Source organism: Macaca mulatta, chromosome 2 (genome assembly GCF_049350105.2).
Source record: "Macaca mulatta isolate MMU2019108-1 chromosome 2, T2T-MMU8v2.0, whole genome shotgun sequence".
NCBI classification, from domain to species: Eukaryota; Metazoa; Chordata; class Mammalia; order Primates; family Cercopithecidae; genus Macaca; species Macaca mulatta.
The window spans coordinates 92,888,803-92,960,891 of NC_133407.1; the positions used below are offsets into that span (position 1 = coordinate 92,888,803).

The 72,089-nt window shown below is 40.4% G+C and overlaps 1 protein-coding gene across 1 annotated transcript; it reads right to left on the bottom strand.

Moving 5' to 3' along the window:
• Positions 1-28,136: 28,136 nt before the first annotated feature.
• On the bottom strand, positions 28,137-46,324 carry LOC144339469 (uncharacterized). The gene is made up of 3 exons (XM_077994102.1): positions 45,944-46,324; positions 45,693-45,820; positions 28,137-28,851 (listed from the first exon to the last, which is right to left on the bottom strand). The coding sequence occupies exons 2-3, from the start codon at positions 45,809-45,811 to the stop codon at positions 28,137-28,139; spliced, it is 834 nt and encodes a 277-aa protein (XP_077850228.1). The 5' UTR covers positions 45,812-45,820; positions 45,944-46,324.
• Between the last annotated feature and the right edge of the window lie 25,765 nt (positions 46,325-72,089).

Below are 72,089 nucleotides of genomic sequence, written 5' to 3' on the forward strand. Positions count from 1 at the left end.
GCATGAGTAAAATACCCATTCTAAGTTCAAAACAAATAAGAGGATTTTAAACACAACCACATACATAAAATTTATTTATATAATTTAAGGTTCTACAGTGCAGTTAACCTTTTTTTTTTTTTTTTTTTTTTTGAGACGGAGTCTCGCTCTGTCACCCAGGCTGGAGTGCAGTGGCCGGATCTCAGCTCACTGCAAGCTCCGCCTCCCGGGTTCACGCCATTCTCCTGCCTCAGCCTCCCGAGTAGCTGGGACTACAGGCGCCTGCCACCTCGCCCGGCTAAGTTTTTTTTTTGTATTTTTAGTAGAGACGGGGTTTCACTGTGTTAGCCAGGATGGTCTCGATCTCCTGACCTCGTGATCCGCCCGTCTCGGCCTCCCAAAGTGCTGGGAGAGTGCAGTTAACCTTTAAGAAACTAGCTCTTGGGTGGGCATGGTGGCTCTCACCTATAATCCCAGCACTTTGGGAGGCTGAGGCGGAAAGATCACGAGGTCAGGAGTTCGAGACCAGCCTGGCCGACATGATGAAACCCTGTCTCTACAAAAAATACAAAAATCAGCTGGGCATGGTGGCAGGTGCCTGTAATCCCAGCCACTCAGTAGGCTGAGGCAGGAGAATAGCTTGAACCCAGGAGGCAGAGGTGGCAGTGAGCCAAGATCGCTCCATTGCATTCCAGCCTGGACGACAGAGCGAGACAGGACAGGACAGGACAAGACAGGACAGGACAGGAAAGAAAAGGAACCTCTTGCACAGGTTTGATATAATGTTAAAAATGAGAAAACAGTAACAGACAGAACAAGTGAATAGCCCAATATCAGAAACGAATTGCTGAGGATCTGAGATGAGAAACTTGGCTCTTAAATCCCTACCTCCCAGGAAAAGTTTCTACTAATATCACAACTGTATTAGTATTTAGCCTTTTTAAGATTCTGAAGAACATAGCCCTTACTTGATCCCCAATCATCAGAACTTAAAATTCAGAAAGAATTGGTCTACAAAATAGTTTCCAACTTTTTAATGCTAAAACGTTTTTAGGATGTCTACATGGAGTGTTTATATTGTAAGCATCCATTGACAAAATACTGTAAGAAATTATATTTAGTCTTTGGCAACATATGATGTACATTTTGATTCAGGTTATCCTTTCTTTTTTTGCTTGAGATGGAGTCTCACTCTGTCACCTAGGCTGCAGTACAGTGGCGCGATCTTGGCTCACTGAAACCTCCACCTCCCAAGTTCAAGCCATTCTCCTGCATCAGCCTCCCCAAGTAGCTGGGATTACAGGTGCCTGCCACCACGCGTGGTTCATTTTTATATTTTTAGTAGAGATAGGATTTCACCACGTTGGCCAGGCTGGTCAAGAACTCCTGACCTAAAAGATCCGCCTGCCTCGGCCTCCCAAAGTGCTGGGATTAGAGTGAGCCACCATGCCCAGCCCAAGTTATCCTTTTTAAGCATCCAAATCCCACAAATTGGAATTCAAAGGTCTCAATCTAAGTCTTTGAAAATGCTAATAACAGGGGTAACCCTCAGATTCAGACTAACACAGAAGGCAAAATTTGTCCCATCAGCTATGGAGAAATCTGAATTTATTTGTATTTTTATTGTAAATGTACGCGAAGAAGGGCCAATTTTCTCAATAAATCTGGTGCCTTTTCAACATTCTAGTAGAGTGGGAGAAATACAACTGTCTAGTCTCCTTTGTGAAGGTATTACTACTCTGGTTTTAACCAGTGATCATTCCTACCCAAAGATAAAATAGCACCATATTATTCCATTGCCAAACCCAACCTGGAATTGAAGCAGGGAGGAGATGCAAAGTAAAAATGGCTGCATGCAAATATAAGGTATTCTGTTTCTAGCCTTATTCTGCCTAAGACTTAGAATCAGAGAATTTCAGAATCAGCAGAAGTCTTACACATAATCTAGCCAATCATCCCTTTTTAAAGATAAGGAAACTGTGACCCAGAAAAATTAAGTGGCTTCCTCAAGTTTTTACAGTAAATTAATGCCAGAGATAAGACGACAACATGGGCTCTTGTCTATACCACAACTTGATCATCTAATTGCTTTTTTTTCTTGATCATCAGTTTTCTATCTCTAAACCTACACTGAAGTTTTCCTAACCACAACAAAAAGGAAACAGCATGCTAAAGAATTGGTTAAATCAAATCAAGGAATTCTATTTACTTTCAAAAAATAAAAGAAACTCTTGTTAAATGCTACGAAGTTTATAATAGTATAGTCAGTTGACACAGGTTCTCAGGTTTCAATTACGGAAAAACATTTTGCCCAAGTCTGTAAATGCTATCCTAATTTATCAGATTACTTACTTAGAAAGCGTGCTTTTGATCTGCTCTTCCAAAGAAGAACAAATGTACAGACTTCAATACTTAATAAAGTTGAAAGCTTCTCCCTGGGGTAACTGAAATTTTTATCAAAGGGGCGATAGACCTGGTTGCAGCTGTAACAAAGAAGTACCATATAAAGCCAAGTGGAAAGCAGTTATACATCATTGGTGGTAAAGGGCCATTGAACATGGTCATATTAATTGGAATCTATTGCACAGGACATTCCACTACCTGCTGGGCAAATGACCCTGAAAGTTTTGAGTCTCTCTGGTGTATAAAAAAGTTCAGACGTAAAAATAATCATACAGATGGTGGATTCTCTATCCTTGAATGGACATAGCTACCCTGAGATCTGGGTGGCTGGAAATTTCTTTTTTAAATAATGCCCTTTGAGTGAGTCCCCATATATGCATCTTCTTTTACAACCATTTGAAAACTTGTCTTCTAATAATTTCACACAGAGCTTTCAGTGTAGCAACATTCAAAAGAACGAAACTAATGAAACACAGCAACTTTTACATTTTCACTTTTGTGCTTTGGGAAAATTCTGATTAAAAGGTATGAGACAGTTCAAATTGGAATTGCATCATTTCCTCCAAAATGAGTAACTTCTAATCAAATAGAAAAATTAGAGAAATTGATAGCCAAGGCAATATGGAACACATTTCAGATATATCAGGATGCAAGCCTTATGCACCTACAATTTAAATTCTTTTATCCTTAGATGCTATATTGTTCCAGATTTTAGGTTATATGTAAAGAGTAATCACTATATTTGCCTTTTAGGCAGATGCTGTTCCAGACCTTCATCACAGCTACTTTATCTTATTCATTAAACTAAATATTAAAATAAACCCCCAGAAGATATTATAATGTCAATAAATAATAATCTTAAAATGCTAGAAACATTGTCAGGATATGCCAACTGATAAGATTAATCCATTTTTGACATAGCTACACAATAATACTGGAAGACTTGAACACCCCACTGATAGTATTAGATTATCAAGGCAGAAAACTAACAGAAAAATTCTGGACTTAAATTTGGCCCTTGGCCAATTGGTTCTAATAGACATCTACAGAATACTCCACCTAATAACCACAGGATATGTATCTTCTCATCTGCACATGGTACATACTCTAAAATCTACCACATTCTCAGCCATTAGGCAAGTCTCAACAAATTCAAAAAAAGTGAAATCATACCAAGCATATTGTCAGACCTTAGTGGAATGGAAATAGAAATCGAACCAAGAGGAACTCTCAAAACCACACAATGACATGGAAACTAAATAACTTGCTCCTGAATGGCTTCTTGGTAAACAGTAAAATTAATGCAGAAATCAAAACATTATTTGAAACAAATGATAATGGAGACACAGCATGACAAAATCTCTGGGATGCAACAACGCAGTGTTAAGAGGGAAATTTATTGTACTAAATACTTACATCAAGAGGTTAGAAAGATCTCAGATTAACACTCTACCACTTACAGGGACTAGAAAAACAAGAACATACTAATTCCAAAGTAAGCAGAAGAAAAGAAATAATTAAAATCAGAGTAGAGCTAAATACAATTGAGACCCAAAATACATAGAAAGAATCAACAAAACAAAAAGTGGGTTCTTTGGTAGGATAAACAAGACCAATAGACTGCAAACTAGATTAACAAAGAAAAAAGTGAGAAAATTCAAATAAACACAATCAGAAATGACAAAGGTGGCATTATAACCGATTCAACAGAAATACAAAAGATCCTCAGAGACTACTATAAACACATCTATGCATACAAATTAGAAAATCTAGAAGAAATGGATAAATTCCTGGAAACACATAACTTCCCAAGATTGACAGGAAGAAATTGAAACCCTGAGCAGTCCAATAACAAGTTCCAAAATTGAATCTGTAATTTGAAAAAAAAAAATCCACAAACCAAAAAAAGCTGTGGACCAGATGGATTCACAGCTGAATTCTAGCAGACGTAAAAAGAGCTAGTACCGGCCGGGCGTGGTGGCTCACGCCTGTAATCTCAGCACTTTGGGAGGCCGAGACGGGTGGATCACGAGGTCAGGAGATCGAGACCATCCTGGCTAACACGGTGAAACCCCATCTCTACTAAAAAATACAAAAAACTAGCCGGGCGAGGTGGCGGGCGCCTGTAGTCCCAGCTACTCCGGAGGCTGAGGCAGGAGAATGGCGTGAACCCGGGAGGCGGAGCTTGCAGTGAGCCGAGATCCGGCCACTGCACTCCAGCCTGGGCGACAGAGCGAGACTCCGTCTCAAAAAAAAAAAAAAAAAAAAAAAAAAAGAGCTAGTACCAATCCTACTGAAACTATTTCAAAAAACTGAGGAGAAGGAACTCTTCCCTAACTCATTTTACAAAACCAGTATCATCCTAATACCAAATTCTGGCAAGGACACAAGAAAAAATAAAACCAAAGGCCAATTAAACCTGATGAACATAGTTGCAAAAATCCTCAATAAAATACTAGCAAACCAAATCCGGCAGTGCATTGAAAAGTTAATTCACCATGATCAAGTGGGCTTTATTCTTGGGATGTAAGGTTGGTTCACAATACACAAATCAACAAACATGATTCACTACATAAACAGAATTAAAACAAACTCATATGATCATCTCAATAGATGAGAAATATTTCAATGAAATCCAATCCTTTCATGAGTGAAAAAAAAAACAAACCTCAAGAAACTACACATCAAGAGACAATACTTCAAAATAATAAAGGCATCTGTGACAAATCTATAGCCAACATCATACTGAATGGGCAAAAGCTGGAAGCACTCCCCTTGAAAACTGTAATTAAACAGGGATTCCCACTCTCACTGCTCCTATTCAACATAGTACTGGAAGTCCTAGTCAGAGCAATCAAGCAAGAGAAAGAAAAAAATAAAAAGACATTAAACCAGGAAAAGAGGAAATCAAATTATCTCTCTTCACTGACAATATAATTCTATACCTAGAAAATCCTAAAGACTCCACCAAAAGAATCCTAGACATGATAAACAACTTCAGTAAAGTTTCAGGATATTAAAATCAACATTCAAAACCCAGTAGCACTTCTATATACCACTAACATGCAACCAACTCAAGAAGGTAATCCCACTTATTATAGCCACGAAAAAACACCTAGGAATACATCTAACCATGGAGATGAAAGATCTCTACATGGAGAACTACAAAAAACTGATTAAATAAATCATAGATGACACAAACAAATAGAAAAATATTCCATACTCATGGATTAGAAGAATCAACATTGTTAAAATGTCCATAGTGTCACAAGCAATCTACAAATTCAACACTATTCCTATCAAATGAGCAACATCAGTTTTCACGGAATTCTGAAAAACTATTCTAAAATTCATATGAAACCAAAAAAAAAAAAAAAAAAAAAAAAAAAGAGGCCAAACAACCACAGCAATCCTAAGCAAAAAGAACAAAGCCGGAGGCATCACATTACCTGACTTCATACACAGTTTGAAGATGATAGTAACCAAAAACAACAAAATATTAGTACAAAAATAGACACATAGACCAATGGAACAGAATAAAAACCTCAGAAATAAAACCACATGCCTGCAACCAATTGATCTTTGACAAAGTTGACACTAACAAGCAATGGGGAAAAGACTCCCTATTCAATAAATGGTACTGGAAAATCTTGTTAACAGTATGCAGAAGAATAAAACCGGACTCCTTTCTTTCGCCATATACAAAAAGACAAAAGATTTAAATGTAAGATTCAAACCTTAAAAATCTTAGCAGAAAACCTAAAAATATCTTTCTGGGCATCGGCCTTGGCAAATAATTTATGACTAAGTCCTCAAAAGCAATTGCAACAAAAACAAAAATTGGCAAAAAGGGCCTAATTAAACTAAAGAGCTTCTGCACAGCAAAATAAACTATCAACAGAGTAAACAGACAACCTAAAGAATGGGAGAAAACATTGGCAAACTCTGCATCCAATAAAGGACTAATATCCAGACTATAAAAAACTTAAATCAACAAGCAAAAAACAAACAACCACATTAAAAAGTGGACAAAGAACATGGATAGGCACTTCTCAAAAGAAGACATACAAGCAGCCAACAAACATAAAAAAATTCCCAGCATCACTAATAATCAAAGAAAGACAAATCAAAACCACCATGAGATACCATCTCACACCAGTTAGAATGGCTATTATTAAAAAGTCAAAAAATAACGGACGTTGGCAAGGCTGTGGAGAAAAGGGAATGCTTATACACTACTGGTAGGAATGTAAAGTATTAGGTTGGTGCAAAAGTAATTGTGGTTTTTACTATTAAAAGTGGCAAAACAGTTGAGCTACTGTGAAAAGCAGTTTGGAGATTTCTTAAAGAATTAAAAATAGAACTACCATTCCACCCAGTAATCCCATTACTGGGTATATACGCCCCCAAAATAAATTGTTCTACCAAAAAGACACATGCACTTGTATGTTCACTGCAGCACTATTCACAATAGCAAAGGCATGTAATCAGCCTAGGTGCCCATCAACAGTGGGTGAGATAAAGAAAATGTGGTACATATATACCATGGAATATTATGCAGCCATAGTAAACAAGGACATCATGTCCTTTGCAGGAACATGGATGCAGCTGGAAGCCATTATCCTAAGCAAATTAACACAGGAACAAAAACCAAATACCCTATGTTCTCACTTATAAGTGGGAGCTAATCATTGAGTGCACATGGACACAGAAAGGAACAATAAACACTGGGGACTCTGAAAGAAAGGAAGGAGGGAGGAAGACAAGGGATATAAAACTTCCTATTGGGTACTATGTTGGCTATGTAGGTGACAGGATGAATGGAAGCCCAAAACCTCAGCATCACACAATATACCCTTGTAACAAACCTACACATGTAACTGCAGAATCTAAAATAAAAATGGAAATTTAAAAAAAGAATAATCACTTTCTAAGATTTCCAAATTTGCTTAGTTTTATAAATTGTCTAAAACTTATGTATAAATCAATGAAAGTATAAGCCCTGGTTACGTGAGATCCAAATAATGAATGTCCTTTAAAAGTATTACGCTACAAGTGGGCGTGGTGGCTCACGCCTGTAATCCTAGCACTTTGGGAGGCCAAGGTGGATGGATCACCTAAGGTAAGGAGCTCGAGGCCAGCCTGGCCAACATGGTAAATCCTCACCTCTACTAAAAATACAAAAATTAGCCAGGTGTGTTGGCGGGTGCCTGTAATCCCAGCTACTCAAGAGGCTGAGGCAGGATAATCACTTGAACTCAGGAGGCGGAGGTTGCAGTGAGCCAAGATGGGCACAGTGGCTCATGTCCATAAAGGTCAAGGCAGGAGAATCACACGAGCCCAGGAGTTCAAGATTAGCCTGAGCAACATAACAAGACCTTGTCGCTACAAAAAATTTTAAAACTAGCTACGAGTGTTGGTGTGTACCTGTAGTCCTAGCTACTTGAGAATCTGAGACAGGAGGATAACTTGAGCCTAAGAGATTGAGGCTGCAGTGAGCTGTGAGCTGTGATTGGCTGTGTGATAGAGTGAGATTCTGTCTTTAAAAAATATTTTTAGTGTGTGTGTGTGTGTGTGTGTGTGTGTGTGTGTGTGTGTATTTATCATACTTCAAGCCAACTTTCATTTACTCTAAACTGGAAGCCCCAAATTCTTAAATATATTAATCTAGTGTCTCAAGACATATATCACATACTAAAAAGATGCTGAGTTTATATTACATCCAAGTTTTACTTTCCACCAGGATTCCACACAAAATGTTCAATGGATTTTTTAACTTAACAAGTAAAAGTTATATATATTTATGGTATATGACACAATGTTTTTATATACATATACAACTGTGGAATGGATAAATTCAAACTACTAAACACATGCACCATTTCACATTTTTTTGTGGTGAGAACACAAAATCTTTTAGCACTTTTCAATATACAATATATTATTACTAACTCTAGTCACTGGACTGTAAAATAGATCTCTTTAAATTATTCCTCCTAACTGAAATTTTGTGTCCTTTCACTAACATCTTCCCAATCCCCCAACCTCCAGCCTCTTGTAACCACCATTGCACTCTCTCTGAGTTCAACCTTTTACACTCTACATATAAGTGAGACCATGTAATATTTGTCTTTCTGCGCCTGGCTTATTTCACTTAGCTTAATGTCCTCTAGGTTTATCCATGTTGCTATGACAGGATTTCTCTCTTTTTTAAAGCTGAATAGTATTTCATTGTGTATATATAATACATTTTCTGTATTTATTCATCTGTCAATGAAAACTAAGGTTGGTTCCATATCTTGCTATGGTGCATAATGTTACAGCAAACATGAGAGTGCAGATATCTGACTGACAAGGATTTCAATTCCTTTGGATATATAACCAGTAGTGGTATGGTTAGATCATATAGTAATTCTATTTTTACTTTTGTGAGGAACCTCCATATTGTTTTCCAAAATAGCTCTACAAATTTACATTCCCACCAACAGTATATAATGGTTCCCTTTTCTCCGTATTCTTGCCAGTATTTATCTTTTGTCTTTTTGAATAGCCATTCTGACAGGTGTGGAGTAATATCTCATTGTGCTTTTGATTTGTGTTTCCCTGATTATTAGAGATGTTGGGATCTTTTTCATAGACCTGTTGGCCATTTGTATATCTTCTTTTGAAAAATTTCTATTTAGGTTCCCTTTGCCCATGTTTTAATTGGGTTGTTTTCTTACCTCTGAGTTGTTTCAGTTCCTTACATGTTTTGGCTATTAAACCCTTCTGAGATTGTTTACAAATACATTCTTCCATTCTCTACGTTATTTCTTCACTCTGATTGTTTCCTTTACTTTGCAGAAGCTTTTTAGTTTGATGTAATCCCACTTGTCTATTTTCGGTTTTGTTGCCTGTGCTTTGGCATCATATTTTAAAAATCTTTAGGCCGGGCGCGGTGGCTCAAGCCTGTAATCCCAGCACTTTGGGAGGCCGAGACGGGCGGATCACGAGGTCAGGAGATCGAAACCATCCTGGCTAACACGGTGAAACCCCCGTCTCTATTAAGAAATACAAAAAACTAGCCGGGCGAGGTGGCGGGCGCCTGTAGTCCCAGCTACTCGGGAGGCTGAGGCAGGAGAATGGCGTGAACCCGGGAGGCGGAGCTTGCAGTGAGCTGAGATCCGGCCACTGCACTCCAGCCTGGGCGACAGAGCGAGACTCCGTCTCAAAAAAAAAAAAAAAAAAAAAAAAAAAAAAAAAAAATCTTTGCCCAAACCAGTGTCATGGAGCATTTTCCCTATGGTTTGTTGTTGTTGTTGTTAGTAGCTTTACCATTTCTGGTCTCACATTGAAGTCTTCAATCCATTTTGAGTTGATTTTTGTATATGGTTTGGGATAAGAATCTAGTTTCATTCTTCTGCATGTGGATATCCAGTTTTGCCAATACTATTTGTTGAAGAGATTGTTATTTCCCCATTGTGTATTCTTGGCACCCTTGTCAAAAATCAATTGACCATAAATACAGGGATTTATTTCTGGACTGTCTTTCTGTTCTATTGGTCTATGTGTCTGTTTTATGCTGCTTTGGGTACTGTAGTTTTATGGTACATTTTCAAGCCAGGTAGTTTGATTCCCCCTACTTCATTCTACTTACCAAGATTGCTTTGGCTATTTGGAATCTCTTGTGGGTTCCATATAATTTTAAGATTGTTTTTTCTATTTCTGTGAAGAAAGACATTGGAATTTTGATAGAGATTATATTGGATCTGTAGATTATATGAACATTTTAATAATAATTTGTAAATTCATGAACAGGGAATATCTTTCCATTTGTTATATCTTCAATTTCTTTCATCCATGTTTTACAGTTTTCAATATACAAATGTTTCACTTCCTTGCTTACATTTATTCCTCAGTATTATATTTTTTGTAGCTATTGTAAATGGGATTGTTACCTTAATTTGTTTTTTAGTTTTGTGTTGATTTTGTAGCCTGCAACTTTATTAAATTCATTTATTAGTTCTAACATTTTTCGTGGAGTCTTTAGGGTTCTCTCTATATAAGATCATGTTGCCTGAAAACTGAGACAGTTTAACATCTTCCTTTCCAATCTAGAAGCCTTTTATTTCTTTCTCTTGCCTAATTGCTCTGGCTAAGACTTCTAGTACTATGTTGAATAAAAGTAGAAAGTGGGATGTCCTTGTCTTTTCTTTATCTTTATAATCAAAGACAGAGAGTATTCTGAAAGCAGCAAGAGAAGATAAGCAAATCACATGTAACAGAACTTTATTAAGGCTGGCAGCATATTTCTCAGAAGGAACCTTACAGACCAAGATAAAGAGGGATGATATATTCAAAGCACTGAAGGGTATCTTCAAAAAGTATAAACCAAGAACACTACACCCAGCAAAACTGTCCTTCAGAAATAAAGTAGTAACAAAGGCTTAGTGATGGGTATGTCACATATGGTCTTTATGTTGAGATGCATTTCTTCTATACCTAGTTTTTTGAGAGTTTTTATAACAAAGGAATGTTAAATTTTTTCAAATGCCTTTTCTGCATCATTGAGATCATCATGTGGTTTTGTCCTTCATTCTGTTAATAGGGTGTATCACATATATAGATTGGCATATGTTGAACTATCCTTGCATCCCATGGGATAAATCACACTCAATTACAGTGAATGATCATTTTAATGTGCTGCTGAATTCAGTTTACTAGTATTTGGTTGAGGATTTTTGCATCTATGTTCTTCAGGGATACTGGCCTATAATTTTATTTTCTTAGGTATCCTTGTCTGGCATTGGTACCAGTGTAATCCTTGCAAAATGAGTTTGGATGTATTCCCTCCTCTTCAATTTTCTAGAAAAGTTTGAGAAATATTTATATTAGTTATCTTTAAATGTTTACTAGAACTCAGCTGTGAAACCATCATGTCCTGGGCTTTTCTTTGAAGGGGGACTTTTTATTACTGATTCAGTCTCTTATCAGTTATCAGTCTGTTCACATTTTCTATATCTTCAGATTTAATCTTGGTAGGTGGTGTCTAGGAATGTATCTATTTCTTCTAGGTTATCCAATGTGTTGACATATAATTATGTAGTAGTTTCTTGTGATCCTTTGTATTTTCATGTTGTCAGTGGTCACGTCCTCTCTCTAATTTCTGATTTGAGTCTTATCTCCTTTTTCCTAGCCTGGTTAAAGGCTTTTCAAATTTGTCTTTTTACAAAACTGTTAGTTTCATTGACCTTTTCTATTATTTTTTTAGTCTCCGTTACATTTATTGCTGCTTTAATCTTTATTATTTCCTTACTCTTACTAACTTTGGGCTCATTCCATCTTCTTTTTCTAGTTCCTTGAGGTATAACATCATGTTGCTTATCTGTAATCTTTCTTCTTTTTTGATGTAGGCATTTATTTATTTATTTGATGTAGGCAAACTTCCCTCTTAGAACTGCTTTTGCTACATCTCTTAAGTTTTTACATGTTGTGTTTTACTTTTGTTTGTCTTAAGATTTCTTTCAGTTTTTCTTTTAACTTCATCTTTATCCCATTAGTTGTTTTGGAACATGCTGTTTTATCTCCACATGTGTGAATTTTCCAAAATTCTTTCTAATACAGATTTCTAGTTTTATACCATTGTGCCTAGAAAACATACTTGATATGATTTCAATCTTCTTAATTTTATTAAGACTTGTTTTATGTCTTAACACGTGATTTATCCTGGACAATGTTCCATGTGTGCTTGAGAAGAATGTGTATTCTGTTGCTATTGGGTGAAATGTTCTTCACGTGTCTGTTACATTCATTTGGTCTAAAGTGTAGTTTGAGTCTAATGTTTCCCTATTAATTTTCAGTCTGGACAATCTTTTCATTGTTGAAAGTGGAGAATTTAAGTCCTCTATCATTATTGGGTCACAGTTTATTATTCTCTTCAGCTCTATTAATATTTGCTTTATATATTTAGGTGCTCTGAAGTTGGGTGCATGTATATGTACAATTGTATATTCTGGATGAGTTGACTCCTTTATCATTATATGACCCTTCTATCATTTTATAGTTTTGACTTACACTCTATTTCATCTGATATAACTATCACTATCTCTGCTTTCCTTGTTTTCCATTTGCAAAGAATATTTTCATCCACTCAGTTTCAATTTATCTGTGTTCTTAAAGGTGACCTGAACCTTTTATAGGCAGGATACAGTTGGGTCTTGTTTTTTATCCATTCAGCCACTGTCTTTTGATTGGATAATAAAATCCATTTATATTCAAGATAATTATTGATAAGTAAGGACTTACTACTGCAATTTTGTTAACTATTTTGTGGTGGTTCTTTAGATCATTTCTTTCATTCTCTCTTGCTGCCTTCCTTTGGGATTAATTTTCTTTATCGGTATGCTTTGATTTCTTTAAGAGGGAGTTTCACTTTTGTTGCCCAGGCTGGAGTGAAATGGCACGATTTTGGCTCACTGCAACCTCCGCCTCCCAAATTCAAGTGATTCTCCTGCCTCCGCCTCCCATGTAGCTGGGATTACAGGTATGCACCACCATGCCCAGCTAATTTTTTAATTTTTTAATTTTTTTTAGTAGAGATGAGATTTCATCATGTTGGCCAGGCTAGTCTCAAACTCCTGACCTCAGGTGATCCACCCACCTTGGCCTCCCAAAGTGCTGCTGAGATTACAGGCGTGAGCCACCATGCCTGGCCGCCTGGCCAATTCTTTTTTTTTTTTTTTTTTTGAGACAGTCTCACTCTGTTGCCCAGGCTGGAGTGCAGTGATGCAATCTTGGCTCACTGCAACCTCCACCTCCTGGGTTCAAGTGATTCTCCTGTCTCAGCCTCCAAGTAGCTGGGACTACAGGTGTGTGCCACCACATCCAGCTAATTTCTGTACTTTTAAGTAGAGACAGGGTTTTTTTATTGAACAGGCTGGTCTCGAACTCCTGACCTTGTGATCTACCCTTCTAGGTCTTCCAAAGTGCTGGGATTACAAGTGTGACCCACCGTGCCCAGCCTGATTCCTTACTTTTTATCTTTTGTATATGTACTATCGACATTATTGTGGTTACCATGAGGCTTACACAAAACATTTTAAAGTTATAATGGGATATTCAAAACTGATAACAACTTAACTTTGATCACATAAAATAACTCTACACTTTACTCCATCTCTCACACATTGTATGTTTTTGATGTCCCAATTTATAATTTTTTGTATTGTATATCCTGCAACAATCTATTGTAGCTATTATTGTTCATAGTTTTGTCTTTTAACCTTCATGCTAAATATATCATCGATTTACACACCACCATTTCAGTAGTAAACATTCTGTGTACTTAGTTTTTGCAATAAGTTTTATAGCTTCATATGTGTTACTAATTAGCATCTTTTTCTTTCAGTTTAAAGAGGTCCCTATAGCATTTATTTTAAAGTAGGTCTGATGGTGACAAACTTCCTCAGCTTTTGTTTGGGAAAGTCTTTGTCATTCCTTCATTTTTGAAGGACAGTTTTGCTAGCTACAGTGTTCTTGGTTTGCAATTTTTGAATATATCCTTCAGTGCTTTGACTATATCATTTCACCTTATCCAGACCTATAAGGTTTCTTCTGAGAAATATGCTGCTAGTGTTGGTGAAATTCTGTTATATGTGACTTGCTTATCTTCTATCTTTGATTTTTGACAGTTTGAGTATAATGTGCCTTGGTGTCATCTTGTTTGGATTGAATATGATTGGAAATCTGTAATCTTCTGGTACATGGATATTATCTCTCCCCAGATTTGGAAAGTTTTCTGCTATTTTTAGATAAGCCTTCTACCCTCTGTCTTTCTCTTTGACTTATTTAATATCTTTAACTAAATATTTGCTCTTTTGATGCTGTCCTATACATCCTGTAAGCTTTCTTTTCATTCTTTTTGCCCTCTGATAATTTTCTTAAATAACATGTCTCTGAGTTCACAGATTTCTTCAGCTTATTCAATTTTCCTGTTGATGCTCTCTATTGCATTTTAAACTTCATTTATTGTATATTTCAGCTCTAGAATTTCTGGATTTTTTTTTTAAAGTAATTCTAATCTCTTTTAAATTTCTTCTTTTGGTCATTTTGTATTTTCCTGGTATCATTCCATTGTTCTTCTATATTTTCTTGAAGTTAACTGAGCTTCCTTAAGACATTTATTTTAAATTCTTGGCCATGCACAGTGGCTCACACCCGTAATCCCAGCACTTTGGGAAGGCCGAAGCGGGTGGATCACCTGAGGTCAGGAGTTTGAGACCAGCCTGGCCAACATTATGAAACACTATCTCTACTAAAAATACAAAAAACAATTAACCGGGCATGGTGGCGGGTACCTGTAATCCCAGCTACTTGGGTGGCTGAGGCAGGAGAATCACTTGAACTCAGGAGGTGGAGGTTGCAATGAGACAAAATCGTGCCATTGTACTCCAGCCTGGGCAACAAGAGCGAAACTCCATCTGCAAACAGAAAAAAAAAACAAAAAAAAACAAAAAAACAACTTTGTCAGGCAGTTTATATATCTGTTTCTTTGGGGTCAGCTACTGTGAAGATTGCTGTGTTCTTTTGGTGGTTTTCTGTCTCCTTGGTTTGTCATGTTTCTTGTTGTCTTACATTGATGTCCATGTATTTGGTTGAGCAGTCACCTATTGCAGACATTACAGGCTAGTTACACTTTGGAAATATTTTTGAAGGGTATGAGGGCACTTGCTCACTGGGGTGTACCAATGAATGTGCCAGCTGTGTAGTCTCTGTGCAGCTCTATCAGCTAGGGAGAGTGTTGATGAAGATTCCAGGTGTCCTCAGTGGTCAAGGCTGTGGGTTTCCACAGTGGTAGTGAGGGTTTTTGAAGTCTTCAGTGGCAATGGCTACTAAAATCCTCCCACATTTTTTTCCCACCAGGGAAACTGTGTCTGAAGAGATCCCTCTTGGCACTGGGTCTGGTTCATGGGCTTGCTTGGAGTGATAGTGGCGCCAGCATCAGATGAGTGGTGCCCATGGAGTGGCCACAGAGCTGAACCCAGAAGCATGAGCATGCATGGAGGAACTACAGATCTAGGATCAGCAGTGATAATGGCACTGGTGCCTGAAGCACAGACACCTCTTCTGTAATGCTGGTAACAGAATGTGAGGCATGAAGATTTGTGAAGCAGTCAGGGAAGTTGGGAATGGGTAGATAGGTGTGCACAGAGTTAAAGCAGCTTTGGGGTTAGGGTTCTAGTACCTGAAACATGGGCATGCCCAGTGAGGGTTTGGCTTCAGGGCCCAGAATGTGAACTAGCTTACTCTGGTGATGGCTTCAGTGTCTGAGATATGGACAGGCCCAGTGAAACCATACAGCCTGGGTCCAGAGTGTGGGCACTCAGAGCAGCCACTGCTCCACAGTTGGGGCACACACAGGATTGGAAGAAGTAAGGTTTTTTTTTTTTTAAAGTACCTCAACAGTAGTAACTTCTTGGGTAAGGGAGAGGTGTAGAGCCACATTGCCCTCTTTGGGAATCCCTCGAATAGCTGTTGGTTACTGAAATAGCAAAAGATCCTGATGTTTTCTGTGGAACAGGCCCCCAGGGACCATAGTGGCTCCCACTGCGTGGCTAATAGCCTCCACCCTGTTCTTTGATCCTAGCCATCTTCTGGCATCTCAGTATGCCAGAATCACCACTGATCTTTCCTATGTGGATATTCTCTGGGGGTTTTTTGGTCCCACCATTTTGCTGCAGATTATTTAATGGCCTCTCAAGCCCTCCCTGGGCTCTTTTGGTTTGGGAATACCTGTCCATATTTGTTTTTGTTAGAAGTAGTTGGTGGATTAAAACTGGTATCTTCTACTCTCCTATCTTGGTGATGTCACTCTTAATTGGATTTTTGTCTTTTTTTTTTTTACTGCATTTTTGATTAACATGTTTATCTAAGACATAGTACTCATGAGAAGTCCAAACACAGAATTCAACACATTCACAAACATCTTCTCTGAACTAATTACAGCAAATAACCATGCTTTTTTTCTTTCAAATCATAACTAGCATCTCTTCTATATTTAATTTTCTATTAGTAAGTAAAATTTCAATGATTTCTACCTTTCACAAAATAATTACTTCAGAATTATTTGGAGCCTCCAAAAGGTAGATATTATTATTGCTGAGGGGAGCAGGAAAAATATATATAACCAAATCTTGTTAGATGTGGAGGAACTTCTATGGATAACCTCCCTATTTCCCAAGGGTCAAATATCAACGAATATAATATTTAGCCAGAAGCAACCTGACCTTCTGAGTTACACTTCCCTGAGTAGAATGGAGCTAATGAAAGACAAATAACAAGTGAGGAAACATGATACTCTGCGGTGGACCTTGCTTCCCTCTAAGTAGGGAAGGCATACACTCTTGAATGGAGCAAGAGCCAGAACCAAGATTTAATGGAAATTACAAGATAGGCATGGTAGACCCTGCCAAATTATCTCCTTGTAATGAATAACTCTTGTTGTCACTAGTTTTGTTAATGATTATAGCAATAGGCCAGGTGCAGTGGCTCACACCTGTAATACCAGCACTTTAGGAGGCCGAGGCGGGCAGATCACTTCAGGTTAGTAGTTTGAGGCCAGCCTGACCAACATGGTGAAACCTTGTCTCTTCTAAAAATACAAAAATTAGCCAGGCGTTGGGGCGCATACCTGTAATTCCAGCTATTTGGGAGGCTGAGGCACATGAATCACTCAAACCCAGGAGGCGGAGCTTGCAGTAAGTTGAGGTTGCACCACTGTGCTCCAGCCTAGGTGGGGTGATACTCTGTCAAAAAAAAAAAAAAAAATTATTGCAATAATCTAGTACAGGTATCCTCGAAAAAAGGTTAGCAAGACATTAAATAAATAATTTTCCTACTTTGTCATTACGTTGTCCACAATCCTCTCTCCCATACCTCTTTACTAAAATTAATATAGTTATAATATTCTGTGAGAGGTATGAACAAGTACTATTCTGTGAGTGGTTTCATCATGAAACACAACAGGCAGAAAGCAGCAATATTCTTTTCCAAGATTATCTAATTTTATAAATTTGTTTCTCTTCATATTACACAAACAAGTTTTCACTGGGTAATCGAAGTAGATATTCTCATTCCAAGTCAGAGTACAAAGGTTTTCAAACAATTATATATTTTTTCTTAGTGACTGATAAATCATGATTATTTTATCTGGCTATAAAACCTAATAGGGAAACTTGAGGAACACTTAACTAAAAATCTATCATTGGCAATATAACATAGTTGGTTTAGAATCAGACAAATCTAATTTAAATTTAAATTTAGACTACAATTCATATGAATTCTGTGACTTAAATCAGGTAATATAAATTCCCTAATTCTCAGTTTTTTCCTTTTTAAAATGAGAATAATACTTTCCATATAAGGTTGTTATGAGGATTATGTGATAATATGTTTAAAATCCTTAGCCTGGTATCAGACACATAGTAATTACAGGGATAAATAGTAGCTATCAGGGCCACCACCAGTTCTTTTCAATTAGAAAAAGCCCTGTGGGTAATTCAACTTGGAAAGCAGAACATGAGCTGGATTTTAGCCTCCCCTAGCCACCTTAGTTAGGTGCTTCTGTTCAGTGGACAAACTGCACAACTACTTTCAGAAGCATTGGTAGCTACTATCAACAATGGCACCTAAGATTCCCAACATTTAAATAATGCCTTGTGAATAAACGTTTTCCCTCTCTCTAGGAAGCCCCTGATCTTTTGATATTCAATTAAAGTAAGATAATGAGATAGACACTTTCCCATACAACTGACAGGAGTAAAAATTGGTATGAAATCACAGGAGAAAAAGAAAGTAATGATATTCACTAAGAGCCTTACACAAGCTTATGCTGTTTGATCTAGTAGTTCCATTTTAAGACTCTATTCTAAAAATAATCAGAGGTACAAAAAATATTTTTGTATAGTGTTATATATAATAGTATTAGAAATTATTTGAATATGATTATAGTGAAGTGAAATACTCTGCAGCCATTTAAATCACTTCTCAAAAAGTTTCAATCATACAGTAGTTTATTAAAATATTGAGTAAAAAAAGCAGAATGCAGATTGCATATTTATATGATTCCATTAAAAAAATAGATGCAGATGGTCTCTGACTTACCATGGTTCAACTTTACAATTTTTGACTTTACAATGGTGTGAAAGCAATAAGCATGCAGTAGAAACCACACTTCAAGTACCAATACAACATATTGTTTTTCACTTTCAATGCAGTATTCAATAACTTACATGAGATATTCAATAGCTTATTATAAAATAAGCTTTTTGTTTATTTTCTCCAACTGTAGGCTAGTGTAAGTGTTCTGAGCACATTTAAGGTAGGCCAGGATAAGCTGTGATGTTCAATAGGTTAGATGTATTAGTGCATTTTTGTCTGACAATATCTTCAACTTACAATGGGTTTACTGGGACATATCCCCATCAAAAGTCCAGGAGCATCTGTATATAGAAACAATTCTGAGATAAACTAACAACAGAATATTTACAGCATTTCTCTCTGAGTGGTGTAATTACAGGTGATTTTTAAATTATTCTTGACACAGTGTCTTTAGACTGAGCATTTTTACTATTATAAACAGAAGAATGATTTTTTTAAATTTTCTTTAAAAATCAATGCATAGGATAGAAAACATTCATTCATTAACACTGGCTTATTAACAAGTCAGTTAATACATGACACAAAGAAATAATGAGCAGGAAAAAGGTGATGGGAGGAAGATGTCAGAAATTCTTGGAGTTGAAGTTATTTTGAGTAGTCTGATTTACAAAGGTAGGAAGCTGAGGCTTTACACTTGATTGGGCAAATAGGCAGTTAAATAAATGGTATGAGGGATGTCTATTTCTGGCCAATGTGAAGTACCAGGGACCAGATATACTGCCCCACCAGAAATAACCAAAAATCAGATAAGATATATCAAATAACGGTGTTTTAAAATATGATTTTTTATTTCCTTCCAGCTTTATTAAGGTATAATTGACAAATTATATAGATCTACAATGTATAATATAACATGTTGATATATGTATACATTGTGAATTAAATCAAGTTAATTAACATATTCATCACCTCACTTAGCATTTTTGTGGTGATAACACTTAAAACCTACTCTTTTAGCAATTTTCAATTATATAATAATTATTAATTATAGTTACGATGTTGTACAATAAATTCCCAGAACTTATTCATCCTAACTAAAACTTTGTACCCTGTGATCAACATCTCATTTCTGCTGCCCCACTCCCTGACTCCCAGACCAGGCAATCACCATCCTACTTACTGCTTCCATGAGTTCAATTTTTTTTTTTTTTTTTTTTTGAGATGGAGTCTCACTCTGTTGCCCAGGTTGAAGTGCAGAGGCACGATCTCCGCTCACTGCAACCTCCGCCTCCCAGGTTCACACCATTCTCCCGCCTCAGCCTCCTGAGTAGCTGGGACTACAGGCACCCGCCACTATGCCCAGCTAATTTTTTGTATTGTTAGTGGACATGGGGTTTCACCGTGTTAGCCAGGATGGTCTCGATCTCCTGACATGGAGATCTGCCTGCCTCGGCCTCCCAAAGTGCTGGGATTACAGGTGTGAGCCACCATGCCCAGTCAAGTTCAATTTTTTTATTCTCCACATATGAGAGAGATTATATTTGCCTTTCTGTGCCTGGTTTATTTCACTTTGCATAATGTCCCCTAGGTTTACCTATGTTGCTGTGAATGACAAGATTTCCTCCTTTTTAAGGCTGAGTAGTATTTCATTGTATACACGTACCACATTTTCTTTATCCATTCATGTGCTGATAGACACTAAGCTTGATTATGCATCTTGTCTGCAACAAACATGGGAGTGCAGATATCTGATGACATATAGATTTCAATTTTTTTTTTTTCAGACAGAGTCTCACTTCGCTCTGTCACCCAGGCTGTAGTGCAATGGCACCATCTTGGCTCACTGCTACCTCCGCCTCCTGGGCTCAAGAGATTCTCCTGCCTCAGCCTCCTGAGTAGCTGTGATTACAGGTGCCTGCCACCACACCTGGCTAATTTTTGTATTTTTAGTAGAGATGGGATTTCACCATGGTCAGGGTTCTCTCAAACTTTTGAGCTCAAGTGATCCACCTGCCTCAGCCTCCCTATATGCTGGGATTACAGGTGTAAGCCACCGCGCCCAGCCTCAATTCCTTTGGATAGATAGTCAGTAGAAGTACTGTTAGATCACATAATTTTATTTTTAGTTTTTTGAGGAACCCCCATGCTGTTTTCTAAAACGGCTCTACAAATTTACATTCCCACCAACAGTGTACAAGTGTTTCCTTTTCTCCGTATCCTCACCAACACTTGTTATCTTTTATCTTTTTGATAATAGTTATTCTAATAGGTATGAATATCTCTGTAGTTTTGATTTGTATTTCCCTGATGATTAGAGATATTGGGCATTTTTTCACACACCTGTTGGCCATTTGGATGTCTTTTTTTTTTTTAGAAATTTCTATTCAGACCCTTTGCCCATGTTTTAATCAGGTTATTTGGTTTCTTCCTATCCCGGCCCGCGGGACAGTCAGTGTAGGCCCTGGAGGAGGGGGTGGGAATTTGGGGAACAAGAGACACGAGAAATGGAGACAAGACAGTGCTCTGATCAAGTCTCGTTTAATGGTGGTAATGCAATGCCTTATATACATTTGGAGGGGAAGGGGTTGGGCTAAGGCGGAAATGACCTAAAAGAGGAAGGCGTGGCCAGATAGGCTTCGGTTTCACCAGTCGGACGTCATGTTGCGCCTGCGCTGTCAGGTAGTCTTTTCGCGGGCGTGGGAAAAATGAATGAAGAAGAAGCGGGAAGAGCGCCATCTTTTAATGGCGGTATTAATACAGGGAAGAAGGTAAATCTAGGGAGAAGGTGTGGGGTGGAAATGAATATAGCTCAGGCGTTTAATCTTTAATTATTATTCGCTATGGCCGGGGCGTGCAGCTCCGGACAGGTCCCCCTTTTTATATTTTTATGATAAGAAAACCCCTCGGGAACTGCGCCTGTCTTAGGTTGGGTCAACTCACCCCCACCTTCTAGGCCCGTCATGGGATAAGGCAGCAGCAAGGGCGGCCCTCCTGTCTTAGGCTCCGATGGAGATAGTGTCCTCTTACCCGTCATTGACTGTCCAGTTCAGCACACAGGGGAGGTGGTGTTATTAAGGTAAATAAGACTCACCATTTTCAGTCATCTCAAGGCGATGATAATGAACCTGTATAGGTTTGGCCTGGAAGGCCTCGATTTGTTGTCTGACAAATGCCATAAGCTTATTAAGGATTATAGGCCCGAGAGTGAGGAAGAGTAGAAGAGTGAGTAAAGGACCAAGAAATGGCAGGAGATAGGGGAGAAGTCCATCGAGTCCAGTCCATAGTGGATTGGCGGCCAGGCCTTTTCTGCGCTTTTCTAGTTCTTCTTGCAAAGTTTTTATCTTATCTCTGACGATTCTGGATTTGTTGGCGTAAAAACAGCACTTTTCCTGTAAAGCCAAACATATCCCTCCCTGTTCTGCCGCTAACAAATCTAGGCCTCTTCTATTTTGGAGAACTACCTCAGCTAACGAGTCTACTTGGTCTTGTAAATCTTGTATAGTACTGGATAAGGTCCGTACATCTGAGATTAATTGATTGGATAATTTAGTATATTGGGTTAGTGAGACTCCTAGGCCTGTGGCTCCTGTAGTAAAAGCAGTGGTGATTCCTAGTCCAGCCAACAAGGGAATAAATTGTATGGCTCGTTTCGGTCTATAAATAAAATGTTCAATAGTGGGGATGGGGATAGGTTCATCTCCAGGGATGATATCAATGTCGGGGAGAAGAGTGGCCAGAACACAAAGCCCTGTCCAATTTGTAGGTAGATACGTATATGCCATGTTGTTTCCACAAACGAAAACCGAGCCATTTATAGCACACAAAGGGTTGGTGGCATGGATTATGGAAGTACAGTTGCCAAACACAACATAGCCTAAATCAATTTCTTTAGTGTTATTATATGATGGTGAAAAGAGGCAAGAGGAATTAGAAAACGTCATCGGTTGAACTAAGAGGGGGGGGAATAGGACAGGAATTATTTACTAAGGATTCATTTGAGTAATTGACATAGGGCAATGAAAGGTTAGGTATGGCTAGAGGAATAGGGGGGCCCATTTTAAGACAAAGCCAACAATCGTGGGCCAGGCTTGTATTGGACATTTGAAGTAAATTGTAAGTAGCATTGAGGATATCAAAGGTTTGGGCATCGAGCCTAAAATTATCTCTAAGCTCAGGCAGGGCTAAAGGGTGATATTGAAGTTCAGGATATGGAGCTTTATGAATTTCTTCTAATTTTTTCTGGACGGTTTTAATTCTTGCAATATCTAATGGGCCTCCTCCATCAGAAATGTGAATGGGGGCGGTAGTGCTCCAACAAACAGGCTTTCCTTTTTGGCCGTTACAAGGAGATTGTACAAGTTTATTAGTGGATCCTAATACTTGTACGTCATTGATGCCTCCAGTTTGTGTTTTTAGTAACGTGGCCGTATAATATGTTCTATTGCCTGATTTGCATTGTTGATAGGAGGTATAACAGGAACTATGTACAGAAGATTGGAAAGAGCTACAAGGGCATTCTAGGAGCGGCCCGCTAGGTGAGGTATCTCTTGGGGTAGACTTACATTTCCATAACTGGTTTGGCATTGGGTAAGCTGTCTTGCCCGTGCAGGTCACCTGGGTGATTCTATCTGACGGAGGTTCAGATATTTGTCCCCCTCTGCAGTCACAAGGCTGGCCGTATTGTTTTCGTAATAATTCTTTTGCCTTACGAGGGTCACCAAAACCTGCATAGACTGTCACTATGTTATATAGAGCGATTATTCTCCAAAGGAATTTCATGTTAGGCTTCATTTTCTGAAAAACAAGAAGGAAAGAACTTCTCAGGGAGATTTATCTTCCCTGGACTGACAATGGTTATGATTTATTTGTCTTACCAATCTTTCAGGCAGCCATCTGGCTGCATCATTTTTTTGTGAGAAGATGCATACTGAGCCTCTTCCCCAAATTAAAACTGGATCGGGGCCATGCCATAAACTATCAAGTGGATCTTTCCATTTTACCATTGCAAACTGTTTTTGAGATTCAGGATGCCAGAAACGGTCAGCAGCCGATTTTCCATGACTGTCCAAATTTAAAAAATTAAGGATAAACAGGGCATGATTATGTTTCTGGGGGTACCCTTCACGGGGTACCAGCTCCCCCCTTTTAATTTTGTGATAATAGTTAATGACAGATGAGCTCTTTCTACTATACCTTGTCCTTGGGGATTATAGGGAATGCCTGTGGTATGTTTAATTTGTAGGGTATTACAAAATTGTAAGAAGGTTTTGGCTATATAACCGGGGCCATTATCTGTTTTGATTTGTTTGGGTATTCCTAAAATAGAAAAGCAGTGTAATAAATGAGCTATGACATGTTTGGTGGCCTCTCCTGTTTGGAGAGTTGCACTGATGAATCCACTATAGGTGTCTATGCATACATGGATATATTTTAGTTGACCGAGTTCTAAGTGGTGAGTAACGTCCATTTGCCAAATTTCGTTGGGGATGAGTCCTCGGGGGTTAACTCCTAGATGGGGAACAGGTAAATATGTTATGCAGTTGGCGCATTGTTTAACTATTTGTCGAGCTTGTTCTCTGGTAAGTTTAAACATAAGTCTTAAGGTTTGGGCGTTTAAATGATGTAAGGCATGTGCTTTTTGCGCTTGTTGCAAATTGTCTGTAGTGACTGTGGCTATGGTTTTTGTTGCCGTGTCAGCTGTTGCGTTACCTTGTGTTAGAGGTCCCGGTAATCCTGAATGTGCTCTAATATGCCCAAGAAAAAAGGGAGTAGTCCTTTTTCGGATAAGTTGTTGACATTGTAAAAATAGGTTAGCTGTGTCTGAAATATGTTTAACTTGAGACACGGTCTCTAAGAGGGGTATTGAATGAGCCAGGTAGGCACTGTCTGTATAAATGTTAAGTGGCTGACAAGGAAAAGCTGATAGTGCTGCAATTATAGCTTGCAATTCGACCAGCTGAGCTGATGTATAAGTGGTCTGGAATTTAACGACTACATTATTGTAAGTGTAAGCAGCAAGTCCTGTGGAAGATCCATCAGTGAAAATTAGTAATGTGTCATTGAGAGGTTCTTTACTGGTAATATGGGGAAATACAAACGCATGAAGTTTACAAAATTGAATAAGCTTGTTAGGTGGGTAATGGTTGTCAATCGCGCCAGTATAAGAAGCGCAAGCAATTGGCCAGGCTTCCGTATTTTGTAACAGCCAATGGATGCGTGATTGAGTGTAGGGCTGTATAATGGTAGAGGGTTCTATTCCAAAGTATTTTCTACTGTTTTCTCTTCCCAAGATAATTAGATCAGCTATGGCATCATAATAAGGCAACAAAACCTTTTTAGGGGAGGAGGGCAGGTGTACCCACATAATGGGATTGTTCTGCCAAAATAGGCCAGTAGGGGTTATTGTTGTGATAAAAATAAGGAATATTAATGGCTGAGAATAATCAATACCGGTAACAAATTGTGTTGCAATGGCATGTTCTACCTGTTGGAGTGTTATTAATGCTTCTTTAGTAATGGACCTGGGGGATTTTGGATTAGAGTCTCCTTTTAATATATCGAAAAGAGGTTTTAACTCTCCTGTGGTGAGCTTTAAATACGGTCGAAGCCAATTTATGTCTCCCAGTAATTTTTGGAAATCATTTAAAGTTTTTAAATGATCACGACGTATAACGGCCTTTTGATTAATGATTTTGGGTCCATTAATCTGGAAACCAAGATAAGTGTATGGATCTTGTAATTGTACTTTTTCTGGGGCTATTTGTAGTCCGGCTGCTGTTAACTCTTGTTTGAGTTGGGCGAAGCACTGTAAGACTTGATCGCCAACTTCTCCTGCTATTAAAATATCATCCATATAATGTATAATATACATTTGTGCCCATGTTTTTCTGACTGGCTCTATAGCGGCAGCTACATATTTTTGACACAAGGTAGGACTATTGGCCATACCCTGAGGTAAGACTTTCCATTGATAGCGCTTCATTGGTTGTTTAAAATTTGTAGATGGAAGACTAAAGGCAAATCTTTTCTGGTCAGCAGGGTGAAGGGGAATTGTAAAAAAGCAATCTTTAAGGTCAATAATGATTTTAAAATATTTTTGAGGAATCGCAACCGGTGAAGGCAATCCTGGTTGTAAGGCACCCATAAGGATCATAGTGATATTTACTGCTCTTAAATCTTGTAAGAGTCTCCATTTACCAGACTTCTTTTTAATAACAAAAATAGGTGTATTCCAAGGGGAATTACTTTCCTCAATATGTCCTGCTGCTAGTTGTTCCTGCACTAACTGTTGGGCAGCACTTAGTTTATCATTGAGTAAAGGCCACTGATCAACCCAAACGGGCTCATCTGACTTCCAAGTAATGGGGTCAGCGCACCTTTGGGGTGCAGGTATGTCAGTGGCCTGAGCTAAAAATTTCCAAACCCCTTTTTATCAAGTTGTCCTGAAACCAGTATAGGCTGTGGGATACCGTTCTCTCCTTTTCCAAGACCTTTACCAGGGGTGTATCCTTGAGTTAACATTTGTGCAGTAACTATATCATTTGGACTACACATTATAATTTTCATTTGAGAGAGTAGATCTCGCCCCCAAAGGTTAACAGGTAGGTAAGGGATGACAAATGGCTTAATGAGGCCTGAATTGTTTTCTTTATCTGTCCATGTTAGGTATTTAGAACTTTGTTTAGGATTACTGCTTTGTCCACTTCCTCTCAAGTGAGTTAAAGTTTCTGTGGTAGACCAATGAGAGGGCCAATCTTCCTGTTTAAGGATAGTTACATCAGCCCCTGCGTCTATTAGTCCAGTGAATGCCTTCCCGTCTAACCATAAGGTTAGAGAGGGTTTTTGATTTGTAATTGGTTGCACCCAATATATATCTGATGATCCGAAACCTTTTATATTTCTATTAGAGTATTGGATATTATTATCTGTTTTAACCAAAGGTAGCAGGAGTAACTGAGCTATTCTAACTCCTTGAGGGACAGTAATAATACTATCAATAGCTCTGGCCATAATTTTAATTTCTCCTTCATAATCATTATCGATAACTCCAGGGAGGACTTGCAAGCCTCTCATGGTGACACTACTTCTTCCTAAAAGCAGCCCAAAAGTGTTAGGTGGCAAGGGTCCATATATTCCGGTATTTAAGGTTTGCGGTCCCATTTCAGGTGTTAGTATTGTGTGGGAGGTGGAACTGAGGTCCAATCCTGCACTTCCTGGGGTTGCTCTACTAAGTTTTGAAATGGATTGCTGTTGCTGGCTGGAACAAAGCTGACTGCCCCATATGCTTGTTTCAGGGCCTGAGGCTGGCCCCTCATCCCGTTTCCCTGCCTGGGGGGTAAAAGATTTCCTTGACTGTCAGTTTTAGATTTACATTCGTTTGCCCAGTGCCTTCCTCTTTTACACCTTGGGCAAAGGCCTGGGATTTTTGCTTCTGGACTCTTATTTTGGTTTTCACAGCAATCTTTTGCAAAGTGTCCCCTTTTACCGCATCTAAAACATCCCCCTTTATCTTTACCTTTGTTAATGAGGAAATCTCTTACTGTTTGGCCGCTAAAAGCGGCGGCCATTGCTAGGCCTTATTGATATGAGGGCCCAATATCTGAACAAAGGCGAATGTATCCTGTTAAATCTGTTTTCTTTCGATAAGGTCTGATTGCCGCTTGGCAGGCGGGGTTAGCATTTTCATAAGCTAACTGTTTAACATAATCTACACCCGTTTCTGCATTTCCAAAGATTCTACCTGCCGTGGTCATAAGTCTATGCACAAAGTCTGAAAATGGCTCATCGGGTCCTTGTTTAACCGCTGTGAGCGAGGCCCCTGGATCTCCTTTAACGGGAAGTTTTCTCCAGGCCTTTGTAGCAGCAGCCTGGATTTGTGAGAACAGTCCAGGGTCATATTGCATTTGGGCCTGAGTGTCTGCATAATTACCTGAACCAGTTAACATATCAAAATCCCAACCGTTTCCTGCCTGTTGATTTCTTTTAGCTGTATCTCTACAATTTTCAAAGAACTCTGACTTCCAAATTAAGTGGTCTCCCCCAGAAAGAACTGCCCTGACTAAGGTATTCCAGTCTGTAGGAGTGAGCCAATTCTCAGCTACAGATTCCACTATAGCAAGAGTATATGGAGCAGTAGCCCCATACTGAGAGGCAGCAGTCTTTAACTCTTTTATAATAGTAAAATCAAATCCAGTATGATGCCTCCAAGCCTGTCCCTGTTCATCTATGGTTTCAGTGACCGGAAAAACGTCTTTGGGGGAGGAGTCTTCTCTATGTCGGCTAGCAACTAACCCCCCTCTTGGAACATGTTGTCCAGGCCACTGAAGTGGGCACAAGGAACCCTCCATAGCGTCTGAGTTAGGTATTTTTTCATTTCCTGTTTTTAGCTTTTGGAGCCTAATTATCAATGATTGATGTAACTCTTCAAGTTTAATCTGTTCTTCTAGTTGAGCAATTTTTTGCTTTAACTCTTCTTTGGGATCTATTGCTGCCATAACAATGGGCGCAGAAGCCTCATTATGTGTCTTATTATATGGGGGTGGGTATGAAGAACAGGGAGGCAAATCAGGGTTGTAATATTTAGCCGCCTCTTCCTCTAAATCATCCCAATTTATATCCTATTGATTAGGCTTATTAATTTCCTCCTCCTTTTGAAGCATCTGTAAAATTGGGTATTTTTTTGGTTTGTTTTCGTGTGGTATTTCTTTATCTGTTACAGAAGGAGACTTGATTTCCTCATGATCACTTTCGAGGGAAATGAGATCTTCCTCCGTATCTTGCGGAGGCTTTGTGAGGTTAGAGCGGGAGCTAACCTTTAAAATATGCTCTGTCTGAGCGACCACAGCCATGACTTGCGGATTGGCCTCCTTCTTATCTATTAAATCTCTAATGAGGTTCCAATAAGAGAAGGCGGTTACAGGAATTTTTTCTGGCCCAAAAGTATTATAATAGTCCTGAAAACAATCCCCTACTCTACGCCATCTTTTAATATCAATAGTTCCTTCCTGTGGGAACCAAGGGCAAGTGTCTTTTACAAAATCAAAAAATTTAAACAAATCATTACCTTTAACCTTTACTCCTCGTATCTTTAAAGCCTCTTTTAATTGTCCTACATATATTTGATGTTGGCTTAATTCTTGTCCCATTTCGGACGCGTCACTTACCTTCGATTCTGACGTGGCAGGTTCCCGCGGTGATCGGAAGAGTTTGACTCCTTTTGTCTTCGTTAGCGGTCGACCGTCCTTTGGCGTCCTCTTCCTCACGGAGTCCCTCGTTTCCAGGCCCCACGTTGGGCGCCACGTATCCCGGCCCGCGGGACAGTCAGTGTAGGCCCTGGAGGAGGGGGTGGGAATTTGGGGAACAAGAGACACGAGAAATGGAGACAAGACAGTGCTCTGATCAAGTCTCGTTTAATGGTGGTAATGCAATGCCTTATATACATTTGGAGGGGAAGGGGTTGGGCTAAGGCGGAAATGACCTAAAAGAGGAAGGCGTGGCCAGATAGGCTTCGGTTTCTCCGGTCGGACGTCATGTTGCGCCTGCGCTGTCAGGTAGTCTTTTCGCGGGCATGGGAAAAATGAAGAAGCGGGAAGAGCGCCATCTTTTAATGGCGGTATTAATACAGGGAAGAAGGTAAATCTAGGGAGAAGGTGTGGGGTGGAAATGAATATAGCTCAGGCGTTTAATCTTTAATTATTATTTGCTATGGCCGGGGCGTGCAGCTCCGGACATCTTCCTATTGAATTTTTTGAGTTTCTTATGTTTTATAAGATATTAGCCCCTTATCAGATATGTGGATTACAATTTTTCCCCCTATTTCATAGGTGGTCCCTTCATCCTGTTGATTGCTTCCTGTACTGTGTAGAAACTTTTTAGTTTTATACAACAGCTTAAAATACACTGGACATTAGACAAAAAAGGACACTCATATCTGAGAGAAAAGAAAGAAATTAGGTGAGCTTTACAATTAAATATGAAACAGATAAAGTGGCCAAGTGTGGTGGCTTACACCTGTAATTCCAGCATTTTAGGAGGCCGAGGCAGGCAGATCACATGAGGCCAGGAGTTCGAGACCAGCCAAGCAGGTAGAATTCACAAAGCAGAATGCTAGAGAGAGAAATCTGCACTGAGTGAGAACTCCAGACGTCTGCAGAGGATGCTTTTAGCATATTCAACCAAGTACTAATCAATGTATACATGTAAGGAAAATACAAGACACCAGGGAAAAGAAACATTCAATGGTTCAGAGGTACAATCCTCCAACAAGACTGAAAATCATTCCTGTTCTCATCACTCAGATTGGAAAAATCTCATAATTTGTGTAATACAAGGTACATTACACAAAAGCATTTTGCCTCAGAAGGAGGGTAAAATAAGTCTGAGAGTAAATGCTACTCTGGTACTACCTAACAAAATGTGATCCAGAAAGATCAAATCATTTCCATGTAACTTAACCATATCCCAGGAAAAATTCAATAATATTCATAGGTATAGAAAAGTAATTTATTTTACCCAACAAAGTAAAATTATAATCTCTTACATACAGTCAAAAATTACCAGGCATGCAGATAAGCAGAGGAATAATGACCCTTAATGAGAATAAAAATGAATCAATACAAAATCCAGAAATGACACAGATTATAAAATTAATAGAGGACATTAAAACACATATTTTAAGCATATAACTATATTCCATATGTTCAATAAGTTACAGAAATGATTGAACATGAGTGAAAACTATAATGTCTGAGGTGAAAAATATATGGAATGAAATTAACTACAGGAAGACATTGCAGAAGAAAAGATTAGCGAATGAAAAATGTAGAAATAGAAACTATACAAAATGAAAAATCTAGAGGGGAAAAGAGGATGAAAAAAATTAACAGAACATTTTTAAGCTGCAGAAGAGCTTCAGGTAGTCTAATATAAGTATAATTGAGGTCTCCAAAGGAGTGGAGAGATGAGAAGGCAAAAAAGAACATTAGAAGAAATAACATCTAAGAATTTTCCAAATTTTATAAATGCTGTAATCTCATATATTTAAAAATATGAATGAACCATAAGCCAAAAAACATGAAGAAAAATATAGCAAATCATATTAACAAATTGCTTAAAATTATTGATAAAGAGAAAAGTCTTAAAAGCAGCAGAGAAAAACACACTATGTACTTAGGAACTAAAATAAAAAAGAGCACAGATTTTTCATTGTAAACAATCCAAGCTGGAAGACAGTGGAATAACATATTTAAAATACTAAAAGAAATAAACTATGAACCTAGAACTCTATACTTAGAAAAAATGTCTGTTAAAAATGCAGGCAAACAAAAGCTCTTTCACACCTAAAAGAATTCATCACCAGCAAGCAGAACTTCACTATAAAAAATGTTAAAGGGCCAGGTGAGGTGGCTCACGCCCGTAATCCCAGCACTTCGGGAGGTCGAGGCAGGTGGATCACCTGAGGTTGGGAGGTCGAGACCAGCCTGACCAACATGGAGGAAACCCCGCGTCTACTAAAAATACAAAATTAGCCGGGCTTGGTGGCACAAGCCTGTAATCCCAGCTACTCAGGAGTCTGAGGCGGGAGAATCACTTGAACCTGGAAGGCAGAGATTTCAGTGACCCGAGATCGCACCATTGCACTACAGCCTGGGCAACAAGAGTGAAACTCCATCTAAAAAAAAAAAAAGTTAAAGGAAGTTCTTCAATCAGAAGAAAAATGATACCAGATACCAGACAGAAATCTGCATCTACACAAAAGAATGAAGAGCACCAGAAATGGCAACTACGTGAATAATTACAGAGATACTATCTCTTATTGTTTAAATCTCTTAAAAAGTAAGTGACTGCTTAAAGTAAAAATAACGATATATTCTGGGGTCTATAACATATGAAAGAGTAAAATGTGTGACAAGAATAGCACAAAGCCTGGGAGGAAACAAATGCAAATATAATGTTATAAGGTGTTATACTATATGAAAAGTGATTTAATATCACTTTAAGATATACTGTGCTAAGTTAAAGATGTATACTGTAAACCATAAAGTAACCACTAAAAAACCATAGAAGAATCATAGCTGATAAGCTAACAACAGAGATAAAACAGAATAAAATATTCAGTTAATCTAAAATGAGGCAGAAAAAGAAAAAAAAAGTGAAAAACAGTAGTGCGAACAAAACAAATTACAAGATGATAGATTTAAACCCAAACATTTCAATACTCATAGTATCATATAAATGTATATGATCTAAACACCTCAATTAACAGACAGAGGTTTTTCAAGATGGCTCACTAGAGACAATGGATGCCCGTTCTCAGATAAAAATGAACCAAGGTTACGGGTGAATAATCATGGCCCCAGTAAAATACTGAGAGAAGAGTGCAAGGGCCTATTAGAGAAATCACAAGAAAAAGTTGAGATGCAGAAAATAAATGAGGTTGGGTGCAGTGGATCATGTCTGTAATCCCAATCCTTTGGAAGGCAAAGGCAGGAGGAGTGCTTGAGCTCAGGAGTTTGAGACCAGCCTGGACAACATACAGGGACCTCATCTCTTCTAAAAGAGAAAAAGTTACCTGGCTGTGGTGGTGCATGCCAGCTACTTAGGAAGACGAAGTGGGAGGACTGCTTGAGCCCAGGAGGTCAAGGTTGCAGTGAGCAGTGATTGCTCCATGGCACTCCAGCCTGGGTGACAAGCAAGACCCTGTCTCTAAAACAAAAAAGAAAAGAAAAAAATGAAAGAAAAGAAAAATGAAGCAAAGTTATGGCAGATGTTGAACCCGGAGGAACTTGGAGTCCTATGGAAAAGGTAGGTGAGGGTGTTGTTTGCTACCCTCACTCCTGCAGCAAACTACTCTTTCCTGAATTATTGGACAGCCACTCTGCACTTGCAAGCTCTAGCACTGGTGTAGGCAGTGATTTGGGAACTTCTTGAGCGCTGAGCACCAGGCTACTAGCTCATGCAGGGTCACTGCCCTCAGTCCAGACCTTAGCTGAGATGGTAGGCACCATACTGGTTGTGCCCTCTTTGTGGGCCTCTGTCCCGCCCTGGACATCTCAGTCCCTGTGTCTCTGCATCACTGGACCCTCTGCAAAACATTTCCCAGCACCTTGGACTGTGGCAACCACAAAGGACTGGCAGGACCCAGGGAGCTGCAGGATTCTCAGAGGTCTAACCCTCAGTGCAAACTTCCTACAGGAAGAAAGAGTGCAGTGTGCCAAAGCACCCCTTGGGACTAAGGACACCAAAGCGTGTGTTTTCCTGTGCCTAAGAGCTCCTCACTTGTGAGTTGAAGGTGACTGCTCTTCTCCCAGTGGAGACGTGGGTGCAGCCAGATGGTACCAGTGCTTGCTAACAGATGTGGAGAGGGAGACTTCTTCCCCCTTACCCATTGCTCTGGATGCAACCACAGCTATTCTGGCAAAAGATTGGCATGGGTATGCCTATAGATGACCATTCCAATGTTATTAGGGGCAGCTGTACCTCCACTGAGGATGTGCCCACCAGGCCTGGGCTTGCATGAATGGCTGACCCCTCCTCCTCTCTATAGGGAGTATCAGCATTCCTGCAGTGGAGATTAGGCAAGCTGCAAAACTGTCAGCTTGGGTCTGAGGGAAGAGGTTCCACCTTGAAGTCATTTACACAGAGAGGTTTTGTACTGGTGTCTTCCACAGCCTTCAGCTACATTGCAGACTGGAGATAAATGACAGATTCTATCTGAACTGAAAGCAGGGGCCTCTGGACAGGGGTATGATAGGGATGTGGGTTGTTTTCCTGACTGCTCAGGATACGGAGTTGGTGCAGAATCCCTCCCCTCCACAGCTTCTGTCATCAATCCCATTAGGTCTGGTACTTGAATGGATCATTGAGGTATCTGTGGGTGAATTTAGCAGTGCAGTACTGCCCAGCTTTGTCCCCACCTCAGGGGTGAGCAGAGAACTCAGAACACCTGGCATTCCACAGACCAGCCCACCAGCTGAGACAACAGAGTGCCCCTCCCAGAAAACAAAGATCAAAGCATACCAGTCAGCTTCTGCCACAATTGGCTCTTACCCATAAGTGCCACCTACTGATATGGAGGTTGAACTGCATAATCTTATTTAAAATGTGCTGATAGAGGCCAGGCATTGTGGCACATGCCCGTAATCCCAGCACTTTGGAAGGCTAAGGTGGGGGCGCTGCTTGGGCCCAGGAGTTCAAGACCAGCCTAGGCAACATGGCAAAAACCCCATCTCTGCTAAAAATACAAAAAGTAACCAGGTGTGGTGGCACGCACCTGTAGTCCCAGCTACACAGGAGGCTGAGGTGGGAGGATTGCTTGAGCCCAAGAGGTTGAGGCTGGAGTGAGCCAACATAATTCCACTGCACTCCAGCCTGAGTGACAGAGGGAGACCCTGTCTCAAAAGAAATGAATAGATGAATAAAAAATAAAAATCAAATGTGCTGACAGAAGTGCACAGTACTGGCAAATAAAATAAGTTCCTTAAGACCTCTGCAATTCTAGTCCCACCATGTGCAGTAAGCGTGTTTATATGCTCAGTATATCACTACTACAACCAGCATCTGAGAAAGCCAAAAAGGCTATTTATAACCAAGAAACTCATAAGACTTGGGCCCCTGAAAGCACACAGAATCAAAGCCAAACAACCACACAATATACATTACAGTCACACCCTCAAGTGGGGAAAATGCTTTTTAAAAGTCCCAGTCAAGCAAAAGTAAATTAAAAAATAAGAAGTGACAGCTTCTCCAGATAAGAAGGAACCGGCATAAGTATTTTGGCAATATTAAAAAGCAGAGTGCTTCAACACCACCCAAAGGATCACACTAGCTTTCTAGCAATGAATCCTAACCAAAATGAAAATTCTGAAATAACAGATAAAGAATTCAAAATATAGATTGTAATGAGATCCAAGAGAGGGCCAGGCGTGGTGGCTCATGCCTGTAATCCCAGCACTTTGGGAGACTGAGGCGGGCGGATCATGAGGTCAGGAGATCGGGACCATCCTAGCTAACACGGTGAAACCCCATTTCTACTAAAAATACAAAAAATTAGCTAGGCGTGGTGGTGGGTGCCTGTGGTACCAGCTACTTGGGAGGCTGAGGCAGGAGAATGGCATGAACCCAGGAGGCAGAGCTTGCAGTGAGCTGTGATCTTGCCACTGCACTCCAGCCTGGGCGACAGAGTGAGACTCCTTCTCAAAAAAAAAAGAAAAAAAGAAAAAAGAAAAAGAAAAGAAAAAGAAAAGAAGAGAAAAGAAATTCAAGAGAAAGAGAAAGAAAATTCAAGAAAACCAATACAAATAAATTTAAAAAAAAATTCAGAATATAAATGAGAAATTTACTAAAGAGATTTAACAAAAAAAAAAAAAAAAAACTTCTGGAAATGAAAAATTCATTGAAGGAATTACAAAATACAGTTGAAAAGCTTTAACAATAGACTAGACCAAGCAGAAGAATTCCAGAGTTTGAAGACAGTTCTTTCAAATTAACCTTGTCAGACAAAAATAAAGAACAAAGAACTTTTAAAAATGTAAAAAGACTTGAAGAAATATGGGAGTATGTAAATCAACCAAATCTCAAAGTAATAGGTATTCTTGAGGGAGAAGAAGAAAAAGTAAAGCACTTGGAAAACCTATGAGAAAGTAATTCAGGAAACCTTCACTGGTCTTGCTAGAGATTCAGACATCCAGATACAAGAAACTCAAAGAACACTTGAGAGATACTTTGCAAGATGAACTTCATCAAGGTATATAATCATCAGGCTTTCCAAACTCATTATAAAAGGAAAAATCCTAAAAGCAACAAGACAGAAGCATCTAATAACATATATATATACACACACACACACACACACACGTGTGTATATATACACACAATCCCATCAGATTTACAGCGGACTTCTCAGAAGAAACCTTACAAGCCAGAAGAAATAGGAGCCCTATTTTCTGTCTTCTTAAGAAAAACACTGCCAGCCAATAATTTCGTGTCCTGCTAAACTAAGTTTCATAAATGAAGGAGAAATAAAGTATTTCCCAGACAAGCAAACCCTAAAGGAATCCATCACCACCAGACTGGTTCTACAAGAAATGTTCAAAGGAGTTCTAAAGATGGAAATGAAAGGGTAACATTTACCATCATAAAAGCACATGAAAGTTTAAAACTCACAGATCTTATAAAGCGATTACACAATTGAGACTACAGGGCAACATTATAACTGGAACAAAACCTTACATATCAATACTAACGTTGAACTTAAATGGACTAAATTCTCCTCTTAAGAGATACAGTCTGGGGGAATGAATTTTTTTAAAAAAATCCAACCTTATGCAGTTTATAAGAAACTTACCTAATGAGTAAAAACATTCACAGACTCAAAGTAAAGGGGTGGGAAATATATTCTATGCAAACATAAATCAAAAACAAGCAGGAGTAACTATATGTACCTCAGATAAAACAGACTTTATAACAGGTAAAACAGTCAATCACAGTGAAAAAAGACCAAAAAAAGTCATTATATGATAAAGGGACCGATTAAACAAGATGTAACAATTCTAAATATATATGCACCCAACACCAGAGCACCCAAGTTCATAAAACAAATACTACTACACATAAGAAAATAGCGATACAATAACAGTGGGGGATGTCGAAACCCCACCTGACAGCACTAGACAGATCACTGAGGCAGAAATTCAATAAAGTAACACTAGACTTAAACTGGACTCAAGATCAAATAGACTAGTCGGGCTCATGCCTGTAATCCTAGCACTAGCACTTTGGGAGGCCAAGGTGGGTGGATCACCTCAGGTCAGGAGTTCGAGACCAGCCTGGCCAACATGGCGATACTCCATCTCTACTAAAAACACAAAAACTAGCCAGACATGGTGACACCTGCCGGTAATCCCAGCTACTTGGGAGGTTGAAGTAGGAGAATCACTTGAACCCAGGAGGCGGAAGTTGTAGTGAGCCGAGATCACACCACTGCACTCCAGCCCGGGCGACAGAGCGAGATCAAATACACTGAACAGACATTTATAGAACAGTCTACCTAACAACCACAGAATATTATCTGTGCATGGAACAGTCTCCAAAATATACCATATGCTAACCCACAAAGTAAGTCTCAATACATTTTTAAAAATTGAAATCATAACAAATATCTTCTTGGACAACAGTGGAAGCAAGAATAGAAATCAATATGAAGATGTGCTCTCAAAACTAAACAAAAACACCTATTCTTGAATAATCTTTAGTTAAATGATTAAATTAAGGCAGAAAATATTTTAAAATTTTTAACGAGTGAAAATAGAGACACAACATATCAGAACCTGTGGGATACAGCAAAAGCAGTGCTGAAAGGGAAGTTTATGGGGTTAAATGCCTACATTAAGCAGAAAAGTCAGATGCAGTGGCTTACACCTGTAATCCCAGCATTTTGGGAAGCCAAGGCAGATGGATCACTTGAGATCAGGAGTTAGAGACCAGCATGCCCAACATGGTGAAATACCGTCTATACTAAAAATACAAAAATTATCTGGGCCTGGTGGCAGGTGCCTGTAATCCCAGCTATTCAGGAGCCTGAAGCAGGAGAATTGCTTGAAGTGGTGAGGCAGAGATTGCAGTGAGCCAAGATCGTGCCACTGCTCTCCAGCCTGGGGGACAGACCAAGATTTCATCTCAAACAAACAAACAAAACCAGATTGAAAGATTAGAAATATCTCAAGTTACAGCCCAATGTCACACCTCAAGGAACTAGAAAAACAAGAACAAACCAAACCCAAAGCTGGCAGAAGAAATAACAACGATAAGAGCAGAACTAAATGAAATAGAAACAAAAAAGAGAAAAGAAAAAGAAAGGATTAATGAAACAAAAGCTGGTTATTTGAAAAGGTAAACAAAATTGATAGATTGCTATTAGATTAACCAAGAAAAAAAGATAAAATTCAAATAAAGCACAATCAGAAATGATAAAGATGACGTTAAAACTGGTATCACAGAACTACAAAAGATCATCAGAAAGTACTATGAGCATCTCTACAGGAATAAACTGAAAAACCTAGAAGAAATGGGTAAAATCCTGGAAACATACAATCTCCCAAGATTGAACCAGGAAGAAATAAAAGTCCTAAACAGATGAATAGTAAGTCATGAAATTAAATCAGTAATTTAAAAAAAAATCTCCCAATTTAAAAAAAGGCCCAAGACCAGATAGATTTATAGCTGAATTTTACCAGAGCTACAAAGAAGAACTGGTACCAATCTTACTGAAATTGTTCCAAAAAAAATGAGAAGGAGAGAATCCTTCCTAGCTCATTCTATGAATACAATATTGATTGCCCTGATACCAAAGTCAGGAAAGGAGAAAGAAAGAAAAGAAAGAACAGAACAGAAAGAAAGAACAGAACGGAAAGAAGAGGGAAGGAGAGAGGGAGGCAGGGAAGGAGAGGGAAGGAGAGGAGAAAGGAAGTTAGGAAGGAGAGGAGGAAGGAAGGAGAGGAGGAAGGAAGGAAGGAGAGAAGGAAGGAAGGAGAGAAGGAAGGAGAGGAGGAAGGAGAGGAGGAAGGAGAGGAGGAAGGAGAGGAGGAAGGAGAGGAGGAAGGAGAGGAGGAAGGAGAAGAGGAATAAAGGAAGGAAGGAAGGAAGGCAACTACAGACCTATATCCCTAATGAACCTAGATGGAAAAATCCTCACCAAAATACTAGCAAACGAAATCCAACAGCACATTGGAAAGATGATACACCATGATCAAGTGGATTTAATACACCATGATCAAGTGGGTTTTATTCCGAGAATGCAATGATAGTTCAACATATGCAAATCAATAAATATGAATCACTAAACAGAATTAAAAACCAACACTGTATGATCATCTCAATAAGTACAGAAAAAGTATTTGATCAAATTTAGTATCCATTCATAGTTAAAAAAATTCAACAAACTAGGCATTGAAAGAACATACCTTAAAATAATAAAAAGCCATCTATGACAGACCAACAGCCAACATTACACTGAACGAGGAAAATTTTAAAGCATTCCATGTAAGAACTGAAACAGAACAAGGAAGCCCATTTTTACCATTTTTATTCAACATAGTACTGGAAGTCCCAGCTAGAGCTGTCAGGCAACAGAAAGAAATAAATAAAAGACACTCAAGTTGGAAAAGAAGAAGTCAAATTATCTGTTTGATGCAGATAAGACCTTATACCTAGAAAACCCTAAAGACTCCTTCAAAACACTCTTAGATTTGATAAATTAATAAAGTTGTAAGATACAAAAATCAATGAACAAAAATGAGTAGCATTTTTATACACCAATAATAATCAAGTTGAAAATCAAGTCAAGAAGGCAATTCCATTTACAATAGCTACAAAACACACACACACACACACACCCCTAGGAATACATTTAATCAAGGAAATGAAACATCTCTACAAGAAGAACTATAAACCATTGATGAAAGAAATCATAAGGACAGAAACAAATGGAAAAATACCTTATGCTCATGGATTGAAAGAATCAGTATCATTAAAATGACCATACTGCCCAAAGCAATCTATAGATTCAGTGCAATTTCTATCAACTTACTAAGGTCATTTTTCACAGATTTAGAAAAAACAATTCCAAAATTCATATGCAACCCAAAAAAAGACAAAGTAGCCAAAGCTATCCTAAGTAAAAAGAACCAAGTTGGAAACATCACATTACTTGACTTCAAATTATACTACAAGGCTATAGTAACCAAAACAGCATTGTACTGGTATTAAAAAAGACACATAGATCAATTGAACAGAAAAGAGAACCCAGAAATAAGCCCACATATCTACAACCAACTGATCTTTGACAAAGTTGACAAAAACATACACTGGGGGGAAATGACACTATTTAATAAATGGTGCTTGCAAACTGGATAGCCATATACAGAAGAATAAAATTGAACCCGTTTATCTTACCATATACAAAAATTAACTCAAGATGGACTAAAGGCTTAAGCATAGGACTTGAAACTATGAAAATCCTAGAAAAAAAAAAACCTGGGAAAAACTCTTCTGGACATTGACCTAGGCAAATAATTTATGACTATGTCCTCAAAAGCAAATGAAACAAAAACAAAAATAGACAAATGGGACTTAATTGAACTAAAAAGCTTCTGCACAGCAAAATAAACAATCAACAGAGTACACAGACAACCTACAAAATGGGAGAGAATATTCATAAACTATGCATCCAACAAAGGGCTAATATCCAGAATCTACAAGGAACTCAAACAGGTCTACAAGAAAAAAACAAATAACCCTATTAAAAAGTGAGCAAAGGATGTGGACAGACAGTTCTCAAAAGAAGACATACAAGCAGCCAACAAACATATGAAATAATGCTCACCATTACTAATCATCATAGAAATGCAAATTTAAACCACAGTGAGATACCATCTTATACCATTCAGAATGGCTATCACTAAAAGTCAAAAACAATATATGTTGGTGAGAAGGTGGAGAAAGAAAATGCTATACACTGTTGATAAGAATGTAAATCAGTACAGCCTCTAAGAAAAACAGTATGGAGAGTTCTCAAAGAGTTAAAAGTAGAACTACCCTATAATCCAGAAATCCTACTAGTGTCTGCCCCCAAAAAAAGAAATTCTTACGTAAAAGACACCAGCACTTGAATGTTTATCGCAGCACTGTTCACAATAGCAAAGTCATGGAATCAATCTAAATGTCCATCAATGGATGACTGAATAAAGAAAATGTAGGATATATACACCATGGAATACTACTCTGCTATAAAAAAAAAGGATGAAATCATGTATTGTACAGCAATGTGTATAGAAAAACTGGAGGCCAAGACCCTAACTGAAATAAATGCATGTTCTTACATATAAGTGGAAGCTAAATAATGGGTACACAGGGACATAGGGAATAGAATAATCAACACTGGAGACTCCAAAAGGTGAGAAGGCATGACAGTTGAAAAATTACCTATTAGGTACAATGTTCACTATTTGGGCAATGGGTACACTAAAAACCCAGACTTTATCACTATGCAATATATCCACTTAACAAAACTGCGTGTGTACCTGCTAAATCTATAAAAATTTAAAAAGTTATTTTAAGGCAGATATTGTCAGATTTGGATAAGGTAAATAAGACTCAACATGGCTGGGCGCGGTGGCTTACGCCTGTAATCCCAGCACTTTGGGAGGCCGAGGCAGGCGTATCACGAGGTCAGGATATCAAGACCATCCTGGCTAACACGGTGAAACCCCGTCTCTATCAAAAATACAAAAAATTAGCCGGGCGTAGTGGCGGGTGCCTGTAGTCCCAGCTACTCGGGAGGCTGAGGCAGGAAAATGGCGTGAACCCGGGAGGCGGAGCTTGCAGGGAGCCAAGATCGCGCCACTACACTCTAGCCTGGGCGACAGCGAGACTCCGCCTCAGAAAAAAAAAAAAAAAAAATCTGAGATACATACACAGGAAATTACAAAACATTATTGAAAGAAATTAGAGAAGATCTAAATAAAGATACATTTCATAATGGATTAAAAGATTTACTATTATTAAGATGACAATATTCCCCTGATCTATAGAGTCAACACAATCCTTATCAAAATATCACTGAAGTTTTTGCAGAAATAGACAAGCTGATCTTAAAATTAATGTAGAAATTCAAGTAACTCAGAATAACCAAAGCAATCAGGAAAAAAACTAAATTGGAGGACTCACCCTTTCTCATTTGAAACTTACTACAAAGCTACTGTAATAAAGATAGTATGGTCATGAAACAGAACAGATATATACATCAGTAGAATGGAATTAACAGTGTAGAAAGAATCCCTTACATTTACAGTCTGTTGATTTTTTTGTTAAGACAGTGTCTTGCCTTGTTACTCAGGCTGGAGTACAGAGGGACTGTCATAGTTCACTGCAACACCACACTTTGAGCTCAAGAATTCCTCCCACCTCAGCCTCCCGAGCAGCTGGGACTATGGGCACATGCCATCCCACTCAGTTTACAGTGAGTTTTTTTTTTTTTTTTTTTGAAACAGGGTCTCACTTTGTTGCCCAGGCTAGGGTGCCGTGGCATAATCATGACTCGCTGCTGCCTTAATCTCCTAGGCTCAAGCAATCCTCCTGCCTCAGCCTCCTGAGTAGCTGGGACTACTGATGTGTGTCACCACACCTGGCCAATTTATTTATTTATTTTTTAAGACAGGGTCTCGGCCCGGCACGGTGGCTCACGCCTGTAATCCCACCACTTTGGGAGGCCAAGGCGGGTGGATCACCTAAGGTCGGGAGTTCAAGACCAGCCTGACCAACATGGAGAAACCCCATCTCTACTAAAAATACAAAATTAGCCAGGCATGGTGGTGCATGCCTGTAATCCCAGCTACTCGGGAGGCTGAGGCAGGAGAATCGCTTGAACCCGGGAGGTGGAGATTGCGGTGAGCCGAGATCATACCATTGCACTCCAGCGTGGGCAAAAAGAGCGAAACTCCGTCTCAAAAAAAAAAAGACAGGGTCTCACTCTGTTGCCCAGCCTGGAGTGCAATGGCACAATCATGGCTGCAGCTTCGACCTCCCAGGCTTAAGCAATTCTCCCACCTCAGGCTCCCAAGTACCACAGGTGGTACCACAAGCACACAACACCATGCCTGGCTATTTTGTTGCTGTTTTTTATTTTTTGCAGAGACAGAGTCTCCCTATGTTGCCCAGGCTGGTCTCAAACTCCTGGGCTCAAGCTATTCTCCTGCCTCGCCCCCTCAAAGTGCTGGGATTAGAGGTGTGAGCCACCACACCTGGCCCAGTCAGTTGATTTTTAATGAAGTTGCCAAGACCATTCAATGAGTAAAAGGATAGAATATTCACAAATGGTGCTGAGACAACTATATAGCTACATGTAAAAGAATGTAGGAGGCCGGGCGCGGTGGCTCAAGCCTGTAATCCCAGCACTTTGGGAGGCCGAGACGGGCGGATCACGAGGTCAGGAGATCGAGACCATCCTGACTAATACGGTGAAACCCCGTCTCTACTAAAAAATACAAAAAACTAGCCGGGCGAGGTGGCGGGCGCCTGTAGTCCCAGCTACTCGGGAGGCTGAGGCAGGAGAATGGCGTAAACCCGGGAGGTGGAGCTTGCAGTGAGCCGAGATCGCGCCACTGCACTCCAGCCTGGGTGACAGAGCCAGACTCCGTCTCAAAAAAAAAAAAAAAAAAAAAAAAAAGAATGTAGGAAGTTAGACCCTTTTTCACACCATATACAAAAAATAACACAAGATATATGTATAAATATAAAAGCTAAAGCTATAAAAAAAAGTTAGAAGAAAAATGAGTAAATATTTTTACCTTGGTTCAAATGATGGTTTTTTAGATGCATCACCAAAAGCATAAGCAACCAAAGAGAAATTAAACAAATCATACCATCAAAATAAAAAACTTGTGTTCATCAAAGGATACTTCCAAGAAAATGAATAGACAGCCCACAGAATTGGAGAAAATACTAGCAAATCATATGTCAGGTAAGGGTCTAGTATCCAGAATGTATAAGGAACTGTTACAACTCAATGATAAAAAGATAAATAACAAATTAAAAGTGGGCAAATTGTCTGAATAGACATTTCCATGAAGTATAAATGGCCAAGAAGCACATGAAAAGGTGCTCAACATCATTAGCCATTAGCGAAATGAAAATCAAAACCACAATGAGATATTTCAAAACTACTAGGATTGCACAATATATGTATATATGTATGTGTGTATATATACATACACATACATATAAAGACAGACAACAACAAGTGTTGGTGAGGATGTGGAGGAACTTGGACTTTTGTACATTGCTGGTGGGAATGTAAAATGGTACAGCTTTGGAAAATAGTCTGGCATTTCCTCAATAGGTTAAACATAGAGTTACTATATGATCCAGTTATTCTAATCCTAGGTATATACTCAGGCCAAATGAAAACATTAATCTACACAAACACTTGTACACAAATGTTCAGAGCAACATTATTCACAACTGCCAGAAAAAAGGAAACAATTCAAATGACCATCAACTGATGAATGGATTAATAAACTGTCGTATATCCAGTCAGTAGAACATTATTTAGCAATAAGGATGAAATTATCATACACACTTCAACATAGATCAACCTTGAAAGCATTATGCTAAGTGAAAGAAACCACCACAAAAAAAACACATTATATGATTTCGTTTATATGAAATGTCCGGAATAGATAAATCTATAGTGACAAAGTAAATTAGCGGTTGCCAAGGACTGGGGTTGGAATGGGGACTGACTGCTATGGGGAGTGACTGCTAATGAGCATAGAATATTATTTTGGGGTGATAAAAATGTTCTAAACTTGATTATAGAAATGAGACACGATAGTTCCCTTGACCCACTTCGTGGGTGGGAATGAAAGTGGCTCGTTTCACTTAGCCCGCCACTAGCCACTCCTTGCGAGACAGTGTGCGCGAGCAAGCGAGTGTGGGAACTGGAGGGAGTGAACGCTGAAACTGGCCAGTCACTCCTCTCTGGCGGGAGCAGGCTCTGTGCGGGCCCTACAGCAGCATCCAAGCCCCTGTCCTCTTGGCACCCGAGCTCTTCCAGGAAGAATTAGGTCACCCAACCGGATTGAAGGGTAGTTATGTGGAAGATTTTATTGGGTAATGGCTCTCAGCAGGATGGGAGTTGGAAAGGGGATGGTGCGGGAAGAAAGTGATTTTTGCCTGAAGCCACACTATCTGAAGTTAGTTGCCTATTTGTAGTCTCTGACACTCAGTTGCTGCTTCTCCGCTTGCTGCGCATATACCCGGCGCTCAGCCGTTTGTGTTGCTCTGCCAGCTGAAGTCTTTTATATATGCGCACAGGATAGGGGCATGGCAGGCCAAAAAGCAACATTTGAGTACAAAAATGGGGTCAGCTGTTTTCACACAGGGCTGTGGTTCCAGGTTTAAGGGTGCGGTTTAGCCAGGAGCCAAGCCATTCTGTATCATTTCACCCCTCTGAAGAGGCACATCTAACTGCCATTAGAATATGGACAACGACCGGTCTTTCCTTTCCTCCCAGAAGTCCACCCAAGGATCCCCAGCGAAAGGGAGCCATAGTCCGAGTCTCTGGCTGCCTGCCTGTTTGGAGCTTTGATGGCCTCTAGGTGAGAGAAAAAACAAGCTTTACAAGGCCAAATATGCATGCATCAAACATGTATTATACAAGGAAAGAATCTAGTGTGAAATATTACAGAAATAAAAAGTGAAATATGCTAGTAACATTGTACCCCAAGCTCTCACCCTGGTGAAAGAAATTAAACCTTGTATGAGAGCAGTTAAACTTTGAGAGATAACTGCTCTTGTCACGTCTGTGGCAGTTAACAGGTGAACCCTACGAATTCTGGGGTCTGTGGGCTTGCATGGTGGTCATTAAAGCTTCTTCCTCTTTCTTGTGTCTAAATGACCAAGCTGCCACTTTCAGGAGGTCCCCTAAAATGCTACCTGGTCCCAGGGTGCCTTTCTAAGTTTAAACTGGAGGTGGTCAAGTTTATTGGTTGCCCATTCTGAAAGAGAGGGAATTTGGTGTCTCTCATTCCCTTTCTTCTTTCAGTGAAATCTTGGGGTGTGAGGGAGAAAGAAAGCAGGCATTCCCCCTTTCTCTTCTTTTTGTCTGAATCTCGGGAACCTTGGCAGGTGCCACCCATGCATGCCAATGAGGCTTGCACCCAGAAGCAGGGAGGGCCTAGAAAATAAGAATTACCCACACTCATCTGTGCCTCTACCTACCCTACTGTCGACAACCTTTGAGCTCCCTTGGTCTCATTTATGCCGTGTAGCATGGCCTCCTTCCAGGAAGCAGGGGGTTAATTGGCAGGAATCGGTCCTGCCCAGTTATTTACACTGGGCCTGTTGCGTGGCTTTTGTTCCCTCAGATCTGGTTTTCCTTTCTAGGGCCTCAACCTCAAGTTTAGAAACAAGTTTTAGATCTCCCCCCCGCCCCCCCCCCCCACACACACACAAATGGTATTTCAGAGGCTGCATGGATTCATTTAAATTTAAGTCCAAGAGGACTTTGCCAAATTATCAGCCAGGAGGGGTTGCTCCTCTGTTGCCTCCCTGTCATAAACAAAGTTGAGGTAGGAAAAGAATCCTCTCGCTTAGAAAAGAAAAAAAGCTTGAATTACCTAAGTCGGGGGGACCTGGGGGAAGGGTCTCTTGCTCTGTTGAAATGGGTTTCTTTAATCACTGTATCCCTCCTCTGGTTCAGACCGGCTAGACCTCGGTGAAGGGAAACAGCCAACATTCCTTTTACCTAAAGGAAAGAGAGAGGTGGCAGGGTCTTGGAAAAGACACAAATTCGACAGTTCCTCATTTTAACTCACTCTTTTTCATATCCTGGACAGGCCCCCATATGAGACAGGACTGTTCCCTTCACCTTAACCCCCTTCGTGGGCGGGAACCTGGCTGCAGAGCGTGCGAGTGCGGGAACCGGAGCTAACGAATGCTGGAACCGGCCAGTCACCCCTCTCTGGCGGGAATAGGCTCTGTACGGGCTTCACAGCAGCGTCCAAGCCCTGCCCTCTCGGCACCCGGGTGCCTGTCCGGCGTCCAGGAAGAATTAAGTCACATGAACGGATTGAAGAGTAGTGTATGCGGAGGATTTGATTGAGTGGTGGCTCCTGGTGGGATGGAAACTGGAAAGTAGATGGTGAGAGAGGATCATCTTTCCCGGAAGCCGCACCGTCTGAAGTTAGCTGCGTCTACCTCTAGTCTTCAGCACTCCGTTGCTGCTTCTCTGCTCACCGCTCAGCCGCTTATGTTGATCTGCCGGCTGAAGTCTTTTTTATGGCCACAGGATAGGGGCGTGGCAGGCCAAAAAAGCAACATTTGCGCAGAAAAACAGGGTCAGCTGTTTTCAAGGCCGTGATTCCAGGCTTAAGGGTAGGGTTTAGCTGGGAGCCCAGCCGTTCTGTATCAGTGATAGTTGCACAACTATAAATATACTAACAACTGTTAAATTGTGTACTTTAAGTTAACTGTATGATATATGAATTATATCTAAGTAATTTTTTTAAAAAAATGCATATACCTTAGTCTAGCTATTCCAGGTCTAGTAATATATACTACAGTGATAGTAGCATAAAGATATAATATGTGGTTTATAATAATAAATATAATAAAATAAATAATAAATATAATAATAAAAATAATAAATATTGGAAATACTTAATCTTGCAAATGCATGATCAGTAAGGTAGTGGAGGCAACTAGGTTTCCCAGGAGCTCCAGGCTTCTCAACTTCTGAGTAGCAATCTCAAGGAAGTACATACTCTGACTGAAACTGTTTATGTTACAGACCTACTCTTTAGACCAATCACTGTTCCCATAGAGATAGCTCATTATGATTTGAGGAGTCAGAATCATGTGCCCACTGCTGAAATCAGGAATTCAGGGTCCTGGGACAGACATCCGTGCCACCCACCTAATGTTTTCTGGAAGTTTGACTTTAAAAGGAAGAAGAGAGCAAGAGATCAATATAGCTAGAGTGTGGAGATGAGGTGTTTTCTTTAGAATAGACCTGACTTGAACATGTTTAAATGCTTGTGCAGAGTAGCCAATATAGAGGGAGCAGTTAAAGACACAAAAGAAATGGAACATTTCTAATCAATACATCTCACGAAATTATTATTTCCCACTACGCCTCAGAAAATTATATTCAATAAAGGAATTTGTTTCTGGATCCTTGGAGGATTAACTTTCCTCTTCATGCTTAGGCAATACAAAGTTGAATCACCACTTTAAACCACATTACACAGACTAGAAGGTGAAACTCCAATGCACAGGCCATTATGTTAATCAATAGTTCAACCTTCTTTTTTTTTTCTTTTTTGAGACGGAGTTTTATGCTCTTGTTGCCCAGGCCGGAGTGCAATGGCGCAATCTCGGCTCACTACAACCTCTGCCTCCTGGGTTCAAGCAGTTGTCCTGCCTCAGCCTCCCACGTAGCTGGGATAACAGGCATGCAGCACCACACCCAGCTAATTTTGTGTTTTTAGTAGAGACGAGGTTTCACCATGTTGGCCAGGCTGGTCTTGAACTCTTGACCTCAGGTGATCCACCAGCCTCAGCCTCCCGAAATTCTGGGATTACAGGCATGAGCCACCGCACCCAGCTGCAACCTTCATTAAAAATAGGATTCCCTCCACTCACTCGTTTACCCAGTTAGTGTGTAATTGTGGCAGGCCATCTGTCTTTGCAAAAGGGAATGTGGTAATCATTGTTTTTTTTGTTCACCTCTTCTCACATTCTCAGCTGCTGTAGCTGACCCCTCTTAGTTGGAAAACGAGGAAGGAGGAGAAGAAAGGGAAGCAGAAAGTTCTTCCTTGACTGGTACTATTTTAAGACGGCTTTGCACTCTCTGGTTTTGGCAGATGTTTAAAGCTGAGTCATACTTAAAGATGGTTTCATGGATTCTTTGGACACTATCCTGCAGGACCCTTCCAACTACAACTCCTATGACATGGGCCAAATGTTCTTTTCTTATAGTTCCTGATCCACCCTTAGCTGGAAACAAGAGCCCACTTCTCAGAAGCTCTGTTGGGGACCCATTGTCTTCCCAGGCAATCTTAGAAAAATCTCTTGCTAAGTGAAGGTATGTGTTTTCCTCATTAAGTGAATCGAGTCATTGTTTTAGGTTATCTGCAGCCAAAGGCATTTTCACTGGTAGAGCAACATGCATAAATTTTTTATCTTCCCGGTGTCCTGTTTAATTTAATAGGAGGAGAGTTGCTATTTGTTTGTGTGTTTTATATCTCTTTAGAAAATTTCAGTGGTCCTGTCCAGGTGTGGTGGCTCACGCCTGTAATCCCAGAACTTGAGGAGGCCAAGGTGGGCAGATCACCTGAGGTCGGGAGCTCGAGACCAGCCTGACCAACATGGAGAAACCGCGTCTCTACTAAAAATACAAAATTAGTCAGACGTGGTGGTGCATGCCTGTAATCCCAGCTACTTGGGAGGCTGAGCCAGGAGAACAGAATTGCTTGAACCTGGAAGGCTGAGTTTGCGGTGAGCCGAGATGGCGCCATTGCACTCCAGCCTGGGCAATGAGAGCGAAACTCTGTTTCAAAAAAAAAAAAAGAAAAGAAAATTTCAGTAGTCCTAATTTAGAAGGTTTAAGCTTCATTCATTCAGAGCCTCAGAGAAAAGCCTTGTTATATAAGAAGAATATTGAGGAAATTGTTAAATTGATTATGATTATGAATAAAAACTATAATAAAGAATTATTTTTTAAGGTCTTGAGAATCTTATCCCAAAACCAGCAAACGGCAGAGTTCCTGGACTTTTCTCCTTGAACCTTCCTAACTGAGTTTTCTCTGAGAGTTTTAGGAAATTAGATGGAATGCCGGTATGTTTTAGGCAGTAACTGTAATATATATATATATATATTTTTTTTTTTTTTTTTTTGAGACGGAGTCTTGCTCTGCCACCCAGGCTGGGGTGCAGTGGCCGGATTTCAGCTCACTGCAAGCTCCGCCTCCCAGGTTTACGCCATTCTCCTGCCTCAGCCTCCCGAGTAGCTGGGACTACAGGCGCCCGCCACCTCACCCGGCTACTTTTTTTTTGTATTTTTTAGTAGAGACGGGGTTTCACCGTGTTAGCCAGGATAGTCTCGATCTCCTGACCTCGTGATCCGCCCGTCTCGGCCTCCCAAAGTGCTGGGATTACAGGCTTGAGCCACCGCGCCCGGCCCGTAACTGTAATATATTAATAGCTGCCTTGAAAACTGACAAGAAACCAAAAGAAATAGAACAAAGAGACTAATTTTGTACCCAGCTACATGCTAAACATAAAATGATCCAATCTGAACCTAAATGTAACTGCCACTTTCAGATGTCTATTTAATTTATAAGTAACTTATATTCTATTATAAAAGATTCAAGCAATCTGAAAGTTCCTTTCCTTTTTTTATAAGTATTTGCATACATACACATAGCTTTGAATATTTTACATAAATGAAATCATAAATGTATTGTTCTATGACTTGCATTTTTTAAAATTTGGGGGTTTTTTTGTTGTTGTTTCTTTGTTTTGGTTTGGTTTGGTTTTTTTTGAGACGGACTCTCACTCTGTTGCCCAGGCTGGAGTGCAATGGCGCTATCTGAGCTTACTGCAACCTCTGCCTCCTGGGTTCAAGTGATTCTCCTGACTCAGCCTCCTGACTACCTGGGATTACAGGTGCACACCACCACTCCTGGCTAAATTTTTATATTTTAGTAGAAATGGGGTTTCACCACGTTGTCCAGGCTGGTCTCAAACTCCTGAGCTCAGGCAATCCACCTACCTTGGCTTCCCAAAGTGCTGGGATTACAGGCATGAGCCACCGCGCCCGGCCTAATAATTTGTTTTGAAAATTTTCCAAGTCTGTGTACCAAGCTCATTTTAGCAACTGCGTAATATTCAATAGTAGGGTGTATATATTATTTATTCAATCTTATCTATTAATGGATATTTAGATTCCTTCCCATTTTTAGTTATTAAAAACAATACTATTCTGTTAATAAACATGAGTAATAAACATTCTGTTACTCATATGTTTCTATAGCATTTGAAAAAATCAACTGAAACAGTATACAACTAGAATGACATAATATCCTCTTAACCACTCCTGCATATAGGCTTGCTTCAAGTTTTTACTTTAGTTGCATATAGAGAATGGTCTAATTGGTAATAATATACCATTGAAACAAATACAGTACTGCCTGCATGAATATAACCTAAAATAGTATCCTTAATAAATGTCACTTGTGTCTCAAAATGGAACTGCAATAGACAAATTCATGAGATGACCAATCTAATTGAGAATGCAAGCCAACTTTAGGTGGAATTTATTATTCCTTTCTTCCTTCTTTCTTTCCTTCTTTTTTTTTTTTTTTTTTTTTTTTTTTTGAGACGGAGTCTCGCTCTGTGGCCCAGGCTGGAGTGCAGTGGCCGGATCTCAGCTCACTGCAAGCTCCGCCTCCCGGGTTCATGCCATTCTCCTGCCTCAGCCTCCCAAGTAGCTGGGACTACAGGCGCGCGCCACCTCGCCCGGCTAGTTTTTTGTACTTTTTAGTAGAGACGGGGTTTCACCGTATTAACCAGGATGGTCTCGATCTCCTGACCTCGTGATCCGCCCGTCTCGGCCTCCCAAAGTGCTGGGATTACAGGCTTGAGCCACCGCGCCCGGCCTTTCTTTCCTTCTTCATTCTTTTTTTTGCCCTTCTTTTCATTTTTTCTCTTCCTTCCCTCCTTCCATCCTTCCTTTTTTCCTTCCTCTCACACTAGGCTATCACTAACCATTTATTTATTTATTTATTTATTTATTTATTTATTTTTTTTTTTTTTTTATTTTTATTTTTTTTAGTTTTTGAGACGGAGTTTCGCTCTTGTTGCCCAGGCTGGAGTGCAGTGGCGCGATCCCCGGCTCACCGTTATCTCCGGCTCACCGCAACCTCCGCCTCCTGGGTTCAAGCAAGTCTCCTGCCTCAGCCTCCCGAGCATCTGGGATTACAGGCGTGTGCCACCACACCCGGCTAATTTTGTATTTTTAGTAGAGACGGGGTTTCTCCATGTTGGTCAGGCTGGTCTTGAACTCCCAACCTCAGGTGATCCGCCCACCTTGGCCTTCCAAAGTGCTGGGATTACAGGCGTGAGCCACCACGCCCGGCCACTAACCATTTATTGAATATGTTAGAATACACCTTTCAAGTCTTGGTGCCTCATTACCCATTGAGACATAAGTGTGTAATTATTATGTATGGACTAGGCACAGTGGCTCAAGTCTGTAATCCCAGAACTTTGGGAGGCTGAGGCAGGTGGATCACCTGAGGTCAGGAGTTCAAGACCAGCCTGGCCAACATGGCAAAACACCGTCTCTACTAAAAACACAAAAAATTAGCTGGATGTGGTGGCAGGCTCCTGTAATCCCAGCTACTAGGCAGGCTGAGGCAGGAGAATTATTTAAACCTGGGAGGCAAAGGTTGCAGTGAGCCAAGATCTGCCATTGCACTCCAGTCTGGGTGACAAGAGCAAGACTCCATCTCTAAATAAATAAAATAAAATTATTATGTATGGACAACAAAGAGGTGTTTCAAATTTACACACTGTTAGAAGACTACAAGATCTGTTTTGATAAGTGATTCTCTTTTAAGCAGTTACAGAATTACACTTGTCAAACTGTTTGTTTTTCATTACAAGGGAAGACTCAGATTACATTTTTACTGCCTGAAAGAAAACCCTCCCATGCTTTTCATGTTATGTAGCCTATAAATAGATGTTCTCATTCAGCAGAAAGGAAGCAGAAATGTGATAAGTTTTACATAAGGCATGAAATATTCCTGTGGTTCATGGTTGGACAAACTGAACAATGAAACCAAATCTCCCTCACATATTATAGTCTGCATTAGCAGGAATTCTTAATTTGGCAACCTAAGAATATTGTAACAGAATCAAGGTCTGAAGGCATCAGAGGGTATTTTTAGACTTCTATGGGGTCATGGTCTGCTCTTTTTAGGTGTGGATTTCACATATTAAAATTCAGTAACTAGTTTTCCAAACTTCATAAAGCCAGTAAGGCAGTAAGCATAATGAAAAACTGCTATGGGTCCCAAATTATAACAAAGGATACCTTTTAATTTTAATTCCAATATTGTTTTCAATAGTATTCCAACATGTTTCCTGTTGTGCCCTGGTATTCTTAGGCAGCCAGTTGTAAAAGGCTTCTTTGATTTGGCAGTAAAGAGCCCACAAAGGAATGAGCACTAAGTTATTCATTATCCATTAGCAGGTTAGGTATCAGTCAAGTGAGGCAATGGATAACATTTCTTGTATGGGTCTAAGAAACTTGTGAAACAGAATTTCCTGGCAGGTTAAATATAATTTAACCATACTGAATAAAGAAAATTTTCAGGGACTTTGTAAATAGATTTCTTAGAAGGATTTAAAAGTGGCTTAAGTTTTTCAGTTCAGTCTTTTAAAAAAAAAAATCTTAAATTATACTCTCAGCATTTTCATACTAACACTCAGAGCAACCTCTTTATACTTTGAAGATATTTTTAAAATGTAATGAATTAGAATCAAGTTTGAACTTGTATCGGTAAATACACTTACAAAATTAGGGAGAATTTTTTTCTTCAATGCACTAGTAAATCCAGAAGGGATTTTCATTCTAATTCTGACTCATTCTAAGTAATCTAGGTAACTGTTGCAAGTATTTTGTACTGTTTGTGATTTATAAATCATGAGTGCTTTCTGATATGTTGATTGTATCATGAAGTAGTGTTCCAATATTCAGATTTTTGAAGTATTTAAAATGTTTTTACTAACCAATCAAATAGGTTTTTTAAAAAGACTATTATTGGCTCTTAATGTTGCAGCAAATGCATTTTATCCGATTCCTGCTCGGTGGTTATATGAAATCAGATCCTGACAGGTGGAAGATCCATCCATTACTCATTTTCTGTGACCAACATTTGCTAAGTATTTACACCAACCCCTTGGCTATTTCTATTTTGTAGAGCAGAAATCTAATCTAAGGCATACAGATGTTGAATAATTTGCCCAAGCTCACAGAGCACTTTAGTAACAAATTAGAATCTGTCTTCTGGAAATTTCAGGATGTGACTTAACCTACCAAATGGTCTTAAAATACCAATATAGTGGCTGAAGATAGGAATGAATTATAGTTGAGGCCATAGTGCAGAAATGTTGATGCTTGCTAATGGCCATAATAAAAAATTTTTTTTAAAAAATAGATGTTAGCGTGGATTTGGTGAAAAGGGAGCACTGTTACTCTGCTGGCGGGAATGTAAACTAGTAATCACTATGGAAAACAGTGTGAAGATTTCTTAAAGAACTAAAAGTATAACTACCATTTGATCCAGCAATCCCACTACTGGGTATCTACCCAGAGAAAAAGACATCATTATACAAAAAAAGATACTTGCACACGCGTGTTTATAGCAGCACAAATATGGAACCAGCCCATCAATCAACAAGTGGATAAAGAAGCTGTGGTTTATGTACCATGGAATACTGCTCAGTCATAAAAAGGAAAGAAAAATGGCTTTTGCAGTAACTTGGATGGAATTGGAGACCATTATTCTAAGTGAAGTAACTCAGGAATGGAAAACCAAATATCGTATGTTCTCACTCATAAGTGGGAGCTAAGCTATGAAGATGCAGAGGCACAAGAATGATATAATGGACTTTGGGGGCTTGAGGGAAAGGGTGGGAAGGGGTAAGGGATAAAAAACTACACAGTGAGTGCAGTGTACACTGTTCAGGTGATGTGTGCACCAAAATCTCAGAAATCACTACTAAAGAACTTATTCATGTAACCAAACACCACCTGTCCCCAAAAATCTATTAAAATTAAGTTTTTTTAAAAAAAGAAGTGTTGATGCTTGCTATATTTATCATTTTTCCTAAGAGGAAAAAAGAGGAAACAAAACAAGAAATATAAATGGCAAATTAACATAAAAAATATGTACACCCTAAGAACTAAAAAAAAGTAGATACACATAGAAAAAAATTGTGCAACGATACACACTACTTCATAATAGTTGCTTTGGGGAATTAGGATTGTGGCAGAAAATATTTTTATTTATTTATTTTTATTTTATTTTTTGAGACAGGATCTCGCTCTATCACCCAGGCTGGAGTGCAGTGGCATGATCCCGGCTCGCTGCAGCCTTAACTTCCCGGGTTCAAATGATCCTCCCACCTCAGCCTCCCAGGTAGGTGGGACCACAGGCACACACCACCACTCTTGGCTAATTTTTACATCTTTTGTAGAAATCGGATTTTACTATGTTACCTAGGCTGGTCTCAAACTCCTGGACCCAAACAATTTACCAGCCTTGACCTCCCAAAGTGCTGGGATTACAGGCATGAACCACCCTACCTGGCTCATTTTTAATTTAAACATTTTTGTATTGTTTATATTTGTTACAGTCAAAAAGTATAATAGTCAAGAAATGTCTGTCGTTTACTTCTACAGTGTGCCAGCCCTGTTTTTAGAATACATCAGTGAACAAAACAGAAGTTCTTGTTGCCACAAAGATTACATTCAGCTTTCGTTATACTGGATTTTTTTAAATGGCTGAGGAAAATGTAATGTAAGCTTAATTCAAACAACTGCAGCAGAAAAAAATTAGCAGAGGGAACTGCTCTCTCAATACAAGTTACAATAAGGTGGCTTCGTTTCTTTGTTTATAATGATTGGGAGAACAAAAATCCCAGGTAAAGATAGAAAAAGAGGCAAAACAAAAACAGATTTCATCAATAATCTAGCAACATATAAACTGCTTTTGTCTCTGATAGTAGCCATGTTTTATAATTTCACAAAATTATAACATGAATCATAAAATTTAAAATAAACCAAGAATACAGGTCATGGTTCATATTTATTCATTCATTTATTTATTTTTATTTATTTTTGAGATGGAGTCTCACTCTGTCACCCCAGCTGGAGTACAGCAGCATGATCTCGGCTCACTGCAACCTCCATCTCCCAAGTTCCAACAATTTTCCTGCTTCAGCTTCCCAGATAGCTGGGATTACAGGTGTGTGCCACCACACCCAACTAATTTTTGTGTTTTCAGTAGAGACAGCATTTCACCATTTTGGCCACGCTGGTCTCAAATTCCTGACCTCCGGTGATCCGCCCATCTGGGCCTTCCAAAGTGCTGGGATTACAGGCATGAGCCACCGTGCCCAGCCTATGGTTTGTATGTATAGTAGAATATGGTTTCTGCAGTGCATTTGAGAGAGATTTTATATTTTGTTTGTGTGTATAGTAGAATATGGTTTCTGTAGTGCATTTGAGAGAGATTTTATATTTTTGTAACTAGAGCAGAAAGAGGAGGATGACAGAAGGAGAAGAAACCCATGAAGGAAATGAAAGAATAGCAAAACACAGTCTTAGCCTTTAAATCTTAACGCAACTGGTTCAGATAATTTGATGAAGGAGGTATTGTAAGTATTCCAGAGCAGGGGCATTTACTGCATTGCAACTGAATGAACCAAGGGTCCAAGTGATTGCTTCAAAATCTCCCATTAATTAAAAACGTATTGGCTGGGCACCACGGCTCACGCCTGTAATCCCAGCACTTCGTCAGGCAAAGGCAGGCGAATCACGAGGTCAGGAGTTCAAGACCAGCCTGGCCAACATGGTGAAACACCATCTCTACTAAAAATATGAAAATTAGCTAGTCATAGTGGTGGGCACCTGTAATCCCAGCTACTCAGGAGGCTGAGGCAGGAGAATCGGTTGAACCCGGGAGGTGGAAGTTGCAGTGAGTGGAGATCACACCGCTACACTCCAGGCGAGAGTCAGACTTTGTTTTTAAAAAAAAAAAAAAAAAAGTATTCCTTTGTTACTACAGTCTCCTATTTCTAATTAAACGTTTTCCATTATCAAAAAGGTGGCTTACATTGTTCACTCTTAGAAGATACTTGTTTTCATTTATGGGTCCATACATATTTTTCAAATGTCTTTCTGACATTTACATGTACGCTATACCATTTATTATGTGGTTTCAAATTTAATTTTACAATTGATTTTAAATTTATACTTAAAATTTTTCTCTGCTGCATGATGCATTTTATATGAATACGATTTTGAATGCTGCAACAAAGTTTTGAAAATGCTGTATCATACTTTGTACATTTGTAGTCATACTGACAGAAAAACTAATACCTAAGCACTTAGCCATAACATAATCACATTCTCATCAAATTATGCTACAGAGAGCTATTGCACATACGAAGATCAATTCTTTATCATATATTTAACTTTTACTCTGATCTTGGATTCTGAAATATATAAAAATACAAATACATATATACCATTTTTTTTTTTTGACACAGAATCTCGCTCTGTCACCCAAGCTGGAGTGCAATGGCGCAATCTCCACTTCCTGCCAACCTCTGTCTCCTGGGTTCAAACCATTCTTCTGCCTCATTCTCCCGAGTAGCTGGAATTACAGGCACCTGCCACCACGCTCAGCTAATTATTTTGTATTTTTAGTAGAGATGGGTTTCACCATGTTTGCCAGGCTGGTCTCACACTCCTGACCTTCAGGTGATCCGCCCACCTTGGTCTCCCAAAGTGCTAGTGTGTCCGGAATTGGGTTCTTGGTCTCGCTGACTTAAAAAATGAAACCACGGTCCCTTGCAATGAGTGTTACAGTTCATAAAGATGGTATGTCCAGAGTTTGTTCCTTCAGATGTGTCCCCAGTTTCTTCTGGTGAGTTCAGGATCTCACTGACTTCAAGACTGAAGCTGCAATCCTTGACAGTGAGTGTTACAGCTCTTAAAAGCAGCGCATCCAGAGTTGTTCCGTCTTCTTGGTGACTTCGTGGTCTCGGTGACTTCAAGAGCGAAGCTACAGACCTTCGTAGTGAGTGTTACAGCTCATAAAGGTGGTGCGGACCCAACGAATGAGCAACAGCAAAATGCATGGCAAAGAGTCAAACAACAACCCCTCCACAATAGGGACCAGCACCAGGACCCGTTGCCACTGGCAAACTCAGGCAGCCTGCTTTTATTCCCTTATCTGGCCCCACCCACATCTTGCTGATTGGTCCATTTTACAGACAGCTGATTGGTCCGTTTTGACAGAGTGCTGATTGGTGCATTTACAATCCCTGAGCTAGACAGAGTGCTAGACAGAAAAGTTCTCCAAGTCCCCACTAGGTTAGCTAGATACAGAGTACTGATTGGTGTATTTACAAACCTTAAGCTAGACACAGAGTGCTGACTGGTGCGTTTACAATCCTTCAGCTAGACACAGAATGCTAGACAGAAAAGTTCTCCAAGTCCCCACTAGGTTAGCTAGATAGAGAGTACTGATTGGTGTATTCACAAACCTTGAGCTAGACACAGGGTGCTGATTGGTGTGTTTACAATTCCTTGGCTAGACATAAAAGTTCTCCAAGTCCCCACTAGACTGCAGCCCAGCTGGCTTCACCTAGGGGATCCTATACCTGGGCTGCAGGTGGGGCTGCCCGCCAGTCCCCAGCCACACCTGCACTCTTCAGCCCTTGGGCGGTGGATGGAACCTGGCAGGGGGTGGCACCCGTCAGGGAGGCTCGGGTCATGCAGGAGCCCACCGCGGAGTGGGGGCTCAGACATGGCGGGCTTCAGGTCCCGAGCCCTGCCCCACGGGGAGGCAGCTGAGGCCCAGCGAGAATTCGAGCGCAGTGCATGTGGCCCGGCAGTGCTGGGGGACCTGACGCAACCTCCGCAGCTGCTGGCCCGGGTGCTAAGCGCCTCGTTGCCCTGGGCCGGGGGCGCCAGCCGGCTGCTCCCAGTGCGAGGCCCGCGGAGCCCCCTCCCGCCAGAACTCGCGCTGGACTGTGAGCGCGGAGCGCAGCCCCGATTCCCGCCGGCGCCTCTCCATCCACACCTCCCCACAAGCAGAGGGAGCCGATTCCGGCCTCGGCCAGCCCAGAGAAGGGCTTCCACAGTGCAGTGGTGGGCTGAAGGGCTCCCCAAGCGCCACCAGAGTGGACTCGGAGGCTGAGGAGGTGCTCAGAGTGAGGGCTGCTAGCACATTGTCACCTCTCCCTGGGATTACAGGCATGAGCCACTGTGCCTGGCCCACGTGTGTTCTCTGTGACATATATATATATATATAATATTTTTCTCTCTATTTGACTAGTGAATGAAGAAAAAAACTGAACTAACACTAGCAGAGAAAAAAATATCTTAAAAATGAATCGAAAGCAATGAACATTTCTAGTATATTTAATATTGTTTTTGGTTTTTTTGTTTTTACGTTTTTTGGTGTTTGAGACAGGATGTCACTCCATTGCCCAGACTAAAGTGCAGTGGCACAATCATAGCTCACTGCAGCCTCAAACTCCTCTGCTCAAGTGATCCTCCTAAGTAGCTGGGACTACAGACACGCACCAACACACCCGGCTAATTTTTCTATTTTTTGTATAGTGAATTCATGACTAAAACTCTAAATTTATGAAACACAGGTTAATTGGAGCAGATTGAATAATTCCTTTTTTGTGGCTTTAGGAGGTTTTTATGTATGCTCTTTCAAATTCTAAATTCAATGTTAATGTAAATACATGAAGAAAAATTACATGTTGTTTCAATAATCTTCAATAAAGGCTGGAAGAAAGAAAAAAATAAGTAGCAATTATGAAGGCCTACATTTGCCAAGAATTGATACAAACTTTTTAATTAATACAACAGTGCCATGAGGTAATAAATATTATTTTTCTTTTCTTTTTTTTTTTTTTTTTTTGAGATGGAGTCTTGCTCTGTCGTACCCAATCTCAGCTCACTGCAGCCTCCGCCTCCCGGGTTCAAGTGATTCTCCTGCCTCAGCCTCCTGAGTAGCTGGGACTACAGGTGTGCACCACCACGCCCAGCTGATTTTTATATTTTTAGTGGTGACAGGTTTTCACCATATTAGGCAGGTGGTCTTGAACTCCTGACCTCGTGATCTGCCTGCCTCAGCCTCTCAAAGTGCTGGGATTATAGGCATGAGCCACTGCACCAGGCCAAAATGTTATTTTCAACAGTTTACAGATGAGGGAAAGTAACTTTCTCAATGTCACACAGTTAGTAAGGTTCAGCCTAGAATCTGCGTTCTCAGAAACTCAGTCCTGATTATAGAAACAACTATAATCTGCTACCCATCTGCCTTGTCTTAATTCCTTTCTGTCTCCTGGTTCACTGTTTTCTTTTTCTTTTTCTTTTCTTTTTTTTTTTTTTTTTGAGACGGAGTCTCGCTCTGTTGCCCAGGCTGGATAGAGTGCAGTGGCATGATCTCGGCTCACTGCGACCTTCACCTCCTGGGTTCAAGTGATTCTCCTGCCTCAGCCTCCTGAGTAGCTGGGACCACAGGTGCATCCCACCATGCCCGGCTAATTTTTGTATTTTTAGTAGGGATGGAATTTCACTATGTTGACCAGACAGGTCTCGAACTCCTGACCTCGTCATCCACCCACCTCTGTCTCCCAAAGTGTTGGGATTACTGACGTTAGCCACCGCGCCCAGCCACTGTTTTCTACTTTCATCCTTTTTCTTTTCTCTCATTTTCCCTTCTTTCTTTCCTGTTCTTATACAAAAGGAAAAACACAAGAAAACAACAAATATTGTTTCATTGTATTGGGAAAAATACGTTATGGATGTACTAGATATTTTACCTTACTTATTTTCAGGTTTTTTAGGATAAGGATCAAAAGTAGCAGAGTCGTAAAGGTCTTATCAGTTAGAAGTGGTAGGAAATAGAAGGAATCCTCAAATTGGATAATTTCAGGAGAGTTTTTTTTTTTTTTTTTTTTTTGAGACGGAGTCTGGCTCTGCCGCCCAGGCTGGAGTACAGTGGCCGGATCTCAGCTCACTGCAAGCTCCGCCTCCCGGGTTTACGCCATTCTCCTGCCTCAGCCTCCCGAGTACCTGGGACTACAGGCGCCCGCCACCTCGCCCGGCTAGTACAATTTTTAAAATGTCATTGGGACACAGGGAAACTACATGATGGAGTGAAGCACCAGTTGGGCTCTGTCGCCACTGACAGGCCTGATAGCACCTCTAGAGGCCAAGAGAAGTTGTGGCCTCCAGAACCTGAAGACAGGGAAAGGTATTTAGAGGGGGCCATCTGACAGGTACTCTGATCTCCAGTCCAGGGATGCAAACAAGTAAGAGGTGGTGGAAACTGTTTCAAGAGCTCTCTGCCCATCCAGCATCTCTGGCTGCGGCACTCCATTGGCTGGTCCCACTTAAGGCCAGAAGACAAAAGAGCCTGTTGATGCAGTCTATGCAGGTCAGCCTCCCAGAACACAGAGCAGGCAGAAGAATGGAACAAAGACCTGGAGAGGTAAACAAGATATTCAGCATAAGACCCAAATTGTGAAAAGATGCAGTGTAACTACTCCAACTGCAGATATTTCTTTGTCTCCCAAAAGCTTTCTTTTTTGCTAATATTAGAAATAACTCTCAGATTAATCCCATCACAATTCAGGTAACTTCCTTGCACAAATTGCAACAACATTAACTATTTTGTTTGCATCTAATTTATCACATATATCTTTTATAGCAACTATAATTGTTCCTAAGTTTTTGTAGTGTGGATAGGAGTATGCCACTCCTAGAACACAGAAACAGGCAGGCCTATGGTCTCCTACGTCAGATGGCTAGGCCCTGGTACTCGGAAACACAATGTTGAGAGTTGCTATGTCCCCAGACTATATTACTAGCCTCAGGCAGCCTCTTTTTCACAATGCTTAAAAATAACGGTTCTGGCCAGGTGCAATGGCTCACGCCTGTGATCCCAGCACTTTGGGAGGCTGAGGTGGGTGATCACCTGAGGTCAGAAGTTCGAGACCAGCCTAACCAACATGGTGAAAACCCCATCTCTACTAAAAGTACAAAAAAAATTAGCCAGGCATGGTGGCACGCGCCTGTAACGCCAGCTACTTGGGAGGCTGCAGCAGGAGAATCTCTTGAACCTGGGAGATGGAGGTTGCAGTGAGCCAAGATCGCACCACTGCACTCCAGCCTGGGCGACAAGAGCGAGACTCCATTTCAAAAATAAAAAAAAACTAAAGGGCTCTGAAGTTAGATTCTGCTACTTGTTAACTCTATGATACTAGGTAAATTATTTCTGCCCATATTAACTATTTATAAAACAGAGAATAATGGTACCATCTACCTCAAATGGTCATCCTAAGGGCTAGATATATTAACAGATGCAAAGTGATTAGAGCAATGTCTAACACATAGCAAGCACTGAACAAATTTTAGCTTTTATTATTACCTCAAAAATAAATGTCTTTTTGTGTGACACAAATTGGCTTATTATAAAGAAACTGTGTGTAAGAAAACAGATCTATTCACATAAATTAGTATTAGAAAAGCAACTCAAAGTGATTTTGAGATCACTTACAGAAACATCAGGGCAGCCGGGCGCGGTGGCTCACGCCTGTAATCCCAGCACTTTGGGAGGCCGAGACGGGCGGATCACGAGGTCAGGAGATCGAGACCATCCTGGCTAACACGGTGAAACCCCGTCTCTACTAAAAAATACAAAAAACTAGCTGGGCGCGGTGGCGGGCGCCTGTAGTCCCAGCTACTCAGGAGGCTGAGGCAGGAGAATGGCGTGAACCTGGGAGGCGGAGCTTGCAGTGAGCTGAGATCCAGCCACTGCACTCCAGCCTGGGCGACAGAGCGAGACTCCGTCTCCAAAAAAAAAAAAAAGAAACATCAGGGCAGAAACTACATCCAAGTAAGCAATTGCAAGTAAACACAGTCGAGAAACCAACTTTGCAATACGGGGTCTCATATCAAATCTGCTTTCTGTGTAGGTAGAATATTACATTTCCCTTGTTCCACAATTCTTTGCCAAATATTTTTTGGGTCATTCCATGTGACCAAAAGCTTAGGTCAACTTGCTTTCTCCTTGGCACCTCTTCATGGATTCCACATCTCAAGTGTCCTGAAACAGCCACTTTCCCCCTCTGTCTACAGCTCTGCTGGTTTCATTTAATGCCACTATTTTACCTGCTCCTGAGGACAATGCTTTCTTCACCATTCTTATTACTACAATTCTCTAGTCAACTTTGCCCAGTTCATTCTTAAGGCCCTGGTTTATTCTTTTTAGATACCTTTAGCCTTATCAACTTTATTCTTGCCAATTCACGCCTCATACAGATAATTGCCTGTGAACATTTATTTTCCATACTGTCTATAACCTTCATGGATCCAAAAGTGAAAGTATAGTAGGCATGTTGTTATAGATAAATAAAAAGGTTTATTAGTCATTTAGCAAGACCAATGTTTTCCAAACTTCAGATAATGAACCCTGAAAGGTCAAAAACTAACTTTCATTGGCAGATGATAGAATTTTTTAAGCTAAACAAAATACAATGAAATAGACTAGAATAATTAAAAAAAAAAAAAAAAAAAGGAATGTAACCAACCGGGTTCAGTGGCTCACACCTGAGATCCCAGGACTTTGGGAGGCCGAGGTGGGCGGATCACGAGGTAAGGAGTTTGAGACCAGCTGGACCAACATGGTGAAACCCCATCTCTACTAAAAATACAAAAATTAGCCAGGTGTGGCGGCACATGCTTGTAATCCGAGCTACTCAGGACGCTGAGGCAGGAGAATCGCTTGAACCCAGGAGGCGGAGTTTGCAATGAGCTGAGATCACGCCACTGCACTCCAGCTTGGGTGACAGAGTGAGACTCCATCTCAAAAAAAAAAAAAAAAAAAAGTAACCATAAAATAAGAGTATGCGGGAGGCTAAGCAGGAGGACTACTTGAACCCAGGAGTTTGAGTCTAGTCTGGACAACATAGTGAGACTCCATCTTTTGAAAAGAACAATAGTAGTAAGAGTATACATTGTTTCATAAAACTATAAAACTTTAGTTTTAGTTTTCTTTTTTGAAGGAGTCTCGCTCTGTCTTCCAGGCTGGAGTGCAGTGGCATGATCTCGGCTCACTGCAACCTCCACTTCCCAGGTTCAAGCAATTCTCCTGCCTCAGCCTCCGAGCAGCTGGGACTACAGGGGCCCACCACCATACCCAGCTAATTTTTGTATTTTTAGTAGAGACAGGGTTTCTCCATGTTGGCCAGGTTGGTCTCAAACTCCTAACGTCAAGTTATCTGCCCGCCTCAGCCTCCCAAAGTGCTGGGATTACAGGCGTGGACCACTAAGCCCAGCCTGTTTTAATTTTTATGTGTATATATATGCTTGGTAGCCATGTAAAATGTATTTCTTCCTCTGGGTTAAGATTTTTTAAAGTTTGAGAGCTACTCACATTTATTTATTTGTTGCTTTGAAAATGTTCTTAGTCTTCTCCATAATGATACTTTTACATTTTCAATTACATTGTATACTGCTTGAGGGAAAGGACTCTCTCATTTACCTTTTGCATAACAGTTCCACAATTCAATTGAACAGACATTACTGAAAGCCCTAACACATAAAATATAATAATTCAATGAATACTGACCATCGGCTGGGCACGGTGGCTCACACCTATAAACCCAGCACTTTGGGAGGCCGAGGTGGGCAGATCACAAGGTCAGTAGTTCAAGACTAGCCTGGCCAATATGGTGAAACCCGGTCTCTAATGAAAATACAAAAATTAGTCAGGGGTAGTGGCGTGTGCCTGTAGACCCAGCTACTCGGAAGACTGAGGCGGAAGAATCACTTGAACCCAGGAGGCAGAGATTGCAGTGAGCTGAGATTGTGCCACTCCACTCCAGCCTGGGGGACAGAGTGAGACTCCATCTCAAAACAAACAAACAAACAAACAAAAATACTGACCATCCTGACATCTGCACAACTAAAAAAAAAGAAGGCAGTGCTACTTGAAAGTAAGTCTGTAAATGAACTAAAATTTATCTTGTAATTTATGGAATACTCACTACCATTTGTTCAATGCCATTAAATTAAATGAAAAGAATTGATCATATACTATGTGCCATCTCAGGCATTTTGTTAGGTGTTCAAGATAGATATGTGACTATAGTCCCTGCTCTAAAGGAGTTCATGATTTATAAAGGATATGTATTTTGATTAGTGATGGTGAAATGAATCTATACATCGTCATGGCCTTAGTCAGTATGCTTGAGATTTTCTGATTAATTGAACACTTTATATACGTGGTTCTCTTCTTTTTAAATTAACATGTAAAGAAACCTTAAGCTTTTTTATTTCTTTTTTTTTTTTTGAGATGGAGTTTCTCTCTTGTTGCCCAGGCTGGAGTGCAATGGTGTGATCCTGGCTCACTGCAACCTCCTCCTCCCAGGTTCAAGCAATTCTCCTGCTTCAGCCTCCTGAGTAGCTGGGACTGCAGGTGTGTGCCACCATGACCAGCTAATTTTTTTGTGTGTTTTTAGATGGGGTTTCACCATGTTGGCCAAGCTGATCTCGAACTCCCGACCTCAGGTGATCCGCCCAACTCGGCCTCTCAAAGTGCTGGAATTACTGGCGTGAGCCACTACACTAGGCCAAGTTTAAGCTTTTTTATGTCAAATTTTATATATTTATATATTTTTTGAAATAAGCCTGAGCTCCACATACATTGACTCAAGGGGTTAGAATCCCAAGTATACCTTAACATCTCTGAACATGTTTCCTCTTCTTAAAAGTGTGAGTACAGCCATGGTGGCTCACACCTGTAATACCAGCATCTTGGGAGGCTGAGGCTGGCAGATTACTTGAGGTCAAAAGTTTGAGACGAGCCTGGCCAACATGGCAAAACCCCCCACTCTACCAAAAATACAAACATTAGCTAGATGTGGTAGTAGGAGCCTGTAATCCCAGCTACTTGTGAGGCTGAGGCCGAAGAATCTCTTGAACCCAGGAGGCGGAAGCTGCAGTGAGCTGAGATCATGCCACTGCACTCCAGCCTGGGTGACAGAGTGAGACTGCGTCTCCAAAAAAAAAAAAAAAAAAAAAAAACAGACTTTTGTTTTGCTATTGTTGTACTGCCATTCTCCCTTCATTGGAAAGCATTATCATTCTTTTCCTTGTAAACAACACTCCAGGAACATCACTAGGAATGCCTCTTTGAGCAAACCTCTAAGTGATTCTCTGAGGAAAAATGCCAAGAAGAAAGGCTGTTGGGTCAAAGGGTATTGTCGACTAAAAGAGTCACACTCTGTAAAATATTTGAAGAGTTATTCTGAGCCAAATATGAGTGATGTGCCCACGACACAGCCTTCAGGAGCCCTCGAGAACATGTTCCCAAGGTGGTTGGAACCCAGCTTCGTTTTATACTTTTTTTTTTTTTTGAAACTGAGTCTTGCTCTGTCACCCAGGCTGGAGTGCAGTGGCACGATCTCAGATCACTGCAACCTCCGCCTCCCGGGTTCAAGTGATTCTCCTTCCTCAACCTCCCAAGTAGCTGGGATTACGGGCACCTGCCACCACACCCAGCTAATTTCTGTATTTTTAGTAGAGACAAGGTTTCATCATGTAGGCCACGCTGGTCTCAAACTCCTGACCTCAGGTGATCCACTTGCCTCAGCCTCCCAAAGTGCTGGGATTACAGGCATGAGTCACCATGCCCAGTCGGTTTTATACATTTTAGAGAGGCATGAGACATCAATCAAATACATCTAAGAACTACATTGGTTTGGTCCAGAAAGGCGGGACAACTCAAAGCAGGGGCTTCCAGGCTCTAGGTGAATTTAAACATTTTCTGGTTGACAACTGGTTGAGTTTGTCTAAAGACCTGGGAGTGATAGAAAGAGAAGTTTCAGGTTAAGATAAAGATTGTGGAGACCAAAGTTGTTTTGAAGTCTTATAGCGGCTGCCCTTAGAGACGATGGATGACAAATATTACCTATTCTGATCTCAGTTAATCTCTTTAGGATTGGGAGGGTCTAGAAGAAAAAGATTTAGCTATGTTAATGGAGTATCTTTACAGATGTAAATTTTCCCCCACAAAGAACAGCTTTGCAGGGCCATTTCAAAATATGGCAAAGAAACATGTTTTGGGATAAAATACTTTGATTTTCTTCCTTGTCTTGTAATGTTATGCCATCAGGTTGGAAAGTAAGTCACGCTATATAGCGTTAAATAAAATCTATCTGATAAGAATGTATTATTTGTAGGGCATTACTCCCCAGACCCCTTAGATAGGAATTTGGGCAAGATGGAAAAAAAAAATCAGAGTTAGGTCCTCAATATATACATTTAAAATTTCATTAGGGACCAGATATGGTGGCTCACTCCTGTAATCTCAGCACTTTGGGAGGCCAAGCGGGTGGATTGCTTGAGGTCAGGACTTCGAGATCAGCCTGGCCAACATGGGGAAACCCCGTCTCTACTAATAATACAAAAATTAGCCCGGCATGATGGCACACGCCTGTGGTCCCAGCTATTTGGGAGGCTGAGGCGGGAGAATCACTTGAACTTGGGGGGCAGTTCAAGTGAGCTGGGATTGTCCAGTCTCAGAGAGAGTGAGACCCTGTCTCTAAATAAATAAATACATACATACATAAGGCTGGGCACGGTGGCTCATGCCTGTAATCCCAACACTTTGGGAGACCAAGACAGGTGGGTCACCTGAGGTCAGGAGTTCAAGACCAGTCTGACCAACATGGCAAAACCTCGTCTCTACTAAAAATACAAAAATTAACCGGATGTGGTGGTGCATGCCTGTCATCCTAGCTACTCGGGAGGCTGAGACAGGAGAATTGCTTGAACCCTGGAGACAGAGGTTGCAGTGAACCAAGATTGCCCCACTGCACTCCAGCCTGGGCAACAGAGCAAGACTCCATGTCAAATAAATAAATAAATAAATATAAAATTTCATTAGGTTAGACCTTCAGCAATGGCTATGCCAATTTATAAACACTGGTAAATGTTTGAGATTGCCCATATCCCACTGGCATTTAGTAATATATACTCATTTTTAAGGTATAATCCTTTTTTCAAATTTATTTTTAATAGATAGATGTATAATTATACAGGTATGTATGTGGGAATTTATGTATATAAGTTTTTAATGAAAACAGCCATTCTCTGCCCTAAGCTTTCTCACAACTGGTATCTGTTTCCCACAGGCAGTCATTGGCAGCTCTGCTAGCTATTTTCTCTGGTATTTATCTCCACATTTGTGAGTACTGTGCTTCTATGGCTATTTGTTAATTTATCATTTTTCGAATTTTTTCTCTTTTCTTTTTGAAATAGGTTGTGGCTGTGTCATCCAGGCTGGAGTGCAGTGGCATGATCGTGGCTCACTAGAGCCTTAGCTGCTGGGCTCAAGTGATCCTCCCACTTCAGTCTCCTGAGTAGCTAGTGCTACAGGCACACATCACCACGCCTGGCTATTTATTTATTTATTTATTTATTTATTTTTGAGACAGAATCTCACTCTGTTACCCAGGCTGCAGTGCAGTGGCACCATTTCCGCTCACTGCAGCCTCTGCCTCCCAGGTTCAAGCAATGCACCTGATTCAGCCTCCCAAGTAGCTGGGATTACAGGCATGCACCACCATGCCCGGCTAATTTTTGTATTTTTAGTAGAGACGAGGTTTCACCATGTTGGCCAAGCTGGTCTCAAACTCCTGACCTCAAGTGATCCGCCCTCCTCGACCTCCCAAAGTGCTGGGATTACAGGCGTGAGCCACCGTGCCCAGCGTATGCCTGGCTAATTTTTTTTAAAAGTTTGTAGAGACAGCCGGGCGGGGTGGCTCACGCCTGTAATCCCAGCACTTTGGGAGGCCGAGGGGGGCGGATCATGAGGTCAGGAGATCAAGACCATCCTGGCTAACACAGTGAAACCCCATCTCTTTTTTTTTTTGTTTGTTTTGTTTTGTTTTGTTGGTTTTTTTTGTTGTTTTTTTGTTGTTGTTTTTTGAGACGGAGTCTCACGCTGTTGCCCACGCTGGAGTGCAGTGGCGCGATCTCGGCTAACTGCAAGCTCCGCCTCCTGGGTTCACGCCATTCTCCTGCCTCAGCCTCCTGAGTAGCTAGGACTACAGGCGCCCGCCACCGCGCCCGGCTAATTTTTTGTATTTTTAGTAGAGACGGGGTTTCACTGTGGTCTCGATCTCCTGACCTTGTGATCCGCCCGCCTCGGCCTCCCAAAGTGCTGGGATTACAGGCTTGAGCCACCGCGCCCGGCCGTGAAACCCCATCTCTACCAAAAATACAAAAAAATTAGCCGGGCGTGGTGGCGGGCACCTGTAGTCCCAGCTACTCGGGAGGCTGAGGCAGGAGAATGTTGTGAACCCGGGAGTCAGAACTTGCAGTGAGCCGAGATCGTGCCACTGCACTCCAGCCTGGGCGACTGAGGGAGACTCCCCCGTCTCAAAAAAAAAAAAAAAAAAATGTTTGTAGAGACATGATTTTGAGACAGGTCTCCAATTCCTGGTCTCTAGTGATCCTCCCACTTCGGATTCCCAAAGTGCTGGGATTATTATAGGTGTTAGCCACTGCCACCGGCCTTTTTTTTTTTTTTTTTTTTTTTTTGAGACGGAGTTTCGCTCTTGTTGCCCAGGCTGGAGTGCACTGGTGCGATCTCGGCTCACCGCAACCTCCACCTCCCAGGTTTTTAAACGATTCTCTTGCCTCCTCAGCCTCCCGAGTAGCTGGGATTACAGGCAGGGGCCACCACGCCCAGCTAATTTTTGTATTTTTAGTAGAGACGGGGTTTCTCCATGTTGGTCAGGCTGGTCTCTAACTCCCAACCTCAGGTGATCCGCCCATCTCGGCCTCCCAAAGTACTGGGCTTATAGGCGTGAGCCACCGCTCCGTGCCCTAGCCTTATCATTTTTAGATATTGCTTAATGACTTTGATGGATGACTAACCTTTCCACATGTATAGCTATCATTTCCCCTCCCCCATCATCCCAACATAGCTTTATCACACTTTTTGGAGGAATAGTCAATATTTACATTATAATTGATATAGGAGTTAAGAAGAAATCACTTAGGCAGATGGTGAGTATACAGAAGTCCTCAGTCAGACTTTTCTTTTTAATGAGAGGCAGCCCCAAATCATTTTCTAACAAAGAGCAGCCTGTTAGCTGGGCGCAGTGGCTCACGCCTGTAATCCCAGCACTTTGGGAGGCCGAGGCAGGCGGATCACCTGAGGTCAGTTCAAGACCAGCCTGGCCAACATGGTGAAACCCCGTCTCCACAAAAACAGAAAAATTAGCTGGGCGTGATGGCGGGTGCCTGTAATCCCAGCTACTTGGGAGGCTGAGGCGGGAGAATAGCTTGAACCTGGGAGAAGAGGTTGCAGTGAGCTGAGTTCCAGCCACTGCACTCCAGCCTAGATGACAGAGAGAGAGAGACTCTGTCTCAAAAAAAAAAAAAAAAAAAAAAAAAAAAGAGCAGTCTGTAAAGTCTAGCTGCAGACATACACAAGCAAGCTGGGAGCTTGAACAAGTGAATGCCAGCAGGAACTAGGGACCAGACATGTTCAAGATGGTGGCTCCGTCTTCCCTTGTCTTTGTCAGCCACGTGTACAGTAAAGAGCAGACAAGATGGCCCCCATGAACTGAAAAGCTCGTTTGCATAATAAGATTAGGGCGGGGACCAGCCTTCCCCTTGTGCTATGTAAGCGTCATAGCCCTAAGTACATCAGACACTGCCTCCTCAAACCGGACTATAAAATCTGCTGCGTTCAACTAAGTCTCCTTTTTTCCCCCAGATCTGTTTCTCTTGCCTCTCTCCTTTCTCCTCTCTCCTGTCTCTCTATCTCAAAGAGCTGCTCTCCTCTCTCCTTCCTTCTGTCTATTAAACTTTCCACTCCTTAACCCATCCACATGTGTCCATGTCCTGAATTCTTTCTCCATGTGAGACATCAAACCCCAGGGTATATATCCCAGACAACGTAGCCGTTTCACATGACTATGCACGTATTGTTCACACCTGAGCCATCTGTAGCATTACATATCCATTCTTGTGCAGCCAGAAATCCTAAAATTAATGCTGGCTTTATTTTTAACTTCAACTTTTTTTTTTGTTTTTTTGTTTTGTTTTGTTTTGACGCAGAGTTTCGCTCTTGTTGCCCAGGCCGGAGTGCAATGACGCAATCTTGCTTCACGGCAACCTCCGCCTCCTGGGATCAAGCGCCTCCTGGGATCAAGCGATTCTCCTGCCTCAGCCTCCCGGGTAGCTGGGATTACAGGCATGTGCCACTACGCCCGGTTAATTTTGTATTTTTAGTAGAGACGGGGTTTCCCCATGTTGGTCAGGCTGGTCTCGAACTCCCGACCTCAGGTGATCCGGCAGCCTCGGCCTCCCAAAGTGCTGGGATTATAGGCGTGAGCCACCGCGCCTGGCCTAAATTCACCTTATTTTTTTACTATTTATCATTAGTGTGCTCTAAAAGATTTGACATCTCTACTGAAGACCTTTTAATTATATTTTCCATATGCTCAAGCACATCAATTCCATTTCTATTTTCCTAGAACCCTCTTAGGAGGTCTCCTTCCTTCTGGACCCTGGGCTGGCTGGGCTCTGGTCTGTTGCTCTGCTGTAGTCCCGAGCCTCACCACTCCCGGGTGTTGTATACCCTATACCCTGTTTGGGTGATCTCCTGTCTCTTCTTCTTTTTCTTTGTCTTCTGTTTTTAAAAATTTACTCCTTCATTTTGATGAAGAATTTCTCTAGCCGTGTCCTAATAAAAGTTACTTGGGAGCATACTTGGAGCATTTTGTTCTTCAGTGAAAAATTATGCATTGTTTAGAGCATACCTTTCCAAGTCACCTGATTCTGATTATAGAAGCTCAGTGCGTTTCGCTACCTTTGAGCTGTTTTACAACTCTGTAAATTGTGGATAACTGATAGCAATGCAAAATAATTCTTATTTATAGACATACAATAAACAATTCACATCCCTCTACCCACCTCTACAAAAAATAAAAAATAAAAACAGCTTAATATCTATTTGGAAATTTTTTTCAAAATTCCTTTATTCCATATAAATTTGTGCTTCTTTGAATTCTCCTTTAAACTGGCTGTAAAATCTTACTGGTTCCCTCATTAACAATGAGTTAAGTAAGATATTTAGCACATGTTAATTTTATATCTGTATGTATGAGAGTCATGATTTTACCTTTTCTGAGTTATTCTTTAACAGAAGTATACATTTCAAGTTACTGTAGTCTGAAAATACCTGCTTTACCTTCATACTTTACTGATAGATTGGCTGGTTATAAAATTATAGGTTAAAAATCCAATGCCAAAAAGAACAAAGAAAAAATAAAACTGGTGTCTTTGAGAGATCATCAAAAAGATGAAATTCAGAGTTATCACTTGCGTCAGTGTAAATTACGTATTATTCTCCAAAAACGTCATCTTACCAGTAACATTCTTTTCCCTAAAACTATAACTCTTAATATAGAAGGGAAACTTTCTATTTTCTAGCCATGGCAAAAAAAGATTTCACAATGCAAGATCAGAAAAAGAAATAAAATACATGTATAAGTGACACCAGAAAACAAAATTATTAAAAAAAATCAAGAATACTTGGATGCATTAATAATTTTTTTAAGTTCTCAAACCATATCTGAGGTGGTCACATATTAATTTGGACTTTCTCATGAGATGTGCTAAGTCAATCCTCATTTAAACAAACAGTATGACCTATAAATAAGAGTATTATGGTTACTGTCTTAATAGAAAGCTTACACACTAATTAGTGAACTGGAGAATTCAAAGGAAAATGAAACACTCAAGTATTATTTCATCTTCCTCATCATTTATTCTGCTCTTTACTCCCTAGGAAGGGGACAATGAATCCACATAGTTCTAAAAATTTTACTCTAACCTGTACCCATCAAAAGAATATGAGATTCAGGCCAGGCGCGGTGCCTCATTCCTGTAATCTGAGCACCTCGGGAGGTCGAGTCGGGTGGATCACTTGAGGTCAGGAGTTCCAGAGCAGCCTGACCAACATGGTAAAACCCCGTCTCCACTACAATTACAAAAAACATTAGCTGGGCGTGGTGGCAGTCGCCTGTAATCCCAGCTACTTGTGAGGCTGAGGCAGGAGAATCGCTTGAACTCAGGAGGCAGAGGTTGCAGTGAGCTGAGA

What these genes read in the sequence shown, in the direction of transcription:
- LOC144339469 (XM_077994102.1), bottom strand. Translation starts at nt 45,811, where the DNA reads ATGTTGGCTGTTTCCCTTCACCGAGGTCTAGCCGGTCTGAACCAGAGG. An exon ending in CCCAGGTCCCCCCGACTTAG is followed by an intron (nt 28,852 to 45,692) that starts GTAATTCAAGCT and finishes CCCCTCCTCCAG; the next exon opens with GGCCTACACTGACTGTCCCG.